The sequence below is a fragment of the Chanodichthys erythropterus genome, chromosome 6, assembly GCF_024489055.1.
Source record: "Chanodichthys erythropterus isolate Z2021 chromosome 6, ASM2448905v1, whole genome shotgun sequence".
Classification (NCBI taxonomy): domain Eukaryota; kingdom Metazoa; phylum Chordata; class Actinopteri; order Cypriniformes; family Xenocyprididae; genus Chanodichthys; species Chanodichthys erythropterus.
The window spans coordinates 27,410,995-27,483,083 of NC_090226.1; positions in this window are offsets into that span (position 1 = coordinate 27,410,995).

Sequence of the window (72,089 nt, forward strand, 5' to 3'; positions counted from 1 at the left end):
CTGTATAACATAAGCATAAGCAAAATTCAGGTTAAAAGAAAATGGTACCCTCTACCCATGGCTTCCAAACTCAAATTAAAAGTAAAAACACAAATTACACAAATTAAAAGTACAACAAACTAATAATAGTAAGATAAAAGAAAAACACATTCAGTGAAACCCTATTATGAGGAACATCTTTTGTTCTACAACTCAGTGTAAGTTGTATATATTTAGTAATTCTGTATTTGTTATTATTAGTAATGGTGAAATTAAGCTTTGCGAAGCATCAAGGCTTTCCCATCAACTGTATTATAAAACGGTTCATTACTCAAAGAAACACTGTTTACACTAATAACATCTTGTTGACAAAAGGTGGAAAAGCCCTCATTCCTGGGACTGATTACGCACACCTGCACCACATCACACTCACACTATTTAAGGCGAGACACCCCAGGTGAATAGGGTAAAAAAAATAACTAATAGATATCATCATACTACCCAATGTGATTGATTACATTAAAAATTGCAAAAAGTTTTTGTATTACAAGTTTTCTAAAATGTTATGTTTAAATATGCAAATGAGGCGTTATCTAATTAAATATCTGCTAATTTGCATACATTTCTAGAACAGAAATCTGAATATTGGATGACGCCAGGTTCAAAATTCTCATTTAATTTTTGGGACATATTAAATTCAAAGTTGTTTACAGAGGGAATCTTGGATATCTCTTTTTATCACTCCATAAATCAGAAAATACTATCAACAGCCAGATTTTTTTTTTTTTTTAAATATTTTTTATGAATAAAATGTTGTATAACATCAGGCAAATTATATATCAACAAATCCCTTTGTAAAAACCTTCAGAATATAGATAGGAATAAAACTGTAAAGTTTGGTGTAAATAAGTTATTCTGAAGTGGAGATTTCTGACTCAGGAGAAAACTCATTTTGAAAAAACGGCCTTTAAAGATATTTACTGTAATTGGAATCTATAGACGCAAATAGATAAAGTGCTATAAATGCTACAATGCTCACTCTTTGTCAATCAACAGCCCCCTCTGTATCCCACCGATTCAAATCGGATTTCTTTTGTTTGCTCATGCTGACTGGAAGAGCGTTGGATTGGGCCACGGCAGTATCGAGAGAGGACGTGTGAGTGTTTCCCACTTTCTCTTCATTCCTTCAAAGCTTCAAAGAGGTCTTCGAACATCCTGTGGGAGGTAAAAGTACAGGAGATCAACTGCTATCGCTGTGCCAGGGCACAACCACCGCTGCCGAGTATGCGCTGACATTCCATACTCTGGCTGCTCAAACAAACTGGGTCCATGATACGCTGAAGTTACTATTCCACAAAGGACTGTCGGTAACGCTTTAGATTACAGCCCGGAAAGTACTGCATAATTACAACGAATTTACAGCATAACTTTCAATAATTATAGTGTAACTATACAGTAAGTATGTGTAAGTATAGGGGAACAATATGTAAAGTATTGGGAATAAAGGGGTAACAACCAGGAAAATAACAAATTATTTATACTGTAAATATTTTATATCTAAAGGGGTACTTATAGGTACTTATGACATATAACTAAGGGGTAGTATGACATTACTGGCTGTAAATTAAAGTGGAGCTTGTTACCCTCTTATTTCATGTAGTTACAGGGTAAGTATGACATTATGGGCCGTAAATTAAAGTAGAGCTTGTTACACTCTTGTTTCATGTAGTTACAGGGTAAGTATGACATTACGGGCCGTAAATTAAAGTGGTGCTTGTTACCCTCTTATTTCATGTAGTTACAGGGTAATTAAAAAAAGCAAACAATCTGATATCATTGACTCCGAAACCTTTATTTAAAAACAAATTTATTAAAAACAGGTCTACAACACTTATTATTCATTTTTTTAAATCAACTTTTCATTTCAAACTCTAAAGTCCTGACAGAAAGTAACAAGTTTTGTCCGTTTTTTTGGTTGTTGTTGTTTCTCGCTTGGCTTCCTCCTGCTGTTGTTTCTCAGCTGATGAATCTTAAGAATGAATCCCGTTGCTATTCTGTATTATAAGAAAATACAGTACACCCCGAAATTTTCTCATGGTTTAGGCTATTCATCTTTTCGCTTCCGACCAACTGTCACCAGCGCCTGCATGAGAGTCGACTTCGCGTTCGATGAAGCACATTGAAATGAGCAACGTGCTCATAAGCTTTCATGACGTTCTCGTGGGAGATTCGTCTGAAACTCGCGCGAGAACTGCAGTCTCTGTTATGCTGTCTTGTTTGTTTCTCATTCTCAATATCTGTTATTCTGTGTATTTTGTTGTGAGCATTACTAAAAAAATAATAATAAAAAAAAACTGACGGCATCCAACATCTGCGTGAGTTTCTCGGAACGCCTAACTTACGTGACGTAGGCATGCCGAGAAACTCACGCAGATGTTGGATGCCGTCAGTTTTTTTTTTTTTTTTTTAATTATTTTTTTAGTAATGCTCACAACAAAATACACAGAATTATTTTTTTCCAAGTTACGGCAAGCATGAACTCTCAACCCTCGCATACACGCGCAGAAGACAGCTGGTCGAAAGTTTTAAAAATATTCAAATATTTGGTATTTTTCTTACAAATACGTATCGTTTCACTTCAGAAGACATTGATTTATCCATTAGGGTCGTATGGATTACTGTAGTTATTGCTGTTTGTGCTGTTTGATGCTTCGACTTTTAGGAACACGTGAGCTTGCATTATAAAGCATTCCTGGATGATTTATATTTTTCCTAAAATCCTTTTTGTGTTCATCTTAAGAAGAAAAGTCGTATACATCGCAGATGGCATGAGGGTAAAAGATGAGTAAATGGTGAGCACATTTCCGGGTGTTCTGTATTTTTTAAATACAGAATAGCAAATGGGATTCCCTCTTCAAGTTTCATCAGTGGAAAGAAAGAAAAAGAGGAACAAGAGGAGGAGGAAGCCAAGCAAGAGAAACAAATAAGAAGCGTTGTAACTTTAAATCTGTTTTGAAATAATTTGTTTTTAAAATAAAGTTTTCCAAGTGATATGACTGTTTGCGTTTTTATTTATTTATTTATTTTTATTAATTACTTACCCTGTAACTACATGAAACAAGAGTGTAACAAGCTCCACTTTAATTTACAGCCCGTAATGTCATATTTACCCCTTAGTTATGTCATACGTACCCCTTAGTTATAAAATATTAAAAGTATGAATAATTTGTTATTTTTCCAGGTTGTTACCCCTTTATTCCCAATACTTCACATATTGTTCCCCTATACTTACACATACTTACTGTATAGTTACACTATAATTATTGAAAGTTACGCTGTAAATTGGTTGTAATTACGCAGTACTTTCGGGGCTGTAATCTAAAGTGTTACCGGACTGTCTCTGGAACTTCAAGCTGAACTAGCCTGCCGCGATGAAGGAAGAACTCTCAGCTAATTCATTGAGCTGGCCACTCAAATTGACAACTTGCTTCACTCTCAACGCCTGGTTAGATCACCAGCTCTCCAAGCCTTGACTAACCTCACTTCTGAAGCCATGCCTCGGCTATACCCCCCCTCAATCCTGAAGAGAGAAAGAGAAGAATGCAACTCCACCTGTGTCTGTACTGTAGCCAAGCTGGTCATGTCAAAGTCAAATGTCCCATCTGGCCAAATCTGTCTAACTCGAAAGTGGTAAGTTCCAAGTCATCCACAAATTATTCAGCTAAAATTCTCAAACTATCAGTACAACTGACAGTTAATGGCCATCGCATAACCACTCATGCTCTATTAGATTCTGGGGTGGCTGGCAATTTCATGTCGGACACATTCATCAAAGAACATAATATCACTCTAACCTCTTGCGATTCTCAATTAACAATGGATGCGCTAGATGGTCGGCCCATAGGAGAGGGGAGAGTAGTGCACATTACTGGAGAAATTGTCATGCGAGTAGGAGTGTTACATCACGAGCAAATCAGATTCTATGTCATTCATTCACCCAACAACCCAATCATTCTCGGTCTTCCGTGGCTCAGTAGACATAACCCACACATCTCATGGAAGGAGGGACAGATTATTCAGTTGGATCCAGCCTGTCACGAACTTTGCCTGAAACAAGTCGCCCTGTTACCAGTTCAATCTGTATCAGTCTACGAATCCAGTCCTGGCGAGCCCGACATTCCCATAGAACACGCTGATCTAGCACTCGCCTTCAGCAAAAGCAAGGCAACTGAATTACCCCCACATCGATCCAGTGACTGTGCCATATATCTGTTGCCAGGTACCACACCCCCTAAGGGCAGAGTATTCCCCTTAGGACAGGTGGTGAGCAGTGCCTGGTTTTCTCCACACATACAGCTTAGAAGTAAGGCCAAAAAGTTCTATCTTGGTCTCATCAGACCAGAGAATCTTATTTCTCACCATCTTGGAGTCCTTCAGGTGTTTTTTAGCAAATTCCATGCAGGCTTTCATGTGTCTTGCACTGAGGAAAGGCTTCCGTCGGGCCCCTCTGCTATAAAGCCCAGACTGGTGGAGGGCGGCAGTGATGGTTGACTTTCTACAACATTCTCCCATCTCCCGACTGCATCTCTAGAGCTCACCCACAGTGATCTTTGGGTTCTTCTTTACCTCTCTCACCAAGGCTCTTCTGCCCCGATAGCTCAGTTTGGCTGGATGGCCAGCTCTAGGAAGGGTTCTGGTTGTCCCAAACATCTTCCATTTAAGGATTATGGAGGCCACTGTGCTCTTAGGAACCTTAAGTGCAGCAGAATTTTTTTTTGTAACCATGGCCAGATATGTGCCTTGCTACAATTCTGTCTCTGAGCTCTTCAGGCAGTTCCTTTGACCTCATGATTCTCATTTGCTCTGACATGCACTGTGAGCTGTAAGGTCTTATCTAGACAGGTGTGTGGCTTTCCTAATCAAGTCCAATCAGTATAATCAAACACAGCTGGATTCAAATGAAGGTGTAGAACCATCTCAAGGATGATCAGAAGAAATGGACAGCACCTGAGTTAAGTATATGAGTGTCACAGCAAAGGGTCTGAATACTTAGGGCCATGTGATATTTCAGTTTTTCTTTTTTAATAAATCTGCAAAAATTTCAACAATTGTGTGTTTTCTGTCAATATGGGGTGCTGTGTGTACATAAATGAGGAAAAAAAAAAGAACTTAAATGATTTTAGAAAATGGCTGCAATATAACAAAGAGTGAAAAAAAAAAATTAAGGGGGTCTGAATACTTTCCGTACCCACTATATATGTATATGGAGTTGTGGAGTCTAAATTATTTACAAACCCGATTCCAAAAAAGTTGTGACACTGTACAAATTGTGAATAAAAAAGGAATGCAATAATTTACTAATCTCATAAACTTATATTTTATTCACAATAGAATATAGATAACATATAAAATGTTGAAAGTGAGACATTTTGAAATGTCATGCCAAATATTGGCTCATTTTGGATTTCATGAGAGCTACATATTCCAAAAAAAGTAGGGACAGGTAGCAATAAGAGGCTGGAAAAGTTAAATGTACATATAAGGAACAGCTGGAGGACCAATTTGGAACTTATTAGGTCAATTGGCAACATGATTAGGTATAAAAAGAGCCTCTCACAGTGGCAGTGTCTCTCAGAAGTCAAGATGGGCAGAGGATCACCAATTCTCTGGGCCAAGGCTCATTTAAAATGGACTGTGGCAAAGTGGAAAACTGTTCTGTCGTCAGATGAATCAAAATTTGAAGTTCTTTTTGGAAAACTGGGATGCCATGTCATCCGGACTAAAGAGGACAAGGACAACCCAAGTTGTTATCAGCGCTCAGTTCAGAAGCCTGCATCTCTGATGGTATGGGGTTGCATGAGTGCATGTGGCATGGGCAGCTTACACATCTGGAAAGGCACCATCAATGCTGAAAGGTATATCCAAGTTCTAGAACAACATATGCTCCCATCCAGATGTCGTCTCTTTCAGGGAAGACCTTGCATTTTCCAACATGACAATGCCAGACCACATACTGCCTCAATTACAACATCATGGCTGCGTAGAAGAAGGATCCGGTTATGGAAATGGCCAGCCTGCAGTCCAGATCTTTCACCCATAGAAAACATTTGGCGCATCATAAAGAGGAAGATGCGACAAAGAAGACCTAAGACAGTTGAGCAACTAGAAGCCTGTATTAGACAAGAATGGGACAACATTCCTATTCCTAAACTTGAGCAACTTGTCTCCTCAGTCCCCGGACGTTTGCAGACTGTTATAAAAAGAAGAGGGGATGCCACACAGTGGTAAACATGGCCTTGTCCCAACTTTTTTGAGATGTGTTGATGCCATGAAATTTAAAATCAACTTATTTTCCCCTTAAAATGATAAATTTTCTCAGTTTAAACATTTGATATGTCATCTATGTTGTATTCTGAATAAAATATTGACATTTGAAACTTCCACATCATTGCATTCTGTTTTTATTCACAATTTGTACAGTTTCACAACTTTTTTGGAATCGGGTTTGTTTCATTTCCTGGACAGGAAGGGTCATCACAATCATTCTCTTGCTATCTTTAACCTGCCAGCTTTGGACTGGGAAGAATTAAATGATTAATTCTTAAAGGATTAATCCTTTAAGAAGATCCCAGAAGGATGACCAAGCACTGCAAGATCTATGGAACAAAGGAAGTCATCCCCCACATGACCCAGATCATATTCACTATGTTGTGCAGAATCAATTTTTGTCCAGATGCATTCCTGACCCTTTGAAAGGTAGTAGTTTGCAAGTGGTTATTCCCAAGAATCTTCTTCAGAAATTCCTTGAATTTGTCCATGATAACCCATTGAGTGGACATTTGGGGCGTATGAAGACATTACGTAGGTTGCTCAATGTGGTATACTGACTAAAAATTTGATGGGATGCCTGGAATCAGTTCAGACAATGTCAGGTTTGCAAACAGTCTAAGCCAGGGGTTTTCAAACCTGTCCTGGAGGACCCACAGCCCTGCATGTTTTGTATGTCTCCCTTATTTGACACACCCACAGGTCTTGCAGTCTCTACTAATGAGCTGATGAATTAAATCATATGTGTTACTGTTATGTGCTGGTGTTATAGAGATGAGGCGTTCACGGACTTCCACAGTAAATGGGTATTTATTAACATAAAGGAGCTAGAAACAACATCCAACACATCAAATAACATTTAGAACAGACAAGGAGTGAAGGGAGTGAGTCCATATATAAAGGGAGTGCAAACGAGGAAGTCCAGGTGATGACGATAAGTGATGATGGGGAGATGACGAGGGAAGTGAGTGCAGGTGTGGAGAACAGGAGGACTGTGGGAAATGGAGTCCGGGGAACACGGGAACTGTGACAGTTACATGAGGGAGACATACAAAAATGTGCAGTGCTGTGTGTCCTCCAGGACAGGTTTGAAAACCGCTGGTCTAAGCCATGTATATCCATGCTCTCTGGACATCTACAATCTATGCCCATCAAGGAACCTGGATATATGGTGAGTCTGGATCTAAAGAGCCCTTTCCCAAAAAAAAAAAAAAAAAATGTCTAAATTGAATGAGTACCTGTTAGTTGTCGTGGATTATTGCAGTAAGTGGGTAAAAGTGTTCCTGTTACACTCAGCAAACACTCGTTATAGTAGACATTGTTATCAAGGAGATGTTTATTCACTAGGGAACACTGACTTACCTGGTATTAGATCAAGGGCCTCAATTTACAGGAGCCACAAGAGAAGTAGTACAACAAGAAAAAACAGCAGGAGACGTTTGAAGGAGAAGATCTTGTTTGGGTTTGTAATCACCCATTGTCTCAGGTAGCGGATGCATTCATGGCAAAGTTAGCCCCTAAATGGCAAGGTCCTGCAAAGGTGATCAGACAACTGAACAAAGTTAATTTTAAATTTGAATTGTCAAACGACCCCATTTAAACTGAAACTTAACAAGTAGAGAATTTAAAAAGGTTTTACGGTTGTCATCGAGGGCGATGGATCCACAGGCACAGATGGAGAGCCGATGGAAACGAGTGACATTGCTGGCACTGGAGATCACGGTGATGCTGCATCTACGAGCATCGGAAGTGGAGCCAGAGTATCCAAGGGTTTAGGCGGTGCAGGTGTTATAAAGATAAGTATAACACAGTCCATGAAATGAATAAGTCATAGTTCATACTGTCCTTAGTGCTGTCTAGAAACAATGATGATGAAGGTACCGGATTGGATAGGGCGTGAATCGCTAACTCCTTACTGAAATTTATCAGCCAGTCCTCATTGTCCATCTTCACTACTCCCTCATCCGCTGATGTCAAGGGCTCACACCCCTGGTCAGACTCATGATGGAACTCCACTTCCTTGGCGATGGTCAGCTCTGTCCCCTTTCCTCAGGCTCTGGCTGACACATCAGTGCGTGGTAGCTCTCTGTCTGTGGGGGGCTCACATGAATACTCTGAAGTCGATGGTGGTAATTCGGGCTCTGGGTCTGGCTGTGCTCTGGACTTGGGCCGGACATTCTCTCCAGACACCTAATGACAAATTAACTCCATTCCAAGTCCAGAGGTGTCTGGGATTTCAACATGTTGATGAAAATTAGCCCTGAACCAGAACAATTTCTTCAGGGTCTCATTGTCGAAAGGGCTGGTGAGTGCAAGACGACAGAAGTTTAAAAAGGTAAGAAAACCGGTGCCCTCCTGAGCTACCAAAATAAATTGAGCTCTTAAATCCATTTTGGAGGTCCGGTTATCTGTCACGGGTACTTGCAGGTTGACAGAAGAAGACGAAAAACAAATTTCCAACACAAAGCAGGCAGACAAGCAGGGCAACACACACTAAATGCAAGGGTAACCGGACAAACATAGTAAACAAGAGGTACTTAAAAGGGTTAGTTCACCCAAAAATGAAAATTATGTCATTAATGACTCACCCTCATGTCGTTCCAAACCCGTAATACCTCCGTTCATCTTCGGAACACAGTTTAAGATATTTTAGATGTAGTCCGAGAGCTTTCTGTCCCTCCATTGAAAGTATATGTATGGTAGACTGTCCATGTCCAGAAAGGTAATAAAAAACATCATCAAAGTAGTCCATGTGACATCTGTGGGTTAGTTTTTAGTTAGTGGGTAAGATTTTGAAGCATCGAAAATACATTTCGGTCCAAAAATAACAAAAACTACAACTTTATTCAGCATTGTATTCTCTTCAGGGTCAGTTGTGACGCTGCTGATGTGTTATCTGGTGTGTCTGAGCTTCGTTTACAGTCTGAAGGAGATGCACGCAAGCTTCTAACGGACCGCCTTCCGTATTCAATGTACGCAGAAAGTGTTAACCTCTTGCAGTTCACAAAGCTTATGCTATGCCATTAAACTTATGGAAAAAGTGTAATTGATGCGATGCCAGTTTACACTTTCTTCATAACTTGCCTTCCGTAGGCGATTTTGCTGATATGATTTGGGGATAGGGGCAAGAATGAGATCAGGAATTTCTACTGAAATTCTAGTGTCCTTACTCTACACATTACATGAATGTTCTGTTTGGTGGACATTTATGTTGTTGATTATTTCTGTTTCATTTAGTCCCTGTTTTTTTCTCTTTGTAGTTCCTGTCTCCTTCTGCTCTAGAAGTGACAAGGGGTAAATCCATTCTCTGCCAATGGCCGAATACATCCTGATATTGTTCCTGGTATTCCTTGGAGACAACAACTTGGGATTTACAGTGTAGTTTATTGCTAGAGGTAGCTAGAAGTTTACTAATTCAGGACCATATTGGGATTTGGGATTTAAACAACTTGGTAAATGTAAGCATCACTGGAAGCAAGCCTCTCCCTCATGCTGAGTGGTGTTGAGGCAAAGGACAAATCCCAGGATGATGTCAGCGTTTTTTTTTGGAGCCTGTGTTGTTATTTGGTGGGTGTTAATCTGAATATAATCTCTCGTTTTCTCTAGTGTAGATGTTTGAGTTGTTGAGCATGTGCAGTGTATCCCGTGCTTAAATGGTAATCAGCTCCTAAATCCCACACACCTGAGCTTAATCAGCATGAACTGACGTCCTTCTGTTTGCTTAGCATTTCAATATGATGCCTTTGGACTATAGAATACTTCTTACATAATGTTACCTCAAATAATGCAGTAGGTAATCTCCTCAAAGTGGCTTCTGATCAGGGACACCTTTTAGAGCAGAGGTCCAGTGAGAATTGACATGCCATGTTGACAGTTTTTCTCTGGATGCCCTTATCCACCTAGCCTATTCCACTAGATCACCTGTTGCGAGATGGTCATTGCCTAACACTTTCTCTCCCATAATAACAAATCAGAGCCAATGGAACTAGGATATACCCACCTTTCCACTGCTTGGTCTATGCTAGTATTGCCAGTACTGGCATAGACTATGCCAGTGCTCCCCAGTTTATAAGTATATACCCTATCTGTGGCAAAAACTAAAGCTATGGAGGAGTATGTTTAGGAGAAGGGCCAGCTTCAACTCCTCCCCATCATATGCCAATGTGTTGAAGAAACTGGATGAAATATTCTGAATGATACCAATCCAAAATCTGACTTGTGATGCACCCCGGAATCATAACCACACTATCGTTCATTTGGCCAGATGAGAACTGGCCCCCCCAACTGAGTCTGGTTTCTCCCAAGTTTTTTTTCCTCAATTTCTGTCAAGTCAAGTCACTTTTATTTATATAATGCTTTTTACAATGCAGATTGTGTCAAAGCAGTTTTACAGTGGTAACAGTAAAATAATTTTGACTGTATAGCAGCTCTAGAAAAAAAAAAAATGGTGTCATTGTCCAGCTTAAGGTAGTTCAGTACTGATTCATTCCATTGTAAAAATAATTAGTTATTCATTTAGTTATTTTATCTATACAGCAGCTCTGGAGAAAACCGTGATGTCATCGTCCAGCTGAGTTCAGTTCACATACAATGGTGTCAATGCAGGCAGATAAAAAACATTGTTGAATATCAAGTTTCCTAACTAAGCAAGCCAGAGGCAACAGCGGCAAGGAACCCAAATTCCATCAGGTGACAAAAATGGAGAAAAAAACCTTGGGAGAAATCAGGCTGTTCTGTCACAGATGAACTCTGATCTGACTCCGCCTTAGTCAAAACCAGCCCCAGCTAAGGCTAGGGCAAAATGAAAGCAGACATCACCCGTGGCAGCATCTACTCATTCAGTCAAAAGACCATTCAGCATCCCTCAAGATACAGTGCTTGCAGCTATCTTCGATATAAAAGGCTCCATCAATAAAAAAACAAGTTAGAGTAGCTGAGCTAGAGAAATATTCTTCTGCAGCCATTCCTCCTTCAGCTAACCCCCTAGACCTTTCAGGAGTGCCCCAGATGTTCCCCACATTAGACCTTGGCTACAGTGATCCTTGCACCACCCAGTGGTACCTCCTCCATTTAACTGGCTGCTGCGATTCTGTTATGTGCTGTTGTTGATAGATGAGGTGAGTATGGAGATCCACATTATAAAGGTTTATTAAAGGGAGTGTTGAAGAGGACAACAGGTTCTGGGAATTCGGGGAGATGGCGGGAAGACTGATGAGGGAAGTGCAGACAGGTGTGTGGAACAGGAGGATTCTGGGAAATGGAGTTCGGGACAAACATGGAGGTATCCTCCGCATACCTCTCCAGTGAACAACCGTCCTGCCGGAACCCAACAAGGCGATCCGAGGCTGAGGCTTGCTGAAGAGACATGGGAGAGCCAGGAATCTCAAAAAAATAGTCCCATATTTAAATTGAAGATCTCCAGTGGTTTCAGGTCTGTTCTTCTGTTATGTGCAGTTGTTGATAGATGAGGTGAGTATGGAGATCCACAATTATAAAGGTTTATTAATAATCCAGGAGCGAGAGAACAACATACACATGTAACCAAATAAGAGAACAGATAAGGAGTGCGGGGAGTGAGTCCAACTTAAAGGGAGTGTTGAAGAGGACAACAGGTTCTGGGAATTCGGGGAGATGGCGGGAAGACTGATGAGGGAAGTGCAGACAGGTGTGCAGAACAGGTCTCCAAACCCACCCCCATCTTTCCCACCCACGGGTACAAAAAAAATTCTTTGGGAGACTCAGGGTTGCTTGGAAGGGTTCGTGGCATGATATGGTCACATCGGCTGAATTTGGCTTGTGAGCTGCTGGAGTAGCGTTGAGCTAGTGAGCTAGTTCAGTAGCGGTTGGAGCAGGCTCAGTAACGGCTGGAGCGGGCTCGGCGGTGCATGGAGCGGGCTCGTGGAAGCATGGAGCGGGCTCGTGGATACATAGAGTGGGCTCGGCAAAGGCTGGAGTTAGGTCGAGGGAAATGGGAGCTGGTTCAGCCCAAAAGTCTATTAGCCAGTCCTCTTCCTCAATAGCTAGCGCCTTGGGCTGCTCGATGGCAGAAAACTCAGGAGACTGTGGTTGCTTGGCGGCCTTCTTTTTCTTCTTTCTCTTTCTTCGGCCATACAGGATTTTGGGTCTGGCAGGACACCAGGAGAAAACCCACTGGAGGGGTAGATGGAGGAAAGCGGCGATTGGCAAACTGGCCAGGCCGCCTGTGTTTCTGGGGGGACGAGGATCATATGATCTATCTAGAACCTCCTCAATTACAAACTCGGAACAATTTAGAAACAAAATCAGTTTAATCGCATCAACTAAGGAAAAATAACAGGCAGATTCTTTAAAACGAATCATGTCCTCATCCAGCCCCGCCAAAAAACAAGTGTTTAAACATGCATCTGGCCAATTCGCCAAATAAGCTAGCTCGACAAATTCCTCCGCATACCTCTCCAGTGAACAACCGTCCTGCCGGAACCCAACAAGGCGATCCGAGGCTGAGGCTTGCTGAAGAGACATGGGAGAGCCAGGAATCTCAAAAAAATAGTCCCATATTTAAATTGAAGATCTCCAGTGGTTTCAGGTCTGTTCTTCTGTTATGTGCAGTTGTTGATAGATGAGGTGAGTATGGAGATCCACAATTATAAAGGTTTATTAATAATCCAGGAGCGAGAGAACAACATACACATGTAACCAAATAAGAGAACAGATAAGGAGTGCGGGGAGTGAGTCCAACTTAAAGGGAGTGCTGATGAGGGCAACAGGTGCTGGGAATCTGGGGAGATGGCGGGAAGACTGACGAAGGGAGTGTAGACAGGTGTGTGGAACAGGAGGATTCTGGGAAATGGAGTTCGGGACAGGCATGGATGTAACAGATTCCTGCAAACTTGAGAAACCAGGTCTTAACAAGTAACAATATCAGTCTAGTTAAAATACTGCCCTGCTTTTCTAGGGTTATAAAGTAATTTTTGACTGTGGAGATATTTCCGTAGTTCTTAATGAATGTGACCCTAGACTCTCTAAATGTGTCACTTCAAAAATTCAATGTTGCATTCAGAGACACTATTTTTCTTTTTCCAGCTCTGTCTGTGGCTTCTCCCATTCTGTGAATGTATATCCTCAAACTGCCTATTAAACCTCTCAGGCGAAAGCTGGTCAGTCCATGAAAACCGAGCTTAGGTCCAAGATTTCTCCCTGTTTACCAAGCAAAGCTAGAATTTTAGAAGGTTCCAGTATTCCTGTTATGTTTCATTGTCAATGAACCTGTGTCCTTACCTTAAATGTATTTATTTTTTTTGCATCGTTGTGCTATAAGAAAACCAGAAGTAGTCAATACACTAAGTAAAAAAAAAAAAAAAAAAAAAAAAAAAAAAGTTCAGATAAAAGCTACTTAATTGGTCCTTTTCATACTTCCCCATTTAATACATACTGTATAAACCAGGGGTCTCAAACTCAAATTGGCTGGGGGCCATTGCTGTGATTGACAACTCATAGGAGGGCCATTTTAACATTCAAGCACAAGAAAACACAGCATTTCAGAAAATTTACTTTCCTTTGCATTATTTCTCATGTACTTCAAATTTCATTACTAAAATATTTTTGTCATAATTAACAAAAACTGTAAACAGCAGTGTCTCTATCATTGTTACATACAGTATTTTTTTTAACTGTAAGGGTTAGCAAATATTTTTCCCTTACTTTATTTTATCTTAAATAACAACACATTTGTACACTCTTCTATTTCTTGCCAGACACCTGGCAGCACTTGGCACCTGGCAGCACTTCTGCTCACACAAAACCTTGAATACTCTCTAACACTTGACGGGTGGTCCATTAAACCTTCGTCCTCAGTTAGGAACTTGGGTGTGCTCTTTGATACCAATCTTTCATTTGAAAGTCATGTTTCTAGTATCTGTAAAACCGCCTTCTTTGTCTCCACATGTCTTTGCTCTTGCATACACATAACACATTATCAATACATTAACATTTTTAAAATCCGTTAAAGGATTGTTACGCTGCAATAATTAGGTCGGCCGGAACCGAGAACATTTCCTATAACACTAGATATACCTGTACATCAGAATAAGAATGGCATCTACGCTAATATCTGTCTCTCTGCTTATCCTGAGGTTTGCTGGGTGCTGGATCCTGGCCGTATCCAGATCAGATGGAGAACCTGTGTCTGGACCTGACTACAACGTAGCCCAGGAGACAATGGGCCTACAGATCCAGTTCTGGCTGCATCTATAATTTAGATTTTTAATCCCCGTATCCGCTTACATATATTTATATATAATCTATTTTTAATCTCTATAATAAAAATGTATAATTCAGATTTTGATCTCCATATCCATTTACATATATTATATATATATATATATATATATAATATATATATATATATATATATATATATATATATATATATATATATATCTTCCAAGGGGTTTTTTCCCTCCTAGGACTTTTTTCCCAGTGCTAGCACGCTGGGTTTTTCTCCTAGGGGTTTTTTTCCACCCCTGGGAGTCAGTCGACATTGGCTTAATGTAGCACCATCTTGTATGTCACACATCACCACGCTTGTTTGTACATCTTATTTTTAACCACTTCCCTTTTTTCTGTGCTTCTAATATGTAAAGCTGCTTTGAAACAATTACCAATTGTAAAAGCGCTATATAAATAAATTTGACTTGACTTGACACAGCTGAGCCACATTTGTCCAAGATGCCATTTGAGCATTGGTAACGTTTATTGGCAGCATCGGACGTGTTTCGGTGGATTAATTCGGCTGTAAATCTTACTGTAATTTAAGCAAGCATGCTCATAATAGAAGCGACATTTTTTTCAGGCACGCCTATGCCGCTGTGAGATAAAAACATCTCAACTTTTCAGAATGCCACAAAGCACCGCAAGTCATGTGACAAGAACCAGCTGTTCAGCTTCGGCCTTTCCATAACAATACTGAAATCTCAGCCGATCAGTTGATCATAGCTCTACAGGGTGGGTTTTTATTTCTCATCTCCATAAATATATCTACTTCAGACAGGACCACTTTGGCAAGTTACTTGAGTTTATTGAACACAATTTATCTTTGGTGGTATGGTTCCTTATGGGGGTTCAATTGTATGTTCAAAATTAATTGACATTAACATTAACCCCCGGAACCATCAGCTTGGAAATACATAGACAATTAAAGGTGCTACAGAGGATCTTTTCGTCGACTGAGAAACCAAAGACTGTTAGTGAGTTTTTGAAATGAGCGCATGTGTAAGAACAACCCCCCTCCTTCACAGCTCATTTCGAGGGAACGCCTCCCAAAACTCGTGCACGAGTATTGGAACACGAGTGTTTACCACTGGCATTCGCTGTGTCATGTTAGTGGATTCATTATGTCGGACTCACAGCAAGTAACTCATAATCTGCATGCAGCCGCGCATGTCTCTCACAAGGAACGTCATGGCAGTTATTGACAAGCCAGAGGGCCAATCCGCGCACGTCTCTCACTAGGAACGTAATGGCAGTGACTGACAAGCCAGAGGGCCAATCGTTTACGCGATGATCGCATAAATGATTGGCTGATGTTTTTAAGGCCCTACCTCGTGCACAGATGATGTGTATTAATATTATTCCTTTCAGTGCACCTAATAAATAGTCTTTTATCAGTTAGTAAAGACAGTATCAAGTAATATTGCAAAAATGTATAAAACAAAACATCCTCTGTAGCACCTTTAAGACACTTAGTAATGTCTTTAAAAGGGAACATGGTAATCGTGTAGATATGGCAGTGGGACATCTATACTGTAGCTTGGTTATGAGCAGGGTTGGGCAAAAATACATCAAAATATATTTTAAAATAAAATAGCAAATACTTTAAATGTAAGTGTATCAAAATAAACTACAAAATACAGTAGCCACACCATGTATCAAAATAAAATACTGTATTTTTGTATTTTAAAAATACTAAAAAATACCTTTACAAGGGGCATGAAATTTTGTCACAAACCTTCCATCAGTTGGACCATTTGATTGTACACTGACTCAGTCGATTAAGTAAACAATGTTTGATAGCAACAGCTTTTCTCTGCCCGAGTCATGCAATAAATCTGATATATACCACCAGTTAAATGCACAATATGTAGGATTTTTAGATTAAAATATCCAAAAAACACTAGAACAATGTTTTATATTTTATTGACTTGTTCACTTACATTATCCCAAATGTTTCCAAGAGTGTTTAAATCCAGAAAAAAGCAATTTTACGGAAGACAAGGACCGTGTCCGTGCGTTACCTATCAATGACATTGATTTCCGATTTCCGGTTTTATTTTTGTTGAAACTATGGAAACATCAAAGACACTTTAATATATTTTCTGTTTTATTACACAGGTGAGCAACTGTTTGGACACATTAATCGACAGAAAACTAATCATGTTGTATAGCTCAACACATTTAGTCTTATTGTTTAAATCTTGTTTTCTTGATTTACAGTGAGTACCATGTTTTGAAACAAAATATTAAGCTATTTTCATCAACCCTATCAAATACAAATTACAAAATACTATTTTGTATTTGAAATACGTATTTGAAATACATGTATCATAAACTGCTCATCCCTGGTTATGAGGATGAGTGTCTCTCAGCAGTGAGGTCTATGCCAGCCGGGACTTGAAAGCCTTAGTGATCAGAAACAAAAGAAGATGACAACCTGAAGGTGCACAGTAATATGCTTATGCTTATAATGGGGAGGGAGCAGTTTGAGCATACTTACCGAGCAGTTATGCCATGTTTAGTAATGCCAGCACTATGTCTACGTGGCCTGACTGAACTAACGCTGCGCTCGATTAGTAGAGCTAATGCAAGGACTAGAAATCAATTTATCCTTTGCTGAAACTCATCATTGTGGCCAATAGCATAGCAACGACAGATGCCATAGGAGTGAAAGCACTTTGGAAAGAAAGAGAAAGCGGCACGATATGTGAATGGCCCCTTAGAACGGTGACTTTTTCTTTGCATATCAGACAGGTAAACTCCACAAAAAAATACTGCAATGTCCATCTTTCTTGAAACTGTCTGTGTTCCTCATCCACTTTCCAGGCCATAATGGCCTGTGGGCCGGCAGTTTGAGACCACTGGTATAACCCTATAGGTGTAGACACTAGGAAACACTCAGGAAAGAAAAGATTAATTATAGACCTATCTTCTCCCCACAATGGCAAAAGTCCTAACATCAACAGTCTTATTCCCAAAGATAAGTTCTCACTAGCTTATGCCTCTGTAGAGCATGCTATTCAGTTTATTAGAACTGCTGGGAAAGGTGAATGGCTGGGAAAAGTATATATTATCTTTTTTGGCATCAGGTGGAAGTCAAATTTGCATTTTGCCATGCCCCTCACTTTTGGTTGCCATAGTAACCCAAAAATATTTTATTCTCTGTCCAATTCGCTTTGTAAGATCCTACTGAACACTTCGTTTGCACACTTCCTTTGTTTGACAATTTTTTAAGTAGACTTCCCCAACTAAAAACATTTAAATTTCACTATGAGTATCATTCCGAGCGGTCATCTCCAGATTATTGCAGTTGTCAAAATCTTTTACTAGTCTGCAGGATATAATTACTTCAATGAAGGGTGCTAGTCTGATTTATGCTTTTGAGCCCATTCACTTAAAGGGGGGAACCAGACTGTTTTTTTCTACATCGATATGTTTCAAAACCTTTGCTTCTTTACAGGTCCTCACTGACTCAGCTCCATCTGTCGGGTTCAGAAGGCTGTTTGTTAAAGAAGGGTTTGCTGATAAATGGCCCAGCAAGATCATTAACTTACCTCCAGAAATTAAATCTACTACCCTTTTCCAGATTTATTCCATTATAGCATGTTTTCTTTGTGGAAACAAATGGTGCCATAAAAGGATTTCACTTCTGTGTGATAAAACAACTGTCAACACCAATAATAAAGGTTGCTCCGATACTCCTTTCATAATTCATTTAATTAGAGGTCTCACATAGATTTGTGTTACTAAAAAATTTATTCTTAAATCTACCTACCTTCTTCATATTAATAAAAAAGCTGATGCCATCTCACACTTTAAATTTCAGGAATTCTGCCAAATTATCTTAGATAAAAATGTATTTCTCCCTATTTGGAAGCAGCTAGCAAATATATAAGGCCTAGGATGGCTAAATCTACCCCAAAAGTTTATGACTCTGGCTGGTATTATTTTTCAATTTTTTGTGTGCCACTTTGCCCGTAATCTTTAGCCATCTCAATTTCTGAGACCCTAACAGCACTAGCCTTTTCAGCCATCCTTCTATCTCTCTGCTTATGAATGGCATCTCAAAGGCACATCCAAAAAAGATAAACCTTTACCTCTCACCCTTCCACTGTTATATAAATTGTTGCAATGTCTAAGAGGGTCTTTGGGTCTTATTTAGACACTCTGCTAGATTCAGTTCTTACTTGTAAATTACTTTGTTTAGATTCTAAGTATGATCTCACCATTTCTGATATAATAATAGATAATCAACAATTTACCTTAAAACTTAACCTAATTATCTCTAGAATTAATTAACCTGTAAACCTGACAAAATGCCTTACCTGATAACCCCTTGTTCCCATTCAGTCGGTCACGTTCGTGTACGTCGGACAGACCGACGAATAGGAATCTCGCTAGAGAGGCCAATCTACTTTGAGTGTAACTAAACGAGCCAATGCACATTGGCATGCAATCATATGCATCAGCTGCTTGCCTTGCAGCGCGGGTATATAATGAGCAGCAGGTGCGTTGCATCTTCAGCTTTTCGCTGAGGAGCCAAACCTTCTGCAACACTGAAGAAGATAGCTACTGAAAGCACGAGTGTGAACGAGTCTGCTCTTCGAGACGTCTCTTGGTTGCGGTGCAGGCGGACAGCGCAGCAGCAGGGCCGATTTCTCCTTTGTTTTTCTTTGCCTTTTTATTTTGAGCAAAAGCTGTAATCAGCGTGAAGGCTGTTCTCACGGCTGGTGAAACGGTGCGCCTAGAGCGCTAAAAAGCTGTTATTACAGCTGGTAAGAGAGCGCCTTAAAGGAGAGTGCACACGACAGGCTGCTTATTTCCCTGTCTGTGCTGCAGCGGCTTTTACCCTGCGTGCTTCAGCACCTAAAAGAGTCAGTCCTTGAAAGAGCTTACACGAGTAGTTCGCGTCTTTTTAAAGATGTCGTTCTACTTGTGTGTTTCTGGATGCGGTCGTTACCTGGCGCTTCGGGATGGTCACCGGGGAACCAACCCCCTAGGAACCCTCACCCCTCTTGCGCTCCGCAGCCAGTAGAGCTGCCGGGGGAACGCGGTGGACCACCCCAGAGGTGTGTACCATCCGTGTCCTTCGGAGCTCCCCAAGACGACCGGATGTCGATCGCTGCATCGGAGGGTGAGCCTGATAATTCTGGGGATGATGATTCGGCGCAGCTGCCTCCCTCGAGAGTGACGACTGTGCCCGATTCAGACCCGGAAATGATGGCTATGCTTTCCCGGGCCGCCAACAGGGTCGGGCTCGTGTGGAACCCTCCACCGTGTCCCGAGCCCTCGAGGTTGGATGATTGGTATCTCGGGGTGGCAAGGGCTGGTTCTCAGCCCCCCACCCCAGTGCCTTTCTTCCCGGAGGTGCATGAAGAGCTCACTGGCACGTGGACGGCACCTTTTACTGCCCGAAGCCGTGTCGATGGGTCCTCCTCCCTCACCACCCTTGATGGTGGAGCGGCTAAGGGTTATACGCGCATACCCCCTGTGGAACGGGCCGTTGCTATGCAACTGTGCCCTAACTCCACCTGGCGGGGGGAGCCGTCTGTCCCTTCCCGGGCCTGTAAGTACTCGTCGGATCTTACCGGCAAGGCTTATCAGGCCTGTGGGGAAGCCGCTTCCGCCTTACACGCTATGGCATTGTTGCAGGTCCACCAGGCCAAGGCACTGAAGGACCTGCACGAGGGTGGTCACGATCCGCAAGTTCTGCAAGAACTTCGTGCCGTGACGGACCTCGCGCTTCGAGTGGGTCAGTGGGTCGTGCGATGTCCACCATGGTGGTCCAGGAACGCCATCTCTGGCTGTGTCTTGCGGACATGAGGGATACCGACAAAGTCAGGTTTCTTAATTCCCCCGTGTCCCAGACCGGCCTTTTCGGCGATGCGGTCGAGAACTTTGCCCAACAGTTCTCGGCTGTACAAAAGCAGTCAGAAACCTCGACTGCTCCCTCTGTCCACCCATGGAAGCAGGTAAGTGTTGTACAGCACACTGTGACCCCGCTTCGGGCCGCCTCACACAGAGAGCCTCCCGGGTCGTGTCCCTGCGTTCCACCTCGCTGCCCCGCGGGGGGTACGCCGGTGGTCCCCTTGGTTCCGCTTGCGCGGTCTCTGGGAGCCTGGCTAGCGCTCCCCAGTCCATCTCGCTGGCTCCTTCGGACCATCAGGCTCGGCTATGAGATTCTGTTTGCCCTACAGCCCCTACTTCATTGTACCCAAGAAAAGCGGCGGGTTACGACCGATCTTGGACCTGCGAGTTTTGAATCGGAGCCTTCACAAGCTACCGTTCAAAATGCTCACGCAGAAACGCATTTTCGAGTGCATCCGTCCCCGAGATTGGTTTGCAGCGATCGACCTGAAGGACGCGTACTTCCATGTTTCGATTCTTCCGCGACACAGGCCATTCCTGAGATTCGCGTTCGAAGGTCGAGCATATCAGTACAGAGTCCTACCCTTCGGGCTGGCCCTGTCTCCCCGCGTCTTCACGAAAGTCGTGGAGGGAGCCCTTGTTCCCATGAGAGAACATGGTGTTCGCATTCTCAACTATCTAGACGACTGGCTCATCCTAGCACAGTCTGGGGATCAGTTGTGCGAACACAGGGATTTGGTGCTCAGTCACCTCAGCCAGTTGGGGCTTCGGGTCAACTGGGAAAAGAGCAAACTCGCCCCAGTGCAGAGGATCTCTTTTCTCGGTATGGAGTCGGATTCGGTCGAACAGATAGCACGCCTCACAGAGGAACGTGCTCGGTCGGTGTTGAACTGCCTGAATGCGTTCAACGGCAGGACAGCGGTCCCACTGAAGTTCTTTCAGAGGCTCCTGGGGCATATGGCGGCTGCAGCGGCTGTAACACCGCTCGGTCTGCTTCATATGAGACCGCTTCAGCACTGGCTTCACGGCCGAGTCCCGAGATGGGCGTGACAACGCGCCACGTTCCGGGTGCCAATCACTCAGGAGTGCTGCCGAACCTTCAGTCCGTAGTCGGACCCTTTGTTTCTTCGGGCAGGAGTGCCCCTAGAACAAGTGTCCCGGCATGCTGTGGTTTTCACAGATGCTTCTGCCACCGGCTGGGGTGCCACGTACAACGGGCATGCAGTCTCAGGGGTTTGGACGGGACCCCATCTGCATTGGCACATCAATTGCCTCGAGTTGCTGGCAGTACGCCTTGCTCTGAGCCGCCTCAAAGGCCTGCTTCAGGGCAAGCATGTACTGGTCCGTACGGACAACACTGCGACCGTTGCGTACATCAACCGTCAAGGTGGTCTACGCTCCCGTCGCATGTCGCAACTCGCCCGCCATCGGAAGCATCTGAGGTCGCTTCGCGCCATTCATGTCCCCGGTGTGCTCAACCGTGTGGCCGACGAGCTATCACGACCTGCGCTGCCAGGAGAGTGGCGACTCCACCCCCAGGTGGTTCAGCTGATCTGGAGAGAGTTCGGAGAGGCTCAGGTAGACCTGTTTGCCTCACCAGAAACCTCCCACTGCCAGTTGTTTTACTCTCTGACCGAGGGGACACTCGGGACAGATAAACTGGCTCACAGTTGGCCCCGGGGCCTGCGCAAATATGCGTTTCCCCCAGTGAGCCTACTTGCACAGACCCTGTGCAAAGTCAGGGAGGACGAGGAGCAGGTCTTGTTAGTTGCGCCTTACTGGCCCAACCGGACCTGGTTCCCAGAACTCTCACTCCTCGCGACAGCCCCTCCCTGGCCCATCCCTCTGAGGAAGGACCTCCTCTCTCAGAGACGGGGCACTCTTTGGCACCCGCGTCCAGACCTCTAGAAACTCCATGTCTGGTCCCTGGACGGGACGCGGAGGTTCTAGGTGACTTACCCCCTGAGGTACTTAACACCATCACTTCGGCACGTGCACTGTCTACGAGACGTGCTTACGCCTCGAAGTGGAACCTGTTCGTCGAGTGGTGTTCTTCTCGCCGAGAAGACCCCCGAAGATGCTCGATCGGAGTCGTGCTTTCCTTCTTGCAGCAAGGGTTGGAGCGTAGGCTGTCCCCCTCCACCCTCAAAGTCCATACTGCTGCCATATCCGCTTACCATGACCACATAGATGGCAAATCTGTTGGTCAGCACGACCTGGTCATCAGGTTCCTTAGGGGGGCGAGACGGTTAAATCCTCCTCGTCCCCCCTCCATACCCTCTTGGGACCTTACTCTGGTGCTCAGAGCACTCCAGATTGCTCCTTTTGAGCCTTTGCTGTCAGCAGACTTAAAGATTCTGTCTATGAAGACTTTGCTGCTGGTGGCATTGGCCTCCATCAAGAGGGTAGGGGACCTGCAGTCATTTTCGGTCGACGAATCGTGACTAGAGTTCGGGCCGGGTGACAGCCACGTGGTACTGAGACCCCGGCCTGGCTATGTGCCCAAGGTTCCTACCACTCCCTTCAGGGACCAGGTAGTGAGCCTGCAAGCACTGCGCTCGGAGGAGGCAGACCCAGCCCTAGCTTTGCTCTGTCCAGTTCGCGCCTTGCGACTGTACATAGACAGAACTCGAAGCTTCAGGACCTCAGACCAGCTCTTTGTCTGTTACGGAGGCCAGCAGAAGGGAAAGGCTGTCTCCAAGCAGAGGATGGCCCACTGGATAGTGGATGCCATTGCCCTGGCTTAGCAAGCTCAGGGCGTGCCCTGCCCGCTCAGGTTGCATGCCCACTCCACGAGAGGTGTGGCTTCCTCCTGGGCACTGGCTCGTGGCGCCTCACTAACAGACATTTGTAGAGCTGCGGGCTGGGCGACACCTAACACGTTCGCTAGATACTATAGCCTTCGTGTCGAGCCGGTCTCCTCCTGTGTTCTCGCCTCAGGTCAGAGGCACGGAGAGGCCCCGGCTTAGTGTCGGCTTGCTGCGCTACATGCGCATTCTATTCTCCAGAGAGTCCCTACGGGCAGACCCTGTTGAGTCCTCCGGTTACCCTTCGGCAGCCGACGTGGCGGAACGTCTGGCGCCAGGCCTATACTCCGTTGTATCCTTGAGAATCTGATTTAGGCTGGGTTCCATATGTGTGACCCTACGGGGATCCCATATGGCTTTTTCCACGGCTGCTCCTAAACGAAGCCCGTGTGTTTCCCTCTGGGAGAACCCATCTCTCACCGAGTGGAGGCACCCCATTTCTTCCATATGTTGTACAACCTACAAGGTTAGTCCATATGTACTTATCCATATAACTCCTTCGGGGAAGGATATGGCTTCCGCAGCGTTCCTTATCGCATGTAAGGCTACGCTTTCCCAGCGTTATCCAATTGTCGCACTGAGTGGGTTTTGGGAAGAACAGTGATCGACCCTCTCTGCGTGAGCCTGGTCCCACCGTCCTTAGGCAAGGGGGTTCAGGTGGCTCACGACAGAGTGCTGGAAGAGGGCAGCTCCTGTGGCGCTTTGGTAGGGATTCCTATTCGTCGGTCTGTCCGACGTACGTCGAACGTGACCGACTGAATGGGAACGTCTCGGTTACATAGGTAACCTTCGTTCCCTGAAGGAGGGAACGGAGATGTACGTCCCGTCGCCACAGGCGTTGTCCTGCTGATGCTGCCGCCTGCTGGGTTCGGCTCCTCAGCGAAAACCTGAAGATGCAACGCACCTGCTGCTCATTATATACCCGCGCTGCGAGGCAAGCAGCTGATGCATATGATTGCATGCCAATGTGCATTGGCTCGTTAATTACACTCGAAGTAGATTGGCCTCTCTAGCGAGATTCCTATTCGTCGGTCTGTCCGACGTACGTCTCCGTTCCCTCCTTCAGGGAACGAGGGTTACCTATGTAACCGAGACGTTCCTCACAGCAGATGGCAACCCAATGACAAGCTCTCCTCCAAACTCAATCAGGGGTGCTCCCTGTGTAATCCTGTATAACTTAACAAATTAATTATAAATGTAAATAATGAAAGAGTCTGTTAAAATAATAAACGTGATTTTAAGCCCCTGGAATGCGAATTTTACAAGGGGAGACCCGTCAAAAACGCAGATTTTACCCCCCGGAACGCGATTTTTACCGTGGGACCCCTCCTGAAATGCGATTGGGCTAGTTTTGAGGAGCAATTGGGTGAGTTTTGTTGTGAAAACCTGGCAACCCTGTGTATGGGGGAAGCCATTTTCTTTTCTCTGTGTGATTGATGAAAAGAGTAGCAGCTTTGGGTAAAATTTAAAAACATCAAGAGAGGATTAAAAGAGAGACATTTATATGTTTTATTTATTTTAGTGATGGGAAACCGAGGCTTTCTGAAGCGTTTGAGGCTTTCATTAAATTGTACCGAAAAATGGTTCATTACTCGAAGCTTTTAACACAGTGCACATTAGCGACATCTGGTGGTCAAAATAGTTTTCACCATATGTAACAAATCGTCACGGAGTGGCACATGACCAAACAAAGCTTCATAAATCTGTGACATGCGAGAGTGGAATCAATCCAGGATCAATACAGCTGTAATCTGATGTAATGTAAATTAATTAGTGCCAGTGACACCACAACTGGACTCATGTGTAGCCTGGTCCACGGATTCAAATATTTATCAATAATATAAAATATACAAGTATGTGACCATAATTAATATTTGACATGAGTGGTTGAGACATTTTTTGGGATTTGAGATTCTTTTTTTGCAGATTACTTCTCCAGCTTTGGAGAATACTCTCTCACATGGGACAGAGGATGCAGGTGTACACAAGTAGTGTTTAGCCAGGTCATGAAGGTGTGGATAAGTCATCTTCTGAGTAGACCAGTACTCAAGTGGGTCAACACAACGTGGCAGAATGGGGTCTCCAAGGTACTTCTGTACCTCCACTGTAGCGTCAGCAGTGGCACTGTTGGTATGCTGTGGAATACTTGAATGCCTGTCCAGGGTTTTCCATAAGTCTACCACCACAATGTTTGATGATGAGCTTGTGGGTTCTGCTGAAGACCCTGCTGGCGTTGATGAGGTTCCTGGTGTTGCTTGAGACTGTGGTGATTGTGTTTGTGGTTGCCTCTCAGGTCTAGAGGCCTTGATGATTGATGCACATTGTGAAATTAGATTTTTCACTGTAGTCGGGGCACAGGTGTCATTACTAAAAACAACCATTTTAAAACGTGGGTCTAATAGTGTTGCCAGAGCAAGGCAGCTCTTATGCTCATGATTGGCAAACCTCTCATTCAGTTGTTTGAGCAGGTTTGCAGCCAGTCATGAGCCCATATCTGATATCATTTGGCTACTCATCTCTCGAATGGATGTTTTCAACATTTTGATCATTGGAATCACCTTGGATCCTGACACCCTTTTCTCCTCTGACATTTCCACCGTGGCTTGGTGGTAAGGCCCAAGAATGCCAAGGCACTGATTAATTGATTCATACTCCTCAGATGTGAATGGTGACAGTTCTGATCTCAGAGTGGGGAGGACTGCTCCTAGAGGCTCTCGCTGCTCATACAGCCGCTGAAACATTGCAAAGGTGCTGTTCCATCTGGTTTCCACTTCCTGAATCAGCTTATGTTGAGGCCTACCCATCTGGTGCTGGAACTGTGACAGCTTGTCCTTCACTGTGGTGCTGGATCTGAAATGACCCACGATCTTAAGCCCTCGGTTACGGAGGTCTTCTAACTCGGGGGTTGAATCAATGGCCCTCTTCACCACCAAGTTGAGCCTATGTGCGAAACAGTGTGCATAACGGATTTTTAAAGTTTCAACACAAGCCACCATGTTTGCTGCACCATCAGTGACCATACAGCTTACTTTCCCAGAGATACCCCATTCCCTGATCAGAGTGGCTTTAGCCTCTGTGATGTGAGCTGCTGTGTGGGTCTTGGGGAACTTGGCCACACCCAGAAGGATGGATGACAGCTTCCACTCTGAGGTCACATAGTGGCATGTTACCGCCATGTACGCATCAGTGTTGATTGATGTCCACATGTCAGATGTCAGGCTTACTACTGCAACCTTTCGCACCTCAGCCTGGGCCTTTTCCTTCAGCTCTATGTGCTTCTTGGCTACCATAGCCTTCAGTGCTTTCCTAGTGGGAAAGATGTAGGTGGGGTCCAGCAAGCTAACCAAAGCCCTGAAACCTTCATCTTCAACCACAGAAAATGGCTGAGTGTCCTTCACAACCATCTGGACAAGGGCCTCATCCAGCTTGTGTTGTCTGGACCCTATTAAAACATTAATAATAAATTTAGCATTAAGTTTTTTGTTTGTTTGTTTTTTAAAATACTTTCCATTATATATAATCTTGAATTAAAAATTAGGCTACTTACTGTGAGTATGCCCTGCTGCAGCACCTGCAGCATTGGATGGGGGTGTAGGGCTATCTGGATGCTTAGCCCTAATGTGCCTCAACATTGAGGATGTATTGCTGTTGAAAGCCAGTTGTTGAGTACAAAGCAAGCATCTGACCTGGAAAAATAAACATCAATACAATTATTAAAAGATGAACAGATCTACTAAACAGGTTATACATATACAACATATCATGATCCGTCTACAATAATATTAATAATAATATAATAATAATAATAAATATAGCTGCAAGCAGCAATTACGGGGCCAAGCACAAAAATGGCACAAGAAGCCAGCCAACATGGCTGTGAGCATCAGACCAAATGCAACCGTGAGCAATTAAAGACCTATTAAGATCATTTAAGGCAAAAGAGCTGAAAAATGATAAAAAATGAGGATTTACTGGTTCATCACTTTCGACCAATAGGTGGCACTGTGACCAAATTAATGTGGTATGGTCAGAGTGAGGTGACAATGACACTTGCAAAGTTTGGTGTCAATATGTCAAAGCATTGCAGAGATACAGCTTCAAGAGTGTGTTTTGCATCATGCCTCAAATTCGTTGCTCCGGTATACGAAAAAGGTTTGACTTTTCAACTTGAAATCCATAACTTTTTGTCGGCATGGTCTGAAGACGATACGGTTAGATTTTGGTGAAAATCGGAGCAACGGTCTAGGAGGAGTTCGAAAAAGTAGGTTTTTAAATTAAAACAATATGGCAGACAGGAAGTTCAGCCGACTATGGCAAATTTGATACCTGTGTTCTCAGCATGACCCACGGAATCAACTGAGACCAGTTTTATTACAATGAGTTAAAATAGTCAAAAGTTATTAGCATTTTCGTAAATTTTGTTATAACTTTTGACCACAAGGTGGCGCTGGTTCAAAACTTCTCAGGCTCCTTCAGGGCATTGTCCTGATGACCCATACTGAGTTTCGTAAAGATACGCTAATGCGTTCGTAAAATACAGCATTTTACCACAAAATTCAAAATGGCCGATATGGGAAAATTGGATATCATTCGACTCAACATGATGCCCAGAATCTATCAAGACCAAATTTATGATTTTTGGTCAAACCCATCAGAAGTTATAAGCAAAAATAGCCATTTTTCATATCTCCGCACCAGTAGGTGGCGCTGTGCCGAAACACTGCATGGTACCTCAGGTCATGCTTGTGATGACATGTACCAAGTTTGGTCTGAATACGATAAAGCATTGCGTAAATACAGCCTTACATCTGTTTTCACAAGCACTACGTACAATTCGTTCATGAGTTTTTCGAAAACGGTTTGAGGAATCGACTTGAATTCCATAAATTTTTGTCAGCATGGTCTGAAGCTGATCTGATTCAATTTTCATGAAAATCTGAGTAACGGCCTAGGAGGAGTTCGAAAAAGTACGTTTTTCAGAAAATTCAAAATGGCGGAAAAATTTTCATGACGGAAAATGACGTCATATGGTACAGTCGATTCGTCTTGAGCCAAGGAATCAGGGGAAAAAAGAATTTTGTTTCTAGCCCTTACGGTTCAAAAGTTATTAACATAAACATAAGTGCAAATTTGGACAGCTGGTGGCGCTAGAGGGATTGAGTTAGAGACTCCTAATTTGCTATGGACAAAGGTCAGACTGTCCTCTAACTGTGTGCCAAATTTCACAACTTTCCCGCAAGCGGTTCTATGGGCTGCCATAGACTTCAAGAGCGGAAGAAGAAGAATAATAATAAGCGTACGGAACGCCAACAATAACAATAGGTGCCTAAGCACCTTCGGTGCTTGGCCCCTAATAATACAATAATAATAATTATTATTATTATAACTACCTTAGTAGGAGATTCCATGTCGAAATGCTCCCAAACTATGGATCGACCTCTCTTTCCTCCTTGTGCACCACTAATTTCCATTGCGCTCTTTCTCTCTCTTTCTCTCTCTTTCTCTCACACACACACACACACACACACACACACACACACACACACACACACACACACACACTCTCTCTCTCTCTCTCTCTCTCTCTCTCTCTCTTTCTCTCGCTCTCTGTATATCTCTCAAAATAAGTGTTTTGCGTGTCTTAATCTCCTACTGACAGCCCTCGAAGTAATGGGATGATCACTTCCCTTTTATGCATCAGGTGGTGCTGCAAACCAGCTGTCCCGAACATCTGATACTGCGTGACGTTTGAAGCTTCAAACGTCATCAATCACGTGGTATTGTCTTTTCGATACAAGCATCAGCACAGTGTGTGATACAATAGTGCTTTGAAAACTGCGTCGGAGCATCGGAGCCCCGGTATCAGCCGTCCCATCACTAATTTATTTATTTATTTATTTATTTATTTTTATTTGGTGAGTACACATTTTGAAATGTGTTATAAATATGATTAAATGTGTACTGATAAAATGAGAGTGAAAATGTATTTCTTTGTCATAATGAAATGCTGATAAGTTCTACATGTTTTACAAGGTAAAAGATATGTAATGGTTAAAAGATGTGTATATGAGTTCCTAATGTTCATATTTTGTTGATGATGATGATAATGATGAACGAGTAGTTTTATGTTTAAGTAGCATGTTATTGAAGCTGTCGAATTTCACTGGAAATGTAACTGTTAAATTATAAACAGAGTAACAAGTGCTACTATGTGTACTGTTGTTAAACTATGAGCAGTGAATTTAATGTGTTGTGAACTAAATACTGCATGTTAAATATGCAGGTCAGTTTTTTTTTTGTCCTACTCTGGAACTTCGTTCAATTCAGCATGATGATTCAAGATGGCGAGCCTTCCCAGTGAGATGAACATTGTTTACTGTGAGTTAAACTTCAAACCAACACCTGAGGAATTGAGTAGGAAAGTTCTGATTGTTGCTAGTTTTTCTTCCTAAACAGAGCTGAGCTTTAATTTTAAGACTGCTCAAAGAGTATTTTCTTTCTGCTCAATCAGATTTTTTGTTGGAACTGTTTAATTGAATCTGATTTTTTGTTGGAACTCTAAAGATCTTTTGATTCCCCAAACTGAATCTTCTGAGCCACATCTTTTGAATCCAATCTTTCAAACAAACTTTTTGAACTGAACTTTTTGATTTTCTGAATCCGATTGTTCCTCATTCAACAGTTCTCACTTTCTTTGGCTTTGTGTCTTAGCTTGGAGTTGTTTTCTAAATCAGGATCAGGAACATGTTCCTCAGAAGAAGTGAGGAAGCCCCAAGGTAATAGTAGATCCCATGCAAAATCCTTACGGACGAACTTTATAAACTGCCAGTCTCCTTCTCGTTCCACTACTATACGGATAGTAGGCTCCCGCTTATCTACGAGTTTTTGGCTCGAATCCAGTTACCTAATTTTTAATGCAATTGTAGGCATGCACTAATGGTTCCCTTTCATGGGAACTATCGACGCTACGTCAGTGACGTGATGGGAATCCTCTGCATTTTTGTGTTCGTGAAGCACTATTGTATCCAACCAATGAGGGAACGTGACGTCAGAGGCGGGCGACGTCGCGGACCGGAACCTATAAAGCATGCCCAGAAACAAAGAACGCTAGCTTCCGTTGTCTTCAGTAAGCGCTATTTGTATCTTGTCTGTCTTATTTACTGTTGTCTGTCTACCATCTCACCAGAAAGTGATCTCTTTGTCTGAGGACAAGAGTTTCTAACAAGTGAAATAAGACACATAAAAGACATATATATGTATATATATATATATATATATATATATATATATATATATATATATATATAAAATGGCGGAGAAAAGCCAGCGTTTCACTAAGTGTGCACCTCCTTGCCCGCGATTCATCGTGGAGGGAGATACACATGAGATGTGTGTGAAATACCTGGGAGTTGAGCACGCACAGGCAGCTCTTGAGGGGGCTGTCTGTGTGCACTGTGAGCGGCTCACTCTCAGGGCGCTGCGCTCACGCCGGGCGCTCTTTGAGGAGGGCGCCGCGGCGAGTGTTCCCCGCGGGTCTGGTCCCGCTGCTGCCGAGGCACAGCGAAGGCTGCACACGTGGGGTTCACAAATGAATCTAGCAGAGGGGGGAGAGACGGGCTTTGCCTTATCGCTTCCCTTACCTGCTAGATCTAGTGTCTCTCCTTTGGTGGTGGAAGCACGCGCTGCGGTTTCTTCCCCGCAAAGGGAGGCACCGGCACTGAATATATCTTCCTCCCAGGAGGTTGATGTTGATGGTGTCGAGGGTGGTGATGAGGGACCGTCATCCTCATCTCCAGCCCATGAGGAGCTTATGGAGGTAGTGACCCGGGCAGTAGAGAAACTAAATATAAGCTGTCCCGTGGAGGAAAGCATTCCTAAAGTTAAAAGCAAGTTGGATGAACGCTTCCTCCCAGCTAGGTCACTACCCCAGCGTCGGGGACTGCCGTTTCTTTCCCACAGACATCAATGTACAGCAATATTACTGGGCTGAAGCAACACGGTTATGGGGCGATGCCTCGGGTTGAAGAGACGCTTGCGAGCTATCTCTCGGCCGAGTCTGCATCGTCCCCTCAAATCTCATCCTGCCCCCGAAAATCTCATCCCCCTGAGGCTGCTGGGCGGGGGCAGCCTCAGCCGATAGCCGGCTCCTCGGGACACAGGTCCCAGCAAAAGGCTAGTGTGGCCGCCCGTGCTCCCCCGCGGAAAGCTTGGGGACCGGAGCGTACTGCACAGCCAAAGCCTTCCCAAAAGAAATCCTGACGCTCATGGGCCAGGGTTTCTGAGGGCAGCCCCCTCCAAAGGGGTTCGAAGATTAATTTCTATCGTTCCCCATCGGTGCCCTCAAGGGACTGTTCTGCCAACCCTGCCACTCAGTGTGCGACAGGGCGCAGCAGTCCCTGTCGATCCTCCGAGGAGGGTCGGCCAGCACGTGAGTCGCTTATCTGCCGGTGCGCCGCGTCAGATAAACGAGCCAAGTGCTCAAAAAACACCAGAGACCAGTCTCGAGAGGCTGGTTCCCTTAGTAGAATTTTTGGGGGAATGGAAACTTCTTCCGAATGTTTCGAAATGGGCGCTGCTCATGGTAGAACAGGGTTACAGAATTCAGTTCGGTTCTCGTCCGCCCAGGTTCAGTGGAGTGATTCACACAGTGGTAGCTCCAGAGCAGTCTCTGGTAATGGAACAAGCGGTTACAACGCTTTTGCAAAAAGGGGCTATAGAACGGGTTCCCTCTCCCAGCAAAATGTCGGGCTTTTATAGCCGCTACTTCATTGTTCCAAAGAAGGATGGGGGGTTGCGTCCGATCATAGATCTTCGTATACTAAATCGATCTGTAAAGATGTTGAAGTTCAAGATGCTTACACTCAAACAGATTATTCCACAGATCAGATCCAAGGACTAGTTTGTGGCGATAGATCTGAAGGACGCATATTTTCACATTTCCAATCATCCTTCTCACAGGAAGTTCCTCAGGTTTGCTTTCGGGGCGAAACATATCAATACAAGGTTCTTCCCTTCGGCCTATCACTAGGGATGTCCCGATCACGTTTTTTTGCCCTCGAGTCCGAGTCATTTGATTTTGAGTATCTGCCGATACCGAGTCCCGATCCGATACTTCTTAATACATGAAAAAGAATAAAGAAGAGCGAAAAAAAACGATCCAGGAACAGTGCTTTTCAGGTTTTCCAGGTATCTAACAGTCGTTTAAATGGATAAAGTAATCAAATATAAAATATCACTGCATATTATCTTTACTGTATAAAATAAATAAATTAATAGATTAATAGATTAATCATTATTGAAGTTACAAAAACTATTCAATCAAGAGCAGTAAGTGATTTCTTTGTTATTTGTTGTTTTATTTAACATTAAAAACAGGCAGCAGGAATAGTTTTGCTCCCTTTAAGACATGCACAATCCAGTAGGCTACATAGTACATACCTATACTGTTCCACATGCGCTGTTTTTCTCGACTAATATACGTTCACTTAAGACATAACCGACTATGTTTGCTAGGATACTCGCTAGGACGGGCATTTTTAAATAATTTTTGTATGAATTTGTCCGCTGAAGCGCAAGACGTGAAAGAGAACTCAGTATTTGCGCGACTGGAATAAGCGTGTGCGTGCTTCGGATGAGCGCACACAAATCTTCTCACAGCGCGTGCGAGTTCTCTTTCGCGTCTTGTTCTTGAAGGTTTTAATCAACAAGGCTTAAATGAGTTAGTTTAAACACAGATAGCAACGTGTGCTGTTCAGGTCTCACCTGTATCAACACCCGGGTGATGACGGCGTAAATGACTGGACATTAGAGCAGACGGCACTCGCAGTTAACAGTTTACAAAGAGTTACTGTTTTGTCCACGCTTTCTGATTATCGTTGTTGTAACGTTTTGCGCATCCATCGACTGAAACATACATTATTTGAACTCTGTCTGTCTGTTTTCAACGTTGCTATTTTAAACAAACCATACGGTGCGGTTCGATTTTTTTACCGAGAACTGTTGCACCCCTAATATATCCGAGTCCTGATCAGGAGGTAACGTCCGATTCCGATCGAGTCTGAAACCACGTGATCGGGCCCGATTTCCGATCACATGATCGGATCTGGACATCCCTACCTATCACTATCACCCCGCACGTTCACGAAGTGCGTGGATGCAGCCTTGGCTCCGCTGAGACTCCAGGGCATCCGCGTGCTGAACTATATCGACGATTGGTTGATTTTAGCTCAAACAGAACGTCTGGCAGCTCAACATCGAGATGTGGTGTTGTCGCATATGAAGAAGCTTGGGCTGAGGCTCAACGCCAAGAAAAGTGTGCTGGTTCCGAGTCAGGTTGCCAACTATCTTGGGGTAATCTGGGATTCCATCACGATGCGGGCGCAATTGACTCCCGCTCGTGTGACTTCCATTCTCGGGGCCGTGAATGGGGTGAAGTTAGGCCGGTCACTCACTGTAAAACAATTTCAGAGACTGTTGGGTCTGATGGCAGCTGCGTCCAACGTTGTTACTTTTGGCCTTCTGCACATGAGACCCTTACAGTGGTGGCTCAGGACCAAGGGGTTTTCTCCGAGGGGAAATCCTTTTTGCATGATCAAAGTCACGCGGCGGTGCCTTCGTGCTCTGGTCTTGTGGAAAAAGTCTTGGTTCCTGTCCCAGGGACCCGTGTTGGGAACTTCATGTCGTCGCGTAATGCTTACGACAGATGCGTCCCTCACGGGCTGGGGAGCGATCATGAGTGGTCGCTCAGCTCAAGGTCACTGGGAGGTACACCAGCTCTCCTGGCACATAAATCGGCTGGAGATGCTGGCAGTGTTTCAGGCTCTGAAGCACTTCCTCCCCGACCTGAGGGGCCACCATGTGTTGGTTCAGACAGACAACACTACGGTGGTCTCCTACATAAATCACCAAGGGGGACTGCGGTCTCGGCCACTATGCAAACTGGTCAGTCACATCCTCCTGTGGACCCAGGGGAAATTACTCTCGCTAAAGGCAGCGTATATTCTGGGGTATTTGAATATGGGGGCGTACGCTCTGAGGCAGAGCGCGAGTCCGGGGGAATGGAAGCTTCACTCAGAGGTAGTGGAGCTCATATGGAAAACATTCGGTCGAGCGGAAGTCGATCTCTTTGCCACAGAGGAGTCAACTCAATGCCCTCTGTGGTACTCTCTGAGGCACCCAGCTCCTCTGGGGTTGGATGCCATGATACAGACGTGGCCGAGGCGACGTCTGTATGCTTTTCCCCCAGTCTCTCTGCTCCCGGGAGTTCTGGACAAAGTCCGTCAGGAAGGGGTAGACCTGATATTGGTGGCTCCTTTCTGGCCAACAAGAATATGGTTTGCGGACCTAGTATCACTTCTTCACGGCTCTCCTCTGGAGCTTCCAGTCAGACAGGATCTCCTGTCCCAAGCGGTCGGCATGATTTTACATCCCCGTCCAGAAATGTGGAAACTGTGGGCCTGGCCCCTGAGGGGGCAAGGCTCATAGAATCTGGTCTCCCAACCGAGGTTGTGGAGACCATCCTTCAGTCCAGAGCTCCATCTACAAGGAATCTTTATATGTATAAGTGGAAGGTTTTCGCTACATGGTGTAGTCATCATAGGGTGGACCCGGTCCACTCATCTGTCAGCTATGTGCTTCAATTCCTCCAAGAAAAGCTTTCAGAAGGCTTAACTCACTCCACATTAAAAGTGTATGTGGCTGGTATTTCAGCCTATCATGTTCCTATGGGTGGTGTCTCGGTAGGTCGAGACCCCTTAGTTGTTCGCTTCCTTCGTGGCGCACTGAGGCTGAGGCCTGCAGTACGCCCAAAATCTCTGACCTGGGACTTAGCCATTGTGTTACAAGGGTTGGCTGAGGCGCCCTTTGAACCTTTGGAAGATGTGTCAGATAAAATGCTCACATTGAAGACTGTGTTTTTACTGGCCGTCTCATCCTTGAAAAGGATAGGTGACCTTCAAGCTCTTTCGGTTTCACCATCATGTTTAGAGTTTGCACCAGGCATGGTTAAGGCCTTTCTACATACAAGGCCTGGTTACATTCCTAAGGTCCCCACTAGGGTCCCAGGTCCTATCGTTTTGGAGGCTTTTTATCCCCCTCCGTTCACTAATCCGGATCAGGAAAAACTTAATCTGCTGTGTCCTGTGAGGGCATTGGACGCTTATGTTCACAGAGCTGCCCTGTGGAGAAAATCAGACCAACTATTTGTATGTTATGGGTCCCCGAGTCGAGGGGGCCCAGCGTCTAAGCAGAGGATGAGTAAATGGGTGGTTGAGGCCATCTCATTGTCGTATAAAGCCCTGGGGCGTCCGTGCCCCTTGGATGTTAGGGCACACTCAACAAGAGGTATGGCTGCTTCAAGAGCTCACATGTCAGGAGTTTCCTTGGCGGATATTTGTGGCGCTGCTGGATGGTCATCCCAGCACACCTTCATCAGATTTTATAATCTTAATGTGAGTAGTACTCCGGGTGTTTTGGTGTTACAAGATAGCAGCCAGGCACTCGGAGGCATGGCGTAGTGGGGACAGCGTTCCCATGACGTCACTGACGTAGCGTCGATAGTTCCCACGAAAGGGAACGTCTTGGGTTACAAGTGTAACCCTTGTTCCCTGAGTAAGGGAACGAGACGCTATGTCACGTTGCCGTACCTCCAGCATGCCTGGGGTGCTTACTTCAGACATATCACAAAAGCTAGCGTTCTTTGTTTCTGGGCATGCTTTATAGGTTCCGGTCCGCGACGTAGCCCGCCTCTGACGTCACGTTCCCTCATTGGTTGGATACAATAGCGCTTCACGAACACAAAAATGCAGAGGATTCCCATCACGTCACTGACGTAGCGTGTCGTTCCCTTACTCAGGGAACAAGGGTTACACTCGTAACCCAAGACGTTTCACAATGTTGTGCCAATATGACTTATCCTGCTCCTTCAAGGTACCCAACACGTTTAGAAGCATCCCACATTAAAGTGCTCTACGAGATTACAGCGAGGATGATAGGGAGTTGTCCGCACTTTGTGAATTTTTGCCATCTCACAAAGCTCTTTGATACGTTTAGATTTTAACTCAGCTCCTTGATTGCTAGGTATCCTCTCTGGGATGCCATAGTGGACAATGAATCAGTCCCAAAGGCACTTGGCTACAATCCCTGCTTTCTGGTTGGTAGGTATAGCAAGTGCATACTTGTAATGATCCGTCATGACGAGTACATTCTGGACATTATTTTGGTTTAGTTAGATGGAAATAAAGTCTACACAGAGCAACTTGAGGGGCCGTGTATCCTGGATGTTGACCAAGGGTGCAGATTTTTCTGGCACAGCTTACCGCTTAATTCACCGTTCACAGGTCTAAACCTTCCTCTCGACATCAGCACTCATATTTGGCCAATAGAAGCGTGAACGGACAAGGTCGAGGGTGTGATCTACTCTCATATGGCCCATCTGATTATGCAGGCTCTCCAGCACCATAGCATGGAACTTTACAGGTAACACCAATTGGTAAGTTGTTTGATCGTCCCACTGCCGTCATCTATACAGAACTCCATCCCTCAATTTTAAGCGGTTCCACTACCTCAGCTACAAGAGTATATCTGGACATTCCCGGCATGGCATTTGACCTTCCAAGTGACTGATTACTTGGTTCAAGATAACATCTTCCTTTTGTGCATACTGCAGTTAAATCAGGTACTGCACACTCATCTTTAGTCAGGTCTTGAGCAAAACCACCATGAATAGCTTTGTGCTCCATTGTCAAGGGCTCCACTAGAGCAACAGAGTTTCCAGACTCCTGCTGAACTATGTGCTTATTTAACACAGCTTGAACAACTGCACAGTCCATGACTACGTCTCCACCCACCCTCACTTCTAGAAAGACCTTTACTGGAGAAAGCTATGACCTTTTTCTCTCCATCTTGCTCCTGATATAATGCAGCACCAAGACCTGTGGTGCTTGCATTCGTGTGGAGGATGTAATGTCAGGTCTGCAGAACCAAGCACAGGAGCACTGGTAAGTAGATGATTGTGTCGAATGCTTTGTCACAAGCCATTGTCCATCGGCTACCAAATTACATTTTTGGGTTAAAATTAGGGCTGAACAATTTTGGAAAATATTCAAATTGCGATTATTATTATTATTTAGCGTTTTCTGTGATCCACACATAGTCTTAAGTCACCGTTCTTCTTACGTACAACTACGATTGGGGACGCGAAAAGAGACTCAGATTCCTGCCTTACTCCTGCCAGATTATGAGTGTGGATAGGATGGGCTTTGTTTAAATAGAGTTTCATCAGAAATCTTGATGTGATGCTGGACTTTAGATGTTCGACCGAAATGAAGGTTATGTTGCACAAACACATCAGACATATCACTCAGCTTCTTACTGATCCAGTCCTTCAACTCTTGGGGCAGTGGGGAGTCCCCAAAGTCAAAAGTAATAGCTGCTTTGGAGCGGCTCTGACCAGCAGGTACAGATCCCACCTCACATTCTCAAGGGATGATACTTTCGATGGCATGCACTTCAGCTACCACAGCATTTGGCTGTAGTACAACATCCCGATTCGAATAGATCCATAGCTGGATGGTCAACTTTTGCAATGGAAAGATTGGCACTTGAAACTTGTTGGGGGCTTCAGAAGAGCCCCCATTTATATTTATAGTCATATTCATATTCATATCTGTTTTTTCCACAAATAGCAACTGTCTGATGTGCTGGAATGACTACTGGTCCCTTGCTTTGCAGTCTCACTGTTCCAAGGCATCAATATGCACTCTATTTATGCCTTTTCAGTACAGCACTGTATCCGAATTGCGGGGAATGGTGTTCAAGGCTATTCAAGACTGTTGTGAGTGAGTATTCGAGAGTGTTAGTCCTGGTCAAGACTTGAAATTGTTTTTCTGGTTTGAAGTAGGGAACGACTAGTGCAAGTGTGGAAATTTCAACCTACCACGTCTTCTGGTAAAGTGACTGGAATTTTAACATATACTTTTATATGGAACTGGCTGAACATTTGCACTGCTGACCTCAAGCAGATGATTCAAATGGCCAATGGGATGCAAGCTTGGTAAAAGGACCAAGGAACTGTGGTCACCTGTGAGCCTGTGTCATGTAAGCATTGACATTTGGTTCTTGAGATTTTGACTTGCGCTGTACACTTGGATCCGACCAGATGCTGAAAACGTGATTTGTGGTATGAAGAAGATTTGTGGTGTTGGCTTAAGTTTTTTTCTGAGGGGACAACTTTTAGGTTCACCAGCTCTAGTTTTTCCTGCAAATGGAACTGTTTAAAGATGCACCAACATGACTATTCTGTCTATCCTACTCTTGTTGCTTCAGCCGCAGTTCATTTCTTTTCTTATCAACTAGCATGGGGTTTTCAGAATTTTCACAGGTTACAGAAATGTGGCCATCTTCACCACATCTGAAGCAGCAACCAGGGCGTTGTCTGGATTTATTGACAGGATCACAATTTGACTTGAACGGCTGTTTAGCAACAAACTCAGGAGCGGTAAGAGAGTCCAATGTCTTATGCTTGGGTTTGACAGTCTTTCTGGGCTTTGGGAGAGTCAGTGAAGTTAACTGTTCCTTTAGCTCGGTAGTCTCAGACAACAACTTGGACTCATGAGGGGATTTGCTTGCAATGGCAGTATCTTGGCTGTAAGCATGAGCAGATTTAGGTGATGGCTTTGGTTTCTGCTTAGAAGAACCAATATGGCTTCTCATGCACAACAATTTATGTGCACTCTTGTCTTCTCTGGTTCTAAGGGAGTGCAATAAGTCTTGGGACTCGATGGGGTCGTCTTCATTTCCAGACAAAGTTCAGAAATAAGGATGTCATCCCAGCAGCCTCTGCAAAACTGCCATAGAAGATGATGGTTGGCTTCTGATGATTTAATTCCACCTCTCCTGACTGCCTTGCTCGGAGCAACATTAAGCCTTTAGAGATAGCTAAAGTCTTTCTCTCTGTAATTCTGAAATGTTCATGAATTTTGAGAACAGCTCATCACCATCTTTGATTGCACCATAAGCTAAATCAAGCATACTGATATAAGCTCTGGGAGAAGCATGAGGCCCTAAATACTTAACAATATCAGTGGCAGGAGATAAGAGACGCATAATTCTCCTTAACTCTTTTTAAGTCAGACATGGAAGGGTCATCAAGGAGTAATTCAACATTACAATGCCAAGTGTTGTAATCTGATTCATTACTGGGCTGGGGAATTCTCCTTGAGAAAGGGTTGATCTTAACTACAGTTTTGCAGGATTTTTTTCACAAAGCAGCAAAACAGACTTAAAATACTATTTTTTGTTATAGAGACATAAGTAATATATAAACTGAAACTATAGAATGTCTTTTATTTGTGTACACTCAGAGTAAAAACACAATGTTGTGCTTTTTGTAAAATAAAGAAAACTAACATGATGTGTGATCTCTCCTCTCCTTCTGAACGAAGTCCAATCACTTATGACACTTATGTCTAAAGAAACGTTCAAATGTCAGGTTTTAAATCATGCAAGTCAAATCAAAAACAAACATTCTGTGTTTATGTAATCTGTATGAAAAGAGAGCCATGTCAGAAGTCTGTGATTCAGCTCATTACCCGCTAATGTCGCCACGCCCACAGAGCCAGCGCTATTCAGATGCAAATTCAGAGGCAATACTTGTATGCATTGTCTCAATCGTGTATTTATTGTCTCTGAAATGTCCTCTTCTTCTTTAGAATAATTTGTGGACTAAATGTGCACAGAGAGCGCCCTCCAGCTGCAAGTATGAATTTAAAACACAGTATCCAGCACTCATAGTGATGACAATAAATATTACTTCTCAGTATAGAAAATATAAATATATAATAATCCATCAATATTTCTCCAAATGTGCATGCTTTTAAGCTAAAAGCCTATATGAAATGCCATAGAGGTAACATAATTGTTCAGACACTTTGCATCACAAAAATACATTATATTTTAAAGAATATAATAGAATACCATCATTTTAAATTGTAATAATATTTCACAGTATTGCTGTTTATGATGATCTGAGACATTATTACAGAGGGTTTTTTTTCACAGCCTACCTGACTGAAAGGCCTCATTAATATGCAAGTCATTTCAGGTCATTATTATGTGATTCTTTTGTCTTCTCATGTGTAAATGGCCCATTATTCAGGATGATTCACGCCTCCACGCTTACCGTGTTTCTTGACAAAAAGTGTCTTACAAAAACTAAATCAATATATTGTTTTATATGAAGGAGTAGGCAGCATAATTTTTACATAATTCTGAAGCAAAAACTCTAGTGTACAATCTCCGATACCCAGAAGTCTTGTGAACACAGATTTAATATACTTTTTTTGGCCTTATTTCAGTGACTTAAGTTTTTTGGTTTTTCAATAACCATGCATAAACATTATTCCTTCAAAAATACAAACATGTACATACATGTTCCTCACATATTATTGTAGCATAGTTTTTGCTGAATACAGTGTAATGACACTTTTGTCATTTATATGTTTATGAACAACTGAAGAAAGCACAAATGTTAGGGCATGTCAAAACTTCTCCAAGACCCAAATCAGCCTCAGACTCCAGAAGGTTAACTATATGCTCCACAATAACTTTCTGCTTCTCAGCTGGATTGAGTTGAATGTGACTCATGGTGCCTGATCATTTTTCAGACGGTGGTAAGTCATCTTGATCAAATGTTGGCTAATTGGGAATGGAACTAGAACTCTGAACATTCACCTTGAAAGCATTCTGCTCTTAAATGGAATTGAGCTAATCAAGTGCAGGCTCTCATCTGGAATTAAGGAACTCAATCTGAGAAAGTTCTTCTCATAGCAGAACGTTGAAGGATTTCCCACTTTGCTTAGCAATGGTTTTCAGGGTGGATAAAAAGTTGTAGCATCAGAACAAGAGTAGACACTGCTTGGGGCTCTTATCTGGTAAGTTAAGCTTGGGTCATCTTTATCTTTGTAGTTGAGGGGTAGCAAGGGACTTATTAATTCAATAGCTGATCCAAAGTTGTACTCTACAATGGTGTGGTCATGATACTTGGACTCAGGATCATTAATGGGAAGGATCAAGGGACTCTTCATTCACGAGTGTTAAATGGTCCACTGACTAAAAGAGCATTTAAAATTTTGACACCTTCCATCTGTGCTAGTTCAATGTTCTCTGTCAATTTACTTGCCACACAAATAAATTGACTTGAATGCTGGTGTTGCCAATTACTTTTTTCCTTTAGATGTAAGTATCAAAGCTGTTAATTACACCTCTTGGCTGGCTCGCCACTTTTTATGTAGCACGCGTGTCAAATATTGCACTTGTTGCTAATATTAAAGGATTAATCCACTTTAAAAAAAAAATTCTGATAATTTACTCACCCCCATGTCATTCAGTATGTTCATGTCATTCTTTCTTCAGTCGAAAAGAAATGTAGGTTTTTGATGAAAACAATCAAAATGCGGCAACTCACGCAGCACCAGTTCCGTATTTTTTCGTAAGTAGAATAGGGAAGGCATAGGACATAGCGTAGGCTTTTTGAAGAATGTGGAAAGCGGAAGCACGCGCAAGGTGATCATCTGTTTATATAAAACATATACAATTGTATTATAATTTTTTTTTTTTTAAATGACCGATTGTTTCATTACATAAGACCCTTATTCCTCGTCTGGTATTGTTTAAAGCCCTTTGAAGCTGCACTGAAACTGTAATTTTGACCTTTAATCGTTTGGAGGCCATTGAAGTCCACAATATGGAGAATAATCCTGGAAAGTTTTCATCAAAAAACTTAATTTCTTTTTGACTGAAGAATGAATGACATTAACATCTTGGATGACATGGGGGTGAGTAAATTATCAGGAAACATTTATTTAAAAGTGGACTAATCCTTTAACCATAGGCCAGTAGGTTTGACTGTGGAGGTGTAAGGAAAACAACACTGGTTGAATAAAGTAAATCTTTGTATTGAAATGAACTATTGTAGTAATTTTGTTTTGAAAGAAAAATAAAATAAAATGATAAATCAAACACTTTGTCACAATCTTTGTTCAAAATCAAATCACAGTGATATAAATTTTTCAATTCAATTTAAATAACGACTTATTTAGTGATGGCCGATTTCAAAACAATGCTTCATGAAGCATCTGAGCATAACTGAATCAGTGTATCGAATCATGATTCAGATCGTGTGTCAAACTGCCAACAGCTGAAATCACATGACTTTGGCGCTCCGAACAGCAGATTCGATACACTCATTCATTTATGATCCGATGCTTCCTGAAGCAGTGTTTTGAAATCAGCCATCACTAAATAAGTCGTTATTTAGTTTTTTTTTTTTTTTTTGCGCACCAAAAATATTCTCGTCACTTTATAAAATTAATATTGAACCACTGTGCTCACATGAACCTATTTAAATATGTTTTTAGTACCTTTATGGATCTTGAGAGAGGAAGTGTCATTGCTCCCTATGGAGGCCTCACGGAGCCATTGGATTTCAACTAAAATATCTTAATTTGTGTTCCGAAGATTAGCGAAGGTCTTACGGGTGTGGAGTGGCATGAGAATTTTCATTTTTGGGTGAACTAACCCTTTAACTTACCTCAGAGCACAAAACATTATAATATAAATTAATGTAAATAACAAGCTCTGACTTGTACCACCTGACTGCTGCCGATGCATCTTTCATAATGAATTCTGTAAGCGTTAGGCAAGGCGCCCGGTCAGAGGCTTTCCATCAGTATGCTTTCCATTGGAGTGAATGAAGTCTGATTTGTCACGTGAACCTCTGCAGTGTGCACACAATCTGCTCCAGTCCAAAAACACAATAGCACAGAGTGGATCATATTTGTGAGTTGCCATAAAAAAGTTTGAGGATGTAGAACTTTACAGGTTGCCATCCTTAATGGCATAAGTTTTGGTTCGGACCGAATGCAGTGACTGGACAAACAGTTTTGGTCCTGAGACTTCCAAAGAAGATATATGTACATTTTTTTATATTTATATTTATATTTATATTTATATTTATACAACTGCTATTATTGGTTGTTAGAGTCTTGCAAATGGATAAATGAGTCACTAATGGGCAGTTTGAGTTATAGGATACATTCGGGTTCCATGACTCTTTGGAGCAGCAGCAGTACACAAGTCTTCAAAGTTATTTTAAGGCATTTTAGATTGAACAATCCCTCTTCTCTCTTAGAATGATTCATTTGTTTATAGCCATTTGATATAATACATATACAGTGTAGCATAATTAACAATGACAAAGCAAAAGTATATATGATTGTGATTGTTTTGCGTTTGAAAATATGGGGTCTTGCTAATGGACAAATGAGCAATGCAGACCATGTGTGTTTCTTATTGGTTTGTGTTGAGTGGGATAAGGTCCAGTAGAGGAGGCTCTAACTCTTTCAAAAAGAGAAAATAGCTCTTAATGAATCCAAGGAACTCCGGTGTACTGTAGAAAAGAGTTGAATTCCTTGGTGCTTAAGCTTCTGCTTCTGCTGATCCCAGAAGACGATATTCCCCCTTTTTTTTCCCATCAAACACAAACTGTAACATCATTCCCAGTGCTGTTATGTTGTTTTTATTCCATAACATGCACATTTTATTTTATAAACACACTCTTCAGATTCCAAGCTTTCTTTTTCTCTTTTCATTTCTCATCTTTTTTTATTCACTTTTAAATGATTCATATGCGTTTTCTCCCAGTGTGGGTCAACTTGAAGTTAGCTCAGAAGGATGTTCAGCATGTATTTAAACATTAAAAAGACAGCCCCAAAAAGTGTCTCCGACTGGGTGCTTTACCTAACACATACAGAATTCATTATGAAAGATAACACTGATTGGACAAATCATTGTCTCCACTTCGTCCTCATTTCCCTATGCTTCAAAGATCAAAACTGCATTTTATCTGCCTTACACCGCCATCAATCTTTTAATAATAATAATAATAATAATAATAATAAATATATAGCATAAAATACATTTCTCTTGGACCTGCATATTGTCAGGGTTCTGACTTGTTTGCTCTGTGTTTGTTTGCTTGAGTTGGACTTTGAGTTGGTTTTCACTTTTTAGATCAGTTTTCTTTGTCAGTGTTCATAGATTACCATAGTTACTCAGTTCAAAGTCACCTGTCCTGTTTTATCCCTCATTATTTTGTGTATATCTAGCCCTCAGTTTGTGCTTGAGTTTGTCCGTTATTGTCTTTGATAATGTGGTTGTTCTGTTTATGTTTTAAGATTGTGGAGTAGTATCTGAATTTTTGTTATTTTTGTCCTTTCTTGATTATTTTTGAATATTGTTAAATTATCATTCATGTTTCACAATATCACATGGATATATAAATGATTAAAATACCAATACAATATGATGGATGGATGGATGGATGGATGGATAGTAGGCATGTGACAATATCAGATTTTCATGTTGCAATAATTGCTGAAGCTTTTATCATGGTATATGGTATTATCACGATATTTAAAAATAAGTTTGTTTGTATGTATTGTAAGTTTATATGTTTGAAAATGTTCTGATTATTTGTTATTGTTTAGTAAAACTTGGGACACAAAGCTTCATTAGTTAACATGTTAATTCATTATAAGGGCATGTTGTGTTCCAGATTAAAATATAAAAATGTTTAAGTTTGAAAAATAAATAGCTTATTAAGTCTTTAAATATTAAGTATTTGGTGTTGTGATGAGCAACAATGTGAACACTCAATGGCTGTTTGAAGCATTTTAAATACTGTTCAGTAGTGCAGTTGCTTTGTTTTACTGGGTTTCCAGGGTAACCACTTCATTTCTGCTTTTCCATCAGGATCCTATGCTGTCAGAGAGTGAACATGCACTTTCATTCAGTGCATCTCCTTCACTCGTTCCTCCATGTGCTTCTCATGCATGTTGGGCTTGTTTACTTGTTTACAGTGCGTGTGTCCCTTTGATGCAGAATACAGCAGTGTTGATGCAGAAAGTGTTAAAGAGTAAAGAATGCATTATAAAAATTTGAATAATTCATAATAAATAATTATCCATGGTATTTTGAAGTGCCCACGATAACAATGTTGCGCATATTCATTATCGTGAAATATATATAATTAATGAATATTGGCATGTCAGATAGATAGATAGATGATAGATAGATGATAGATAGATAGATAGATAGATAGATAGATAGATAGATAGATAGATAGATAGATAGATAGATAGATAGATAGATAGATAGATAGATAGATAGATAGATAGATAGATAGATAGATAGATAGATAGATAGATAGATAGAAAAGTATTTTGACTATTCACACCCACTTGTCAACAGTTGGTTAAAAGCAATTGGACAAAAGGGTTAGAAAACTACAACGGTTCTGTGAAAAGTTCTCTAATAATTTGTTTATATAAGTAGAAAGCCAATCTCAAACCATCCAAAACTTTTATTTTAAATAATAAAAAATATAAAGTTACAAAATACACTCCTTCATTGTGCTACCACAAAGTTTATGGAAAAAAAAAAAAAAAACACACAAATCGAGGGCAGTATAGTGCTATGCATTGTTTAATAAATATGCAGTGTTCCCCTCATTAACTTCCCAGTGTGGATTAATTTAATGAGTTGCATAAAATGCAGATGTGCTTTAATATGCTGCAGCTCCTTTAAAGAGGAAGACGGCAAACTTAAACATATTTGTAAATCTTGTTAAAAGCATTTTCAAAAGTTCTATAGAATTCTTTGTATCAAATGTTTTGAGTGAGGGAAAAATGACGGAGTGTATTTAACAGAACAGTCTGTTTCTTTGTAATGGATTTTGTCCTGACCTAATGGTTTTCTATTCCTGATGCCAGATGAGATGATTCAACAATCACTGGTGAAATAACAGTTGAGGAAAGTCTGCAAATTAAATTTTGACAAACAATGCTGTAATTAACAGAAATGTCTTCCCATACTCCCAAAAGCAGGTGTTAATGCGCATTGTCTAAATATTAAATGGATGTGACTTTAATGGATTCTCCCAGTTTGAATGTCATCAATATTCTCTGTGGCCTGAGGGATACATCTGTACTAAATGTCCTTGATGAAGACTCAGTAAGTCAAGACCTGTCACTGAAACAAAGTATACAATGTCCAGTGACTTTTAACATAATAATATGAAATCATTTGAATTAGTTATAATTAAATATGTGTATGTGTATTTTTAATTAAATGTTAATTGTATGATTTTGTTTTTATATTTGATTTAAATATACATTTATTTGCCTGTATAATAATTATTGAAATAACACAGATCACAAATACTATATAACATTTAACTCAGACACAGAGGTAACAGAATTGTGGGAAATCACAATAGCAGAGAAATGAAGATTCCAGACTGTCTGCTTGAAATGCCTGATGGTTTTTGAATGCCATGGAACATCAGGAGCTGTGTGTTATATCTTAAGTGAAAGCCACTAAGAAGAGTTTGTGTTTTTGAGCCCAAAAAAAAGCCTATTGCACTCTCAACAATTATGGTACAAATTGGTGCCCCATCACTTTAAGCATTAGTGACATGTTTGTGCTGTGAAAACTATTAGATATGTACAAAATCCAGTTTAATTTAGGGCAAATCTGCAACCCTGTTACAGATTGTATTTTTATTTAATTTCATTTGTTTATTACTACAGAACTAGGTCAACTAACAATGACACTGAACACAGGAAAAGACCAAAACCAACCTAAAATCACAAATCAACTAACAGAACTAAAGACACACATGACATTAGTCCCCACTCCTGGAAGGTGAGTTCTCGAGCTGTAACTAGTCCAACGGAGGAGGGAGGGGGCTTAGGAGGACAAAAGACTGGTGAAGGGTAGGACACAGAATGATATCACGGTAGGAGAGACCAGGGCGGCAATGGCGGTTGGAGGAGCCAGGGAGGAGAGGAAAGCAGGAGGAGCCAGGTGGGAACCCCTAACAGCCAGGACGAAGGCCCATGGCAGAATCAAAGGAGGGAGGAGCCATGGTGGAGACTTGGGTTGGAATTTATAAGGAATTTTCTGGTTCCGGTTCTACATAACAATTCCGGTTCCAATTCTGGTTCCATTAAAATGATTAAACCAATAAAAAATAGTAGCAAGGGAAAAATGCACAATACTGAACTCATTCAGTCCTTTTTGTGTTTATTATACTTGTAAAATGAGTTTAACAGACTGCTAATATCAACAAATTTGCTAACACTTTACAATAAGGTTCATTAGTTAACATTAGTTTACTACATTAACATGAACTAATAATAAACTGCATTTCTACAGCATTTATGTATCTTTTTTAACGTTAATTATAACATTTACTAATTACTAAGGATGCACCGATACTGATACCAGTATCGGGCCGATACCAAGCTCAAGTACTTGTACTCGTAAAAAAAACCCTGATACCAAAGACCGATAGCCTACCTTGCGTGATGTAACTGACAGAATTTTCCATGCACAGAGACATCAGCTGCAGCCTTAATTCGGCTTACCAAAGCAGTCAACATTTATTAGTTTAAAATGCCAGCAACACAACAAACGCGCCAAGAGAACACCTAGTGTGCGCCACTAATGAGTGTCCCACCAGAAACAAACCCTTCATACTTTAGTTCCGGGAATAAACTAGGCCTATGACTATTTAGCTATGACTAAATGTAAATGAACTATAAAAATCAGAAAACAGTTTAGATCAAATTAAATTTATTAGTGGTAGTTAGTCTATTTTCCACATTTGATTAGACAGATCTATGTAATTAATGGCTAAATAATCATGTGCCATTGCAATTATTTGTCACAAAGCTGCAGATGGCAGATTCTGATATTACAGTGTAAATTATGACAGTATTAAATCACGTTTAATTCAAATTCAGAGTACAGGCTGATTTATTTAGTTTACCCCTAAATGTTAATTAATGCATTAATTATCAAACATGTATTAACGCGTAGTTAAGGCTTCTGTTTTCATGCATGAATCCCTATGACTCCTGTCGTAGTTAAGGATCACTCTTCATTAGTTCATATCCTAACTAATCATGAGTTCATGTTGAAGTAACTATTAATTTAGGTATTAGTTCATGGTTATTCATGTACTGTTATTGTAAAGTGTTACCTACTTTTTTCATTAGAGTAATAATAAAGAAGCTGTCCTATATTAATTAGTCTCACTGTGCTTGGAAAACTGCAACATCACAAAAAAAAAAAAAAAAAAAGAGAGAGAAATTAATAAATGTATAGGCATTGGTATCGGCGAGTGCTAGAAAAAGTATCGGTACTCATACTCGGTCCTTAAATGGTATCGGTGCATCCCTTATAATTACTAAAATCAAGAGGTATATTTGTTAACATTAGTTAATTCACTGTGAAGTAGCATGAACAAACTATGAACAGCTGGATTTTTATTAAATAAGGTTAACAAAGATTAAACAAATACAGTAACAAATGTATTGCTCATGGTTAGTTCATTTTAGTTACTTCATTAACTAATGTTAACAAATTAACCTTATTGTCAGGGATGCAACTTTTTAATCCTGGTTCTCATGAGAGGGCTTAGAGATTGGAATTGGTACTCACCCTGTGTGCAGTGAAACTAAACATCATCTTCCTTACTGCCCTCCTCACTGTCTGCCTCACTGTCCTCAATTTTAACTGTAGTACAGGACGAACTTGCTGCCTCCTGGACGGTGGAAGTGGACACACTTCCCTGGTTAAGTCTGTGATGAGCTGTCTGCATCCATAGCTCTACTGCTGCCTTTGGGTCAAATGTATCTAAAGTCATCTTTGACAAGTGAATGTGCATCAGGGCTGAAAGACGAGAATGTGACAGACGAGATCTGTACTTGTTTTTTATTGTATTGAGAAACCTCTCTCACAAGCTGCACTGCTCAAAGGAAGTGTAAGGGACAATTTAAGAATCTTGTAAATGTTGCAGTAACAATCTAGATTGTTTGTATTAACTATCTTGACCAAGTCATACACAGAGGATGCTGTCTCCTGCTTGCTTTAAACACATCCATTCCCTTATAGTGGATTCTCTGTCAAGAGGCAAGATGGCTTCATACTTCTGGATAATTGTGCTGATTACTGTGTTTCCAAAACTGTGGAGGTCTTGCATTCTTGGGGCCAGGTTGATGCATCAAAATCCAAAAAGTGATCACATGACTTCAGAGATTTGCCTTCTGGTTCTATTCAAAAAGAAAAGAACCTGTTCTTGGTTCCCAACCCTAGGGATGACAGACTGAGACGGAGCTGATGTATCTGAAGTCTGAGGTAGAGCTGCAGCAAAGAGTGTCCGAGGTGGAGCCAGGATGCCAGAGGACTGAGGTAGGAGCCAGTGGGACTGAGGACCAAGGCAGAGCCGGAGGTAAGGCGAAGCCTGATGAGGCTGAAAGGATAAAGCACAGCTGAAGGCCCAGCAGTTTGTGGTGCAGGCAAAGCAACATCTGACAAAGGGATGGGGTGGGAGACTTTGGAAATAATACTCTTCCAAATCCTTATACCATTTTGTGGTTAAATTTACAACTAAATATCTGAGTTAATTTTTCAAATAAATTTCATGTTGAGAGAAAGTGTTGAGGCATTGTGTGCACTATGTAAACATGATGGTTATTCTATACTAGTTGTAGACTAAATGTGAGAATACACTTACTCATTTACTACTTATTCTGCATCCTATTTTTCTGTATTCCAGAATGGGAGCACAGCTTAAAGGCTTGTTTGAGCTGTGCCCTCTACTGTATAGTCACGGATTTGCAGTTGCTTATTCATTTCCCTTTTGGTGTGAAAGGGAAAAAAATAGAACTTTTTGTTGTTATAAAAACAAACAAACAAACAACACAGCCCAGATGACAAAAAATAACTCAAAAATAACTACATTACTTTCCATATAAAGTAACTAAGTAATGCAATTAGTTACTTTTTTAGGGAGTAATGCAATATTGTAATGCATTACTTTTAAAAGTAACTTTCCCCAACTCTGGATATATCTGGCGATATAGCTGGCTCACACACCTGGTCAGATTTTCTGTTGGCCTTAGGCTCAGGTGTGGGCTCTGCCATTTGCATCATGGAAGGCTTGCACCCACTTCACTAGGCATCGAATGTCCCTTGAGGGGGTCCCTTACGGCACTCATTTAAGCTAGTCAGAATAACCACACACAGTGAGCGGTCAGGAAAAGTGGTAAGGCACGCCAGATCTAAAAAGTCTCAAGTGTGGTCCTCGAGGGTACAACACTCCTGCTCCAAGCAAAGAAGCTGGACTGCTGGTAGATCCATATTCTTTTATCCTCTTTGTAGATGACCAAAACCAAACTAAAACATAAATTAATCAGAACTAAACAAGACACATGTGACCTTGGTATTAAAGATTGTTAAATTCAAAAATTTAATTTACCTTGGCATAGTTGAATAACAAGAGTTCAGTACATGGAAATGACATACAGTGAGTCTCAAACACCATTGTTTCCTCCTTCTTGTGTAAATCTCATTTGTTTAAAAGACCTCCGAAGAACAGGCGAATCTCAACATAACACCAACTGTTATGTAACATTCGGGATCATTAATATGTATGACCCCAATATTTGCATATGCCAGCTAATGTTCAAGGCATTACACAAGGGCAGCCAGTATTAACATCTGGAGCTGTGCACAGCTGAATCATCAGACTAGGTAAGCAAGCAAGAACAATAGCGAAAAATGGCAGATGGAGTGATAATAACTGACATGATCCATGATTTCATGATATTTTTAGTGATATTTGTAAATTGTCTTTCTGAATGTTTTGTTAGCCTTTTGCTAATGTACTGTTAAATGTGGTTAAAGTTACCATCGTTTCTTACTGTATTCACAGAGACAAGAGAGCCGTCGCTATTTTCATTTTTAAACACTTGCAGTCTGTATAATGCATAAACACAACTTCATTCTTTATAAATCTCTCCAACAGTGTGTAATGTTAGCTTTAGCCATGAAGCACAGCCTCAAACTCATTCAGAATCAAATGTAAACATCCAAATAAATACTATACTCACATGATCCGATGCATGACAAACATCTTGTAAAGATCCATTTGAGGGTTATATTAGCTGAGTGAACTTTGTAAATGCGCTTTTCTATAGTCGAGAGCTCGGGGGGCAGGGAGCGCGGGATTTAAAGGGGCCGCAGCCTGAATCGGTGCATAGTTAATGATGCCCCAAAATAGGCAGTTAAAAAAATTTTGAGCTGAAACTTCACAGACACATTTATGGGACACCTTATACTTATATTACATCTTGTAAAAACTGGTTCCAGGGCACCTTTAAATAATATAGTATTCAGTCTAGTGCTGCAAGGATATTGCACAGCACCAAGATAACCGACTTTCTCATCTGAGCTGTCAGTGGTCTGTCACCGGTCAACAATGTTAAAATATTTGAGATGACCAGTCAAATCAAACTAGGCGAGCTTTATGTTCACCGAACCCGCTGAGCGCGAATTCTAGCGCAACGCTTCAGTTAGCAGTCATGAAGTGCAAGATAAGTGTAAGTAGCTAAACTACCTATTTCTTGGTAAGTGTTTCATGCTTCAAATTTTAAACGACAGACAAAAATAATCAGGGATGCAAACTAATAAACTTAATATTTAGTAATAATTAGTAATAGCCTAAATGTGAGGGGTCAAGAAACAAAAACCAAGCCGTTTTCATCATTTATAAGGCATATTATTAATAATAAATGCACATATTGTAAATTAATTTAATAAACAAAGTTACCTAGCTTTCCTGGTAACCTTCAGTAAATTATCTAACTTCTCTAAGAAAATGATTCATAAAACATATAAATATATATTGACCCTATGTTTACTCTCTACATTAACACAGATGAAAATGAAAAGATGGTCAAAGCTCAGGTTATGAGGGGAAGAGACAAAGAAGGTTTAAGAAGTTCATGTTGTGTTATTTTAAACATAATACTTCACTCCTGAATGAATTAGCTGTTTGAACAAATGGAATGAATTAGACATTTACTGCCACCTACTGGTAGTTTCTTATTTGGAGTATAATTTCATCAAACAAATATCATATTTCCACATTAATAAAAAATAATAATAAATAAATAAACAAATAAAGATATAGTTCACCCAAAAAATGAAAATTCAGTCATTTACTCAACCTCATTGTCCAAAAGCTTGTGTAATAAATTCTATGTTGAATCAAATCAAATATTTCTTTCTGAATCTACTTTTTGTCATGTTTATTTGATGCTTTACACAATATTGACTTCAAATAATCTTTTGGGGGTAATTTCTCAGCCAGATTTGATGTGTGATTTATTTGCGATTGATTAGTCACCTCATCATGTAATTAATTAGATTAAAAAAGATTTAATCACTTGAAAGCATGAATTAATATGTATGTATGAATATAAGCATTTCTGGTCCTTTTTTTACCCTATATGTGTAAAGTGCCCTGGAATAATAATAATTATGATTATTATTATTTAAAAAAAAAAAAAAGGATTTTTTTTTTCATTTTCATTTGATTGCTTGCATGAGTATGAATTAACAGAAAAAAAAATGCTTTTGATCGGTCAGTTATTTGATGAAAGTGATAGCGATCAGTTATCTGCACACATCTACAGAACTAAAAGGAAGGAAAAAGTAACAAAGCCTCTTTTTCCGGCCGCCACTTTTGGCTTTCTATGTGCTAATACACAGAGGACTCACTCAAATGACTGAAGGGCTGTGTAGCAGCCACTTGCGGTCAGCTTTATTTATTTAATTATTAATTTGAAGCCTCACCACCAACACTTTGGATGGACCCTAATTGATGTGAATTGACGCTGCTTGCCATAGATAATGGCTTCTTGGGTGACTCTCTCTACCCACAGTTCATTCAGTGTCGCCACACAGCAACTTAACTGCCCTTAAAATGTCGGCCCGCAACATGGGAGCTGTTGGGCAGACGGGATTATCAGTCTTTGTTATCGTGGAGTGTCTATTATGCACAGGCCTTCTATTCACAATGGACCTTAAAGAGTGTGTCAGAGCAAGCCACATAGCAAACTAGCCCACTGACAAACACACTAACATAACCAGCTCTTGGCCACAATGCACAGCACCCCAGTGCAGGTAAGAAAGCGGATATTCATAGATATATATTTGTTGATTATTTTGATTCAGAAAAGTACTTGATCCTGTTCTGTTTTTAGAGGTCACCACCCTGATTTGTTGCTTTAGTGTTAAGGAGTAAGTAACTAAAAATAAGTGACATTAACTACATTTTGCAGTTGCATGACCCTAGCTGGTATATTTTCTAAAACATTGTAGCTTTTACAGAAACAAGCTGCTTTTTCCAACAAATAAGGGTGCATCAGTGTCTTGTATGTCACATTGCATTGCACACACAGCAGTTTAAACTTTAAATCTTATGCAAAATGGGTCTCCTAAAATGTCTCTCTGAAGTAGCATTGGGAAGTTCATTTTAATTAGTGTGAACTAGTTAAAAATGATTAATTGAATGATTGAGTACTTGCGCAAAAATAGTCTTTTTGTAATCTTTTGTGTAGCAAAACAGTTTAGTGCTTTGTTTTTCACTGTTTTCGACACAGTTAACTAAACCACTCGTTTCATTCATTTTTTTTTTTAAATTAGTTTAATGCATCAACCAAATTATGATTCTCATTGTTTTTGTGCCAAACTACTCATACTGTAACATTTTATAAAAATCAAATATGTACATATTTAAAAATACATTGCTTCAAAAAGTTACTAACAATGCTGAGTTTGGAATTTGTTACTGTTATGAAATTAGTTCCTGTCATAGCTTGGTTATAAACAGGAACAAGCAGCAAATTGTGGGTTAATGAATCAAACATATTCTAAAAACCCTGAATGCTGTGACACTTTTGACAGTGAACGACATGGCGGCCTTTGCTCATAAGGTGTAGCAGTGTTAGCATGTCAAGCATGTAGTTTCTGATCAGCCCCTGTGCTGGTGTGAGAAAAATGATTTAGTGTCCCTGCGGTTCCTAGAGGAGAACTGAATTTTCTGGCGATAGGCGAGCCTGCTGCGTGTCTAATTTATTCATTATTCTTTCCCCTCTCTCTCTCCTTCCTTTGCGTTTTCTTTCTTTTCTCTTCCTTGTAGCCACCACTGAGTTAATGCTTATTACAACAAATTATGTGTGAAACTTCTAAACTCTGTGTTAGGAGTGCAGGGGATAATCCACTTTGCAACCGATTGAAGAGATCCAGCCTCATGGGGTGCGGACATGCTCACTTCAGACATACTCTACTGAAATCCCACATATTGCCTTAATATTGTGCATTATCTCAAATACCTAAATCAAATATTCACTGACCCGGTCCTGCTGCTACAATTTAAACAATACAAAAATCTTTAATCAAGACTGACTGCATGATTATTTCACTGGATGTTTGTCAATGCATGATTCAATATCTGTTGAGTGCACAGAGGGGAGGGCAATTGTCTTCAACAACTGGAGAATATAATCCAGTTTGAAGAGTTTATGGACACTGTGTGGGGATTTGTCCAGAAGTTTAATTGTTAAAAGATTGTTATTACTTCTATAGATATTTTAGGAGAAATATATTTTTTTTTTTTTTTTTTTTTTCTGAAGGTAGATACGTGCTACCATCTGAATTAACTGAGTTTATTCAAGTCAAAGATATTATTTAATTTGACCAAGTCAACCAGACTGTATTTAGTTACATTCATAAAATAATATTTTTAAAGATCAAGGTAGAAACAGCTTATACTTCCTTTGTTATTCATATTCTGTTAATTTTCATATCTTTGTTATATGTCTGAACATTTTTGGATGTGTCTTAAATATTCAAACCTTTTAAACATAAAAGTCATAATATTTATTTTATTTTTTTTATTTAATCATTTCACTATTTTGGTTTGAGTGGATATTATGGAGTGGACATTGTCTAACATGAAAACATGCATTACAGAACTATTAACTTGTAAGATATAAGATATATTAAGATATAAGATATATTAACAAACTTAATGTATCTTCAATATCATGTTTATTTTTTACTTATTTTTATTCTTTGTAATATCCATTTAACTAACAAAAGCAGGATCTGCAAACACATCATCTTCAGGAAGTGACATAATTTTTGATGGGAAAACAATAGCTCAAACATCAGTGGATTTTAGCAATGATTTGATTAATTTTATTATGTTCTGTAGGGGTTAATTCTCATGTCTCAAATTAAAATGTTCAGTTCTTTTCTTGTTGAAATACATACATTCAGTAAATCAATATAATCAATATACCTAGATGCTCAAAAATTTCAGAATTCGTCGGCGCCAATAGCCTAGTGGTTAGCGCGCTGACACATGGTGCAAATGCGTTCATGGTGACCGGAGTTCAATTTCCATCTCGAGGTCCTTTGCTGATCCTGCCCTCTACTCTCTGCCCAATACTTTCCTGTCTGCTCTCTACTGTCCTCTCTGAATAAAGGCTCAAAAAGCCCATAAATATAACTTAAAATATAATATATATATATATATATATATATATATATATATATATATATATATATATATATATATATATATATATATATATATATCAGAATTCATATGACTTACTACCATCATTTTAGGCACTGTTTTTATTTTGGCTCATTCAGGCCTAAAGTGTATGCATGTAGCTACTGTAGGCGTTCATCCATATGTCTGATATTCTGTAAGCATATCTTAATATCCTGGCTTTTTGGTTCATGCTTTTCCTGCTTTATCATCTTGAAGGCATTTGAGCTATTACTCTACCTATTTCTCCTGATTGTGAACACACAGCCCTGTTAGAGGACTGAATGTGATTTATCTCTGTTTGCTCGGATTCCTTTTAAATTGCTTAATGGTTTGAAACTCCTCTCTGACAGCAGGCCATTAGAGACTGCTTGTATGGAGATAATTTGTGGTGAGGCAGGACAGTGGCCATAATGGATGTCTTGTGTCTTATGTAATTGTAACCTGAGAGGTATTGAATGCACTCTCTCATGAATACTTTGCGGTCATCAATGTGAAAACAAAGACTCGCCTGGCTGCCAGCGGTGCGCCGACCATTTTACCGGTGCTCTGGTGTCTATATTTATTAAATGAGGAAGAGAAGAGTGAGAAAAAAATGCACTTAATTCATTATTTCTGAATAAATGATCACAGAATATCTCAGTCAGTAAGGCCCTAAAGTTACATTTCCATTGCCCTTATCTTTCACAAATATTGATGATTTATAATTAGAAAAGAGAAATCCAGTTCGGACTGTCTATAACTCTCAGAAAGCTGCAATTTCTTCATATTTTATTTAGAAAACAGCAGATAATACAATGGAATACTATGTTCTGCCAGTGGTTTGTGGATGCTGTATGTTGTAGGAGATTTTATCAGGGCAGATGATTTGAGTGGGATCACATGAATCCTCGGACCAGCTGCTGCTGTTGGTTCACGGCTGGCGTTCAGGGATTGAGAGATTTACAGTGAGGATCTTTCCAACACATGAAACTCTGCTGACTCACATATTCATCTGTCTTGGGAGGAAGTTTAACTCGGCTCAGTTTAGTTCAGAGGAGTCAAGAATTCTTTCATTAATTAGAACTTTGTAAGAGAGAACAGAAAAGAGAGAGATAATCACATTCATAGGTCTAAAAAGACAAATACCCACAAATAAATGTAAACAGGCTGCAGCTTCATTACAACAAACATATGGGCATGTCTCTGGATCATTGGTAAAAAATATATATTTTGTTTAACTGATCACATATTAAGAGTCCTTGAAGGGTTAGTTTGCCCAAAAGTTAAAATTATACCTCACCTTCAAGCCATCTTAGGTGTGACTATCTTCTTTTAGTCAAACACAATCACAGTTATATTAAAAAAAAAAATATTCTGGCTCTTAAGCCTTATAATGGGAGTGAATAGTAACAGATATTTTAAAGCCCCAAAAAGCACATCCATCCATCATGAAAGTAATCCAATACGGCTCCAAGGGGTTAATTAAGGTCTTCTGAAGTGAAGCGATGCATTTTTGTAAAAAAAAAAAAAACAACAACAAAAAAAAAAAAACATATTTATGACTTAAATTAGAATCACTTCAAAATATTGGTTAATATTCACTCCCATTATAAAGCTTGGAAGAGTCAGGATATATTTTAATATAACTCTGATAGTGTTTGACTAAAAGAAGAAAGTCATATACCCTTGGATGACTTGAGGGTGAGTAAATTATGGGATAATTTTCATTTTTGGTTGAACTAACACTTTAAAAAAATGTTAAAGAGAATGTATTATTTTTAATAGCTATTTCCAATAAAGTCTTAGTAATTTTAAGAGTTTGTCTCGCACAACCCAAATGGTCTTTTATCATCCCTAGTGCACATTTGTACAACAAAATTTAAATAATGAGTCAATACTTCATTTATCCTTCTTCCAAAACTTGTTTTCATCTTACCCTAATTCACTGTGGATATACTATTACTAGTGTTTATATTTTAGGTGGGGGGGTTTGGGGGGGAGTATAGAGGAGAGTCTTCTGACAAAAAGAGAACATCTATAACAGAGTTCATTGTAAAGCATTATCTATTGTGAAGGGTTATTTCATTATGGTTGTTGTAGCGCTGTGCTGGAATTTATTTTCAAGGCAGTACCGTGTTTATTAAAGGGTATAGCTACAGTAATGCGTCTTCAGCTAGTCCTCTTGAGATCCTTTCCATCTACACTCATATCTCTTAAAGGATTAGTCCATTTAAAAAAAAAAAAAATCCTGATAATTTACTCATGTCCATGATGTCCATGTCCTTCTTTCTTCAGTCGAAAAGAAATTAAGGTTTTTGATGAAACCATTCTCTTTATAGTTTATAGTTTATACTTCAATTGGCCCCAAATGGTTGAAGGTCAAAATTACAGTTTCAGTGCAGCTTCAAAGGGCTTTAAACGATACCAGACAAGGAATAAAGTTCTTATCTTGCGAAAAGATCGGTCATTTTCTAAAAAAAAATAAAAAATATATAAGCTTTAACCATAGACAATTTTTTTGAAAGTGGACTAATCCTTTAAGCCTAGTTGTTTTATGAGCAACAGGATAACCATTTTCATCCACACAGTCATGCAGAGCGGAAACAACCAAAACAATGGGTTATGGAACTTCTCATTCAAGAAATCTGTGTATAAACGTTTTCACGAACAAATCATGATTCACCAAAAAAATCGTATTAAAATGTATTCTAAATTTACAAAAAAAAAAAAAAAAAAAAGAACAACTGAAACTCCACGTACACAAAAAGCACTGTGCAGCCTTATAATCATGTTAAGAAGTTATATTTTATCTTAACATGACTAATTATGTAATATAACATTATATTATATAATATTAGAGCAATATATAGTAGTAATACAATTTAATTCCATCTTAAATATATTTCATCATAGTGAAAGAGAAAGAATAAGTCGCATTATAGCTTCTGAATCTGGCGAGAGCGGCATATGTTTGATGAGAGTGACAGAAGTCTATAAAGGAAAGGTAGTGCGGAAAGCCCTTATATGGAGTTGGTTTGGGCATGGTTTATGCATATGATTGACCTTGTGCACTCAGCTGCTACTCCAAATTCACTAACATTAGACTGAGATTAAGAACAAATTCATGTGCGTACGCACGTGTTGTGAATTAAGTGGAGATTTTTTGTAAGGAGTTCTCCTGTGCATACAAAAATGAAATAATTCACGCAATTATTCAACGTGACCTCATGAGAATACGTGTGTATTTTTACGTGAAGTGTGGTTCTACCACACGTACATTTACTAACGTTTTCATACACACAAAAACGTACAACATTGACGTATTTATAGCACTAAAGCGTACAAATACTTACGTATTAGCAGCTTAAAAAACGTAAAACATCTAACGTAAAGTGTGAATGTATATGAATTACCATGTATTAATATTAAAATCGTGGCTTTAATGATTCAAATATGTTGTGTTCAATTGTCATTAACGTTACATAAATGTTAAACGAGACTACACTTTGAAACCTTAAAATGAATAACATTTCTATAATCGTTTTGTAATATTTTGCTGTGAGATTTTTTTCCTATGCAGTGACTGACAATACAACCATAAGATACACCAAAGCACAACATAAATTAACAATTCACACCCATTTTATTTGTTTGCTGTACTCCATATCTTTACAATCCATATGTTTGCGAGGAACAGATTCAAATTCAGCCCTTTATCTGTCGATCTTCACCTTCATTCTCAGCAACAGCGACCGTCACAGTCAAAACCCGCGCACGTTATGATTCAATTTAAAAAATAGCGCCAATGCGCCTGCGCCACCCTCGAGAAGCGTTACGACATGATTTACGGCACTGATATCGAACGCTCATTGGTTCTCACCTGCTTCGTCGCAGATTGCGATATGCCGTGTTTCAGTGGATTGACATTTGAAATGAGTGCGCGCCTTCACGGAGAGAAGACAGATTCATAATTTCACGGATTAATAAATTATATTCTGCTCTGTACCCTATAAAAACTATTACGTTACAGCCAGAGAGGACTGCGACTGGAACTCATCATCATTTTAACTTTTGGTACCACTTTTGACATATTTGCAAAAAATAAATGATTGTGATTAACGTTACGCTTGTTTGTCTGTTTTTCATTTATTAACAGTAACGTTATGTAGTTTTAAGAAATTGTTATGGGTAGGTTTAGGGGTAGGTGTAGGATAAGTGGCTCAAAATATCGTTTTAATGTCATATTTTTACTAAAATTGTCATTTTCCTACACATTTCTGTCCATTATGATTTATTCTTTTAACATTATGTATAAAATGGGTAGGTTTAGGTTCGGGGTGGGGTTTAGGGATATTAAATTCATCTAAAAATGTTAAAAAGGGAACATTTATATATATTTTATGCATATATTTTTATGACATGAAAGATTCGTAAATATTTTACGTTTTATTCGCAGTAAAAACGTAAGTATGTTTACGTTTTGGTGCCATAATTACGTCAGTATTTGTACGTTTTAGCACCATTCAAAACGTACAAATATGTACGTTTTGTGTCTTTTAAAGTTACGTATTAATAACTACGTATTAACAATGAGACCAGGCTGAATTATTAGTGAATAAGACATATTGTTCTTACGCGCAAAATGCAGTTGTTTTTAACCACAAGAGGGCCGAAAGTTATATAGTGTACCATTTAAATGTAAAAAAACAACAACAAAAAAAAATTCCCAAAATATGATTTAAACTGATTAATATATATACTTATCGTTTGGACTTTCAGGGAGTCTTGGTCTAAATCACTTGATATCAATAAGTTGTCTTGCATTATAGATTCTGCTCTTATATCAAACTCAGGTTTATTCTCTGAGCTTTTTTAAAAAAGATGTTCAATTTGGCCTTCAAATTGTCTGTGTGACATTGCAGTCAGAACGCATGCACAAACACACTGAAGTGTGATGCTTATGTGGGTGATGCAAGTCTAAATTCAATTTATACTGTACATTAACAAAAATGTGCACTCCCGTTTACTCATCATTTCTTATCCTGTTTCTCAGTGTACTTGTCAAAGATGTAATGAATGTTCAGTTGTTGGGGACCAAATTTAAAAATAAAAAAATCTGATATTGAAAGACACATATTGATCAACAAATAATCTTAATATTATATATAATGTATAATTATTATATATAATGTTAATGTTATATATGTAATATACATAAATGTTATATTTTGAAATAGAAGTGAAATCTTTAAGACTATTCAATGCAATTTAAGGCTATTTCACGCTCACTAGTCAAATAAGCAAATGTGACACTGACCATGTTAACCTCTTTGTACAACAGGTCAGATTTCCTTGCTTCCATTGAACCGCGATCAATTTGTTTAGTCAAAGGTACTGAGGGATGCATCTGATTAGAATCCAAGTCGCTGATGATGATGAAATATGTAAATAAAGTGAAAGTGTTTTTTGATCATTCCCATCCATCTTTAATGATTCAGAGAAACTGCGAAGATTAATCGCAACCTCACTGCAGCCAAATCATTTACAGGGGTTAATGTAGCATGTGCGAAGCAGTTCTACCTCTCTGAAGAGAGTCGTTCGCTGAAGGTACACTCCTCTCTTTGTATGCTAATGAGTTTGTAGTTTTTATTTAAATCAATCACTGCAGTGTGATTAATTAAAGCACAGCTGTCACTTTGAATGGCAACTTGAGGAAACCAAAGTGCTGCATGTAGGACACGCATGATATGTGATCTTCCGGGCCGATAGGTAATATTCAAAGCTTTTACTTGGCATGTGGTCAGTGAGTTATGGCACACTATTCTCTCTGTGATACTTTGGTGATGTGGGATGCCTGTTGAAAGCTTGTCACAGTTTTATAGTGTGTTTTATCTTCTAAGGGTATCCTTTAGATTTATTCCTCGGGGTTAAAGTATCTTATTATGACAGATGTGATTTCAGCTCGAGCCTCTGTGCTCAGGTGAAAGAGTTGTTTAGTGCAATGTTCATGTTTATAGAGACTCACAGGTGGGATGCATATTCATCCTGCATTCTAAAGCGATCAAAACTAGGCTAATGAGGTGACCCAGATACAGCACATTATCCATGCATATGAATCAGACCATCATTAGCCAATTCAGTTATGTCAGGAGAATTTCATCAGCTGGATGTGCACAGTTGCTCTCACTTCTCACACTGGCCCCTTTAATTAAGGCATAATAGTAAAATGCTTCTAAAAAGTATGCGAGTGTGTGAGTCCATATACAGACCAAAGCGATAACAATCATAGTGGTGCTGTTTTTAGTTGTTTTTGTCCATTTCTTTTGCTTCTGCTTTGCAGATTTTCATGAAACATAAACAAAACCAAAATTCTAAACTTCAAAACTTGCAGTGTATGAATTTATATTATCTGTGCAGGTGTTGTTGCAGTTAGTAACTTGACTTGGAAAGTTTCAGAGGGAAAAGCCAGGTGTCCAAACTACTGCAAAACTAAAGAAAAATCTGTGTATGCTGCAATATACTTTTAAAACATGGTCTAATCACTCACAATTTGTGGATGCAGAAGACACAGCAGATAAAAAAAAGAAAAAAGAAAAAAAAAAGATTAAAAAAAGAAAAAAAGTTGCATATACTCGCAGAACATGAAGTATGTATTTTAAGTACTTAAAGTTACTAACAAAAAAATCATTAACTTACAAGTTTTGAATCATTCCAGTTATGTTGTACACAACCAATATGCTTCTGTTTAAGGAGGTATTTCTATGTTTATAATTTGTATTTCATAAATATGCTCTGGATAAGCTCAAGCAGATACATTTTATAAACTTGGTAATCTACACAATGGCAAGAAAATTAGCAGGATATGGGATAGGATAGGATAGGATAGGATACAGATATGATATTGGACAGAATGGGCAGAATATTACTTTAAATGATGTCTCCAAAAAACAAACAAAACACACACACACACACACACACACACACACACACACACACACACACACACACACAAAATGTATTTATGTAAACTTCTAATTCACTTGACTCCAATCAAATATATTATATTAAAATTCAGTACCTCTAGTCATGTCAAAGTATTTTCACTTAGAGGAAGTGTAGATTCAAAAAATGATTTTATTTACTAATATATACCTAAACATATGCAGAGGTTTTAGTTGAAGTAGTTTTTCCCTATCTAAAGTCTATTTTTTAAGGTGTTAGGGGCACACATATAGATGCCCATAATTGGTTTTAAACATACTGGCCATAATCAGTTCATATCATTCATGTCATAAAGTCTCAATGCGTTTCAGAGCATACAGTGTAAATGAGCCTCAGGCAAACTGCTCTATTCAAATACGGGTTCAACACTACAGGACCCTTCAGGGAAGAATGAGGTGAACTCCTGAATATGTTTCAAAGAATCTGTAGAAAACTCTAAATCGGTTACCCCAGAGGCCGGATTGATAATAGATAGACAGACACCTTAAAATTAGATCCCCTAAATCAATTACACAATTTAAAGCGTTCTAAAAACAAAATGCTGTTAACTTGGAAATAGTGGTGAGTAAAGTGCTAATTACTTGTAGTTACATTTTGCCACTATTTTAAGAACATATTTAATATAACATTTGATCATTTTACCACTGGACATACCGTTCAAAGTTTGGGGGAAGTAAGACTTTTTCTTTCTTTTTTTTTCTTCTTTTGAACAAAATTAATATTTTAATTCAGCAAGGACACAATAAATTAATCAAAAGTGTCAGTAAAGAATTCAATTCAATTCACATTTATTGTTATAGAGCTTTTCACAATACATCGTTTCAAAGCAGCTTTACAGAAAATGCATGTTTCTACATCACAATTAAGAGTAACCTGTTATCAGAGGTGACTGTCATAATACAGTTTTTTACAGACGCTAGGACACATTTCTCAATACTTAGGTCACTTTTGCAAAACTCTTCACACAGTGAGCACAACAGAAGTCTATGTGGGCTAAACTGAGGATCAATTATTATTGTTTTGGCACAAAATGCATTCAGTGACTACATCTCTCAAATTTCATCAATTCTTTTCTCACTCAGACACAACAACTGCAAAAACTCTTTGTACGTACAGGCCAATTTGCACATGCTTACATACTGTTTTCAAAACTGTTAAACTTATGTTCAAAACAATAACATAATACAAAACTGAATAAGACAGCAATTTGCTACATTCCTACAGTAATATTTTAATGAAATATATTTTAAATCTTAAAATTAAATGCTATAAAAACAATTGAATTGTATCTGTATCATTGGATGGTGTGTATACAAATTCTTGTATTTTGGAATTATAAAAAATTATAAAAATAAATAAAAGACATAAAATATTGACGAATTCTGCATCATGTCTGATTCATTCCAGTAACATATATTGCAGTGAATTATAAACAGAAATGTGTCCTTGTTTTACACAAGAAAACACTGTATAATGTTACATGTTGTTAGTGTTTTTTAGGTCATTGTTTTGTGGGTGACAAAGTGTGTTTGTCGGCTGTCAACCTTTGCTAATGTTCTGGAAGAATAAGTTGATTTGAGACCTGAATAAAGTGTTTTGGTAGTTGTAGTGCATTTTGAATGTGAAATGAACTGCTTTGCCAAGATGAAAGTTGGTTAGGAGAACTGTGTGAAGAGTTTTGCAAAAGTGACCTAAGTATTGAGAAATGTGTCCTAGCGTCTGTAAAAAACTGTAATGTCAGAAATATATAAAGTTTGTACAAATCATGTATTCATTTAGGCAGAAAGAATGACAAGAAAAGCAATTACATGTTGTGATCATAAGGATTACAATAGAAAATCTATAAGATTACAAAAGATTTCAAATGAATGCTGTTATTTTTAACTTCCTATTAATCAAAGAATCCTTTTAAAAAGCATTGCAGTGTCAAAAAAAAAAAAAAAAAAAAAGTGATAATAATAAGAAATGTTTCTTGACCAAATTATGACACTGAAGGCTGAAGTAATGGCTGATGAAAATTTAGGTTTGCCATCACAAGAATAAACTACATTTTAACATACATTAAATTAATAATAATAATAATAATAATAATAATAATAATAAATGCATTAATATTGAATATATTTTTGTTTTTTACTTTATTTTTGATCACTTTTCAAAGAGAGACTTTTCAAAGACATTAAAAATCAGTACAGTATATATTTATAATTATTATTAAAGACAGTTAAGAACTAAGCATTTGCAAACGTTTAAGCAGGATTGCATTTTTGTTCAGTTGTTATTTTGACAAAAGAACAGGCTTAAATGTTAATTTCATAAAGAATCATGCAATACAATACAAAATTAAACTTGAGCAGAAGTTCAAAAGAACAAAAATGCTGAACAATAAATGAAATACAAAATGCCACTGGTACTGGTGCTTTTGAAGAATGGTGCTGGTGCAATTTGTAGCCGTAGCTGCCATCCTGATTCCCAGGCTCACAACAGAGATGTAAGCATGGATAATTTCTTCTCTGCACTTTTTCAATGGAGAAAATCAGAAATGAATGTTAATGTATGATAATCTGTGAAAATGACATGCAGATGAGCATTTGAATCTACAATACAGCATAAGACTGATGCTACATATGCATATGGAGACAGATGCCATGGTAGAATGCACATATACAAAGAACAGTGATCAGTCTGTAAATTTATCCTGCACAGTTGTGATTCCTGACGTTCTTTACTATGTCATGTCCATGGCATGATCTATATTTAGGTGACAAAATAAACAAGCTGTCACAAAGACAGTTCCTTATTTGAAAGGTAAAATAATTCAAGGCCAAACTCTAGTCTGCTTTGCTCTTTGAGCACGTGCCATAGTCTTCAGGGTAAAAATTAAACACCAAAAGCCAGCAAGACAGTCAGAACATCAGCGAAAGTGCACCCCCAACCCCCCAAACAAAAGAGAGAGAGAGAGAGAGAGAGAGAGAGAGAGAGAGAGAGAGACAGAAGAATCCTGCATCCTTGCATCCTGCAAGTTACATCCAGAAAGTTTGAAGCAGCAGAAATTTACCAAGTAAAGCCCTCATAAAACCACAAACATTATATTCCCTTTTTTTAAGGCATGATTTTTGTTGCACTCATGGAATAAACACATTTGAACATTTAATTGTGAGTGCTAACAGTAGAGGGCACTACACCATCATTTACCAGCCTCATTCACTCAACATTCTCTGATCAGAAATAGGTTAGCAACGAAAGCCAGGGTTTGTGTTAGGAATGTGATACTTGTGAACTATATATATATATATATATATATATATATATATAAACACAAAATGTGCAAAAAAACAATTCAATTAAGTTTTCCTTTGCAAAACATCCTAAATATCATAATGATTGTTTGTTAAATAAATTCCTGGATACACCGGTTAAAAAAAGAACGCACACCAGAGAAACACTGCAGAAATAATGAGATGTAGAAAATAGATGAGGCCACGCATGATCCGCTTAAACCGCCATTTAACTTTGTTCACAGGACATTAATCATATGTGAATGCAATGTCACTGATTGGCTTTTTTTCAGTCCAATTTAAAATGTGAAAATAACTGTATAATCGAATGTCATTAGTTGCCATTTTGCTTGAGAAACACCTTCTAAATGTCACACAAATACCTGGAGTCTTTGATTAGACACCAGACCCTTTCGAAACACGAGATAATGGCACTCTTGTTTATTTAAAGTCCTACAAACATGAGTTGTAAAGAAAGGTTCTTGATTATTTATAAACATGTGGACAGAGTTTCATTTCACCCTGTTCCATCCAAGCCCCGTCTAGAGCAGCAGGCTTGAGCTGCAGGAGGTTAATGTTACAGTCCAGGCCACATATGTTAAAGGAAACTACCTGCCTCCATTCATGTAATCAGACATGCCTGCACAGCAAGACGCCAACAAAACTCACTTAAAGTCACAGGATCGCAAGCAAAGCAAATCGCTTTAATGTTCCTCAGTGGTTCTTTTATTAATGATGGATCCTCAACCTCCTGTAATGCTTCATGTGATCGGCCGCTTCCTGCCCTCCCCTTATGGCAGAGATATACTTTCAGCCAGTGAAACGTCAAAACCTAAATCAAATTCACCTAGTTCAAACATTATTGAAATTTACTAGATAAATGTATTGACAGCATCTAAAACATAAAATTTTTGAGACGTGTAAGTGTTTGAATCCTCTCTGATGACTGGTTGGAAATTAAATCCCATATTACGGGATTCCGATTTAGCATCTAAATATGCACACTTCCCTATAACAGTAGAATAAAACTGATCCTGGCAAGTGCTAAACATTTTTCCTCTTTGTTAAACTGTACTTTTTTTTAATAACACCAGAGAAAATTATTTTTGAGGTTGTTGTTAATACATGGTCAAAGATCAAGGAACATACGGCTCAATGGACAATTCCAACATGGCTGATGTAAGAAGTCCAAGAACGTATTTATAGCCAACTCCACAAATGCATACCGGCTACTGACTGTACGTCATCAACAGTTATGTTCTTCATTGACCTCAAGATATGTGAATTCATGTAAAACATTATTTGACTCAGTGTGTGTGTGTGTGTGTGTGTGTGTGTGTGTGTGTGTGTGTGTGTGTGTGTGTGTGTGTGTGTGTGTGTGTGTGTGTGTGTGTGTGTGTGTGTGTGTGTGTGCTATATCTCAATGATTCCAGTGGCCAGTCTTTTGAAATCACACAGAACTTTAAAATGAAAAGTCAGATTTGGTAAATGTGCTGTGTTAAATAAATATAAGGACCTTAATATTTAATTAATCCCATTTAATACAAATGAAATAATACCAACCCTTAAAGTGAATATTCTATGAACCTCAAAGAATTCAAACAATTGTAGGTCTCCAAAGTTGTTCATACATTAAAGGATTAGATACAGTTCTCAATACATTGATTTTATAAGCAAATCTATGTGTACTAGAAATACACTGTATGAATGAATTCCTGTAGAATACTAATTAGATCACAATGGAATTCCTGAAAATCGAACCTGCGACCTTGGCATTGCTAACGCCATGCTCTACCAGTCAAGTTACACAATCAATAACCTAAATAGAGGGCCATGGTCCATTTTGATCCTCTAGCATCTCGTTCCTGTCGCTTACTTGCTTTTTGTTAAAGCAGCATTTAGCATTTATAAAAAAACAGATTTGCCTTCATTCAGTTTTATCATTTAAATGTTTTACATTTCTGAATTTCTTACATTTTACATTACTGAATGTCACCCTTTAACAGAAGTTTCCTCTGAAGCCATCAAAGAAATGTCATTGCAGTGACAGCCCCTCATTGAAATTCAGTGTTTCTTTGTCTTGTTCAATCATTTATTATTAATTCAATTATATTTCTTATTCAGATCGTGAGTGGCTCTAATCTGGGATATTATTGAGATTCTGAATTATTGAGAATACCATTAGAAATCGCTCACCTTGGGGAAAGAATTTGTCGTCTTTGGGAGTTTTATGTTCATCCATTAAAAGTTTCTCACATTGTTGTAGCGCTTTGAAACCCACCGCAATGAAATCATAACCTGGCTCCAGTTTTGTGAACATTTTAAGGTTTTTTTTGGCCACCACAGAATTAGCAACCAACACTTAAACTCTTGCTGTTGAAGGACAGAGAATGTCATCACATGAAGAACAAAATTTACTTCAGAATATTGAGTGTGACAGGAAAATAAAACTCTCCTGGAGAAGTTACAGCACAGGTTTGACTGGCAGAGTCCTCAGACGGCCTGTTGCACCCTTGTCTAAGAGTATTTGGAGAATGATATCGGTTCTTTGAGTGCATTCTCGCTGACAGGCTTTCACCCACATCCAAAACCACTTTTGTTCTCATTTTGGTGCCCAAGGCTGCACTAAAGCTCTTTAGAAACATATTCATTTTATATACTGTTCAACCAAAAACTGAGAACTACTTGCTTTAAAATGAATGTTCTTGGTCTTACCACACTTTTTATTGGAGCACATTATTTACAGATTACATTTGTAATGTTTTATGTAAAACATAAAATGTCCCTTTTCACTACGAAATAGGTTTAAAAATGGCCGAAAAAACATATTTGTGTGTGTGTGTGTAACTTTAAAGGTGAACTGTGGAAAATTTGCACCACTATTGTCATCAAAAAGAATTGCAAAAATAATGTGTTCAAAAATTCTTGAACGTGCCCGCCCCAAACTCATGCTATTGGTTAAGCCTGTTGCTATGTCAAGCTGGTTAAGATTTTTAAACAAACAGAGCAATATTTCGACAGTTCCACAGAGCCAAGGTGTTGACACTTTTAACCTACAAATTACTTGCTTAGAGTTTTCTCAGCATACTAAAATGGGATTGGAGAAAGTATTTACATAAAAGAAAAAGAAAAAAACACACTTTAATAAAACTCACTTCAGTCTCTTACCTGCACCAGTGGTGATTTAACCTTCTCAGTGTGTGTCTTTATCTTTTCTCCTGTGTATTAATACATGCTGTTTATGCTTTAGTAATGATTCTTCGGTGGGAAAATGTTTAACGATCTGAAGACCTTAAGAAAGTTTCAAAAGGGCGATGTTTTAGAGACATTACCAAGACCTTTTGAAATTCTTGGCACTCTTGTATGTTTTTTCAGGGGAAGAGAGGTGAGATTTGGGACACTCATACTAATTTTCCCTCTCTGCAGATGAAAAGTCCGATTAGCTGGATGAAAATGAAAATATTTCTCATCAACATTAAAAGAAGAGGAATAATTTTGAGGTTTTGATATGGGGTTATAAAGAATTAGAGCCGTGTCTGTCAGGATGATTGATTTCAGTATGTACAAGAGGTCATCTTTCATTTCCAACCCACTGAGATAAAGTTGGGAATATGACAGTCTCAATGGCGTTTAAATCAGGGATATATCTGTAACTTGTCTATAACGCTGAAACTAATCCCTAGAAGCAACACATTTGTCTCGGATGAAGCAGTAAAGCTGGTATGAGAACAGTCCACTGCTTTATTAATGAGGTGTCTATATTGCAAAATCATATTCATGTTCTTTTGCCCTATCTATTTTTTGCTGCAAAGAGACATTTGAAATATCATTTATTACGATTCTTATTAGATGGCTTTCATAAATATATAATTGAGATCATTTAGATTAATGTTTTTCAAGGTGTTTATTTAAACAAAACTACAGAGTATGTGAAGGGCATTTGCCCCCCCCCCACTCCCCCCCCCCCCCCCCCAAAAAAAAAGTTTTGTTTTAGTTGTTAAACTGAGCAAAAAAAAAAAGAAAGAAAAAAAAGCAAGATTAAGGTTAAGACACACACTAAAAGTACAGAGTCCATCCCTGCGCCCTGTGGTTTACAGTATTTGTTAATATTGGTTCAGCTGGAGACTGCAGGAGCGCGTAGTGCGGAAAGCACGGCTCAACCCCTTCCGCCCTGCAGCTAGAGCAATCCAGGGCTGCCTGTCACCACGGTGAGTTCCTCTGGGCATGAAGACATGAGCTAATGGAGAAGGAGCGAGCGAACACAGTCTCAGGAGTCCTGTACACACACAGGGTGAAATAGAGGTTATGGAGCTTCTTAAATTTTTAACCGTGCAACCTCTCCAACACTGTAATTAGGCAGATAACCTGTTAGGCACATGGGGTTCTAACACAGATGCTTTAAACCTGATCGAAGCTTCAGGCAAATGGAGAAAGAAGTCAAAATGAACTGTACACTGCTCGGGAAAAAGATTCCCCAATTAATGGTAAAAAAAAAAAAAAAAAACCTAAAGGAAAAAGAAAAACAAGAAGAAAAAAAAAAAAAACTTTCCCATGTGAAGGAGACATGATTAATATTTTACTTTGGTTGAGTACAAAAGGGTTTGGTAAAAAATTTAGATGCCGCATGGCCATCTGTGGCATTCAAATATCAAAGCTGAGCAGAGTGATTGGTTTTAAACTTAATTAACATATAAATAGCTTTAAATTGCATGCAGTAATATTCATTTTGAAGGATTTACACTAGTTTGACATCTTAGATTTGCTTTTCATATAGCATGCCAGTGAGACATTTGCATAAATGCAATAAATTAAATGCTTGTTTTTTTTTTTTGTTTTTTGTTTTTTTTTTTTTGAATTTTTCCTGCAGATCACCTATAGGAAACAAACAAGGATTGCACAGGCTTTAGCATGATATACTGTATATGAAATGTATTTTCAAATGCTCAGATGGTGCAGCTTTTTTTTTTTTTTTTTTTTTGCGCTGGGGCTAGAGCACAGGTACGACTTCATACCACAGAATTCATGACATACAGCCCCCTATAAGTGCCATCTCCTGTCCTATTTCCACAGACAGTCAACAGGAACAGCAGGAGATGAGTGTGTGAGCTCTTCCTGTGCCGTGAACAGCCAGAGTTAATGTGATTTGAGCCATGTGAGTGATGTGTTGTGTTTTCTGCAGTTTGGTGGTGCCAGCTGATGACATGCTTTAGTTTCAAGTTACTATGAACATATCCAGAAATTGTATCATGGTAATTGTAAACCCTTAAACTGAAAATACATCTGATCTATTAACTGAAACAATAATAATAATTAGCATTATTATTTATTTTGTATTTATTTATTGTTTTCTTATTTCTATGTATGTGTTCATAAAGTGTGGTTCTATTACAAAAAATAAAAAAATAAAATAAAAAAAATATATACATACAGTATCAAGGTATGGGTAGCTTCCAAAACAGACAACTTTGGAGATATACAAATCAGGTATTGAATTATTTATAATACATTAGAAAAAAATAATGTTTTACTGTGTCACATTGTTTAAAACTAATTAAAATACTTTTACTTAATTTAATATTATTGCAGTTTCTTTCGTGATTTCTCAAGACTAGTCAAAACCATTGTGACAACACACACACAATGAATGAAATGGTCCTACATGTAACATCAACAGTGTTTCACATATTCCATACATGTTGAACTTTGACGATAATTCAATTCAGCCATACTAATAGTGTAACTTCACTTTTGTTAGTCCCAACTGTTCAGATCTGTTCACTGTGGATACGTCAACAGGTTTACTTTTTAGAAAGCAACAATGTACGTTTCAATTAGTGTTTACATGATAACTATCTAAAATAAGTCATCAACAGAAATCAATTCTTTTTTTTTCAGTTCTGACATCAGAACGTACACAGACCACTGTCTGTCCAAAAGTACAAGAACTCCACTTTACATACCTACGAAAAAGATCACCCAGGTTTCTTCTGTGACTACTTGAGCCAACAGTCAACTACCATGAATGAACCAGCTATAACTTTAAGCTATTTAAAGCAGCAC